The sequence below is a fragment of the Amblyomma americanum genome, chromosome 5 (genome assembly GCF_052857255.1).
Source record: "Amblyomma americanum isolate KBUSLIRL-KWMA chromosome 5, ASM5285725v1, whole genome shotgun sequence".
NCBI classification, from domain to species: domain Eukaryota; kingdom Metazoa; phylum Arthropoda; class Arachnida; order Ixodida; family Ixodidae; genus Amblyomma; species Amblyomma americanum.
In genome coordinates this window covers 13747039-13819127 of record NC_135501.1, presented here as the reverse complement: position 1 = coordinate 13819127, position 72089 = coordinate 13747039, and positions in this window count along the sequence as shown.

Below are 72089 nucleotides of genomic sequence, written 5' to 3'. Positions count from 1 at the left end.
TAACGTAATTGAACTCAAACCCTAGCAACTACCTCAAAAGAAGCACGCAGTAAAACAGTCTCGCCGTTCCAAATTATCTTTTTTATTTACTAATATCTGCAGTGTTATCCCAAAACGCGATGCCTTGTGTATCCTGATCGAATCATGTTCTGCTAATGTAGTTTTATTAACCGAAACTTGGCTTACCTCTGCTATTAACGACACTGAGATATTACCCTCTCTTCCCAATTTTGATATATTCCGAACCGATCGTAACGACCGGAGGGGTGGGGGGGGGGGGGGTCCTCATTGCCACTGATCGCAACTTACGTTGTTTACGTCTAAACATTTCAAGCCCATTAGAAATGATCTGGCTCTGCTGTGATACATGTTACCCACGTGTTTTGATTGGAATCTGCTATCGCCCTCCGAACCATGTTTCCACTTTTAATTTTTTGCTGCATGACGCCCTGAACAGACTAACAACCCTCTATTCCAATACACCTATCTTATTGTTCGGCGATTTCAACTTCCCATCTATCACTTGGTCCGATCTTGCTTCTACGCTTTCAAATACTAACCCTCCAAGCGAGTTCGTCCACACTTGCCTTACCTTCGGCTTAGATCAAATAATTGACCGTCCAACCAGAATAACACACCATTCCGCTAATATTCTCGATCTTATACTGACGTCACAACCTGATAGCTTCTCTTCGATAACTTATCTTGAAGGACTTAGCGATCACTTGGCCATTCATGCCACATTCTCTTGTCATTTTCAAAACAGCAAAAGTATAAAGAAAACGCTTACCCTTTATGATAAAGGTGACTACATCAGTCTTAACGGCGGCCTCGCTACTTTTCTTAACGCCTTTACATCTGGTTTTTCGCTTCGCTCCATCGAATCCAACTGGTTACTTTTCAAGTCCGAAATGCAACGCCTAATAAGCATACATGTTCCGACTATCACCATAAAAGAACGGCCTGGTTCCCCATGGTATAATAAAACACTTAAAAGACTAAACAACAAAAAGAAGCGACTATTTCGTGCAGCTTAAGTGACAGACACGGATCTCGCCTGGAATAAATATTACACTACCGCTGCTAACTATGACACTCAGGTAGCCAAAACTAAAATTAACTTCTTCTCTAGCACATTACCTAACATGCTGCATGATAATCCAAAGCGCTTCTGGAAAACTATTAGCCCCTCTACTTCTAGCATAATTCACCTGGCAGATCATTCTGGAGTTCCCGTTTCCGAATCAGATGTTCCCAATATCTTAAATGAGACATTTTGCTCTGCATTTACTCACGAACCGCTTAATAAACTCCCTGAAGCCCCCTGTTTCCTCCATGCACCAATGGATACCATTATCTTTGAGCCGCGCGGCATTGCCAAGATCATTGACGCTTTAAAAAATTCTTCATCTGCCGGTGTTGACGGCATCAACGCTAAAGTTAAAAACAAACACAAAGGAACATTGTAGTGTCATGTTATCTCTCCTCTTTCAGCAGTCATTTTCTTCGTGCTCATTACCTCGTGACTGGCGGATTGGGAAGGTCATTCCAGTCTTCAAGAAAGGTAACCGATCTTCACCACGTAACTATAGGCCAATCTCATTAACCAGTGTTTGTTGTAAAATTATGGAACATATAATATATTCACACACTGCCCAGTTTTTGCCATCGCACAACTTTTTTCATCCTAATCAGCATGGTTACCGTAAAGGTCGTTCCTGCGAAACGCAACTTTCTTTCTTCATGATATACATGCATGCCTCGACCGTAACATTCTTACTGATGCCATATTCCTAGATTTTGAAAAGGCATTTGACAAAGTCCCTCACGCGCGCCTAATTCTTAAGCTATCACGACTAAACCTGCATTCCTTAGTTCTGGGCTGGATTCGGGCTTTCCTAACTGATCGCTATCAATTCGTTCATGCTAACTCTCACTCATCATCTCTCTTCCCTGTCTTGTCTGGCGTTCCCCAGGGTACTGTTTTAGGCCCTCTTCTATTTCTTATTTACATAAATGATTTACCCCTTAACATAATGTCTAACGTCCGCCTATTTGCAGATGATTGTGTTATCTACCGCCCAATAAATAATCCATCTGACATCACCACCCTTCAAGAAGATCTTGTACGCGTCGAAGAATGGTGCAGTACATGGCTGATGTCGCTTAAAAGTACTAAAACGTCCCTTCTTTCTTTTCATCGCCGGCGAAACCACCAGGGTACCACTTATACTATTAACAATATTCCTGTTGCGTCAGTTGACTCGTACAAGTACCTTGGTATCCATTTAAGTAAAGATTTAACCTGGTCTCTACACATTCACAACGTCTCTAATTCAGCTAACCAAATTCTAGGGTATTTACGTCGTAACCTTTCCTTAGCCCCCTGTTCCATAAAACTTCTTTCTTACTTAACATTTGTACGTTCTAAACTAGAGTTCGCATCTGCCGCTTATGATCCCCACTATGCTAACCTTATCACCACGCTCGAAGCGGTCCAGAACCGCGCTGTCAGATTCATTTGCTCTGACTACTCTTATCACACTAGCGTATCAGGACTAAAATCACAGCTACATCTTCCTACTCTGGCCTGTCGCCGTAAAATCGCCCGTCTTTCTTTATATCATAAATTTTATCACACTTTCCACCACGAACCTCCCCCTGTCGCACGCGCCCATCGGATTTCTCGTCACAGTCATCCTAATGCCGTCTACCCTGAACAAGCCCGCACCGAAACATATCATCAATCTTTTTTCCTTAGAACAGCCAAAGACTGGAATGACCTTCCGTCCGAAGTGGCAACCATCATCATTCCCGTTCGCTTCAAATCCGCCATCGAAGACCATCTGTATTCATCCATTTAAAACCCTTTTGCTTGCCCACCTCTCATGTAATGTCCTTTTTGGACCCTTGAGGAAATAAATAAATAAATAAATGAAGAAGTGAACCAACTAGCCCTCAAAAACGTTAAAATAGAACAGCTTAATCTACCACGCAGTGATGGCGCCCGTTAGCGGTGTCCTGATAAGGCCTGCTTAAGATTAAGCCACTGGCTGGAAAGAAATGCTGAACCTGACAAGGTCTATGCGAATCGGCCGAGCGTGGTCCACAGCTTTCCTTGCAGCCAGTGCGGCGCTTCGCTCCGCCCGACTTCTCAAGTATCGGGGCGCGATCTAAGCGGGGGGTTCCCGGCACGGACGTCACGGCACCGAAAGAAAGACGTCAATATTTCGCACACCACCTCACTCTCCTCTCAGCCAAGCTGTCCCAGTCTGAGTGTAGTGAGCGTCTAAATTGGGCCACTGCCGAAGCTGGGGCCATGGCGCCGAAGGCTTCCTCCCGACACCGTTAGGACCTGCGCGCTAGAACAGAAGTGAAACAGAAAGCAACCCGTTGTTTATTGGGGCGATGGAAATAAATTTCCAGTAGTGCCACATCGGGAAGTGACTTAGGGGGGTAGATGTGTAGGCCAGATGGTGAGACATCAGGAGGCTATACACCGCAGGAGAAACAGGACAGAGGGAGGTGACACAGGGCGGTACCAAACATCAACGACACATCAAAGGCGCAGGTGTTACTTCGCAGGCAATAGCCATAAGCTCTAGCTCTGCACATCGAAGAAGCGATGATTGAAGAGTACAGTGCACACTGATTTTCATGGGTCATGGAATACATAAAGGAGCCTACGTCTGGGGACACGGAACTTAGGAGGATAGATGTAACAGTAGCTTAGTTTGTGCTGGTTGGTTAAAGCTCTTTGAAAACATAGCGCAAAAAACAAAGCCAAAGACGACACAGATGTGGATGAGACGCGCTAACTTGCAGCCTTTTGCTTCAATGAGAGGGCGAGAGACCATAAATTATGCCTGCGCAACAAATCAGGAAGTAACTTAGCCGACCATTGAAATACATGTAAAACAGAGCAAGACAATGGATGCTATCTAAAAATAGATAATACAGAATTCATAAGTGCCGCCGAAGAAAACACGGAGCGTGAAACGATTGAGGCGCATTTGGCAAGAAAGGCCTTGTAGAAGTGCGTCAGCGTGACCTCTATTATCTTATTTCACAGTGAGGTTGAGTTCCTAGATAGCAGCCTGTAGGTGTTAATCATGTCTTCAAAAGTGGTTTTAACCTGCTTGCACCCTTTCGTTTTGTTGTAAACAGGAACAGTTTTCTTCCCGTTGTTATGCTTTTTTGTTTTTGTTTTTATTACTTGGCGTTTTAGTAGCTTTTAATTACATTGTTATTCTCAACCCTCATAATTGCATTCCTGTTCACCCTTAGCCATTTCGCCTCTTCCTCCCCACATCGTTGTTTTTAGCGCGGAGCCCACTACACTCCTGTTTTTATGTTCCTTGTATTTCTCTCCTTTTTAATTTTACTGGACATATTTTCAAACCTTCTTACTTTTTGGTTCCAGCCTAATTTCGGTTAGCTTTTACTTTCTTCGCCTTGCTCTTTTTTCATATACATAACCCCAATTGCCCTTTGTCATTCCCCCTCTTTTCCCCTCATTTTAGTCTTATCGTGAGCATTGTACACTCGTTTTAATTTTTCTTTCCTTCACCTTTTTACTCAGGTCAGTTTTAGATGCCATGTTTGTTCGAGTAGAAGCCTTTTGCACTCCCTTCATATTTTTCCTCTTATCGATTTACAGTTTATATGTTCATTTTTAGCCGCGCTTTTGTTGGGCTTTAATGTTTTAAGAGTTGTCTCCTTTTTGTTTTGTCTGCCCCCCCCCCCTCCCCGCAACGTGTTTTTTTTTTCCACTTGCTATTCTTTTTTTATTTGTTTCGATTTTGCTCCTCTATGCATTTGCTCATCAACTGATAGTGGTGTCGGCTACAATATATTCGACATGCTGGCTTTTAAATAAAGTTGGAAGTTAGTGCTTGTCCCGTCCACATCAGTTTTGTTTTTGTCCTTTTTGCGCTCTGTTTTCAAATAAAGAATGCAGAAGTGTAGGCCAGTTGGTGAGACGTCAGGAGGCTACACACCGCAGCAGACAGGACAGAGGAAGATGACGACAGAGGGTGGTACCAAACATCAACGAAACATCAAAGAGGCAGGTGGTATTTCGCAGGCAATAGGCTAAGGTCTAGCTCTGCACGTCGAAGAAGCGATGAATGAAGAGCGCAGTGCACACTGATTTTTGGAGGGGGGTTGTATTTCTTGACCCCATTATGCAAGCAAAACGATGACAGTCCGCACTTGAAGAGTCGAGGTGGAGATGGAGTTGACCCTCTGTTGGCGAACAAGGGTGGACGTGGTGACAGCACCGAAGAAAGAGGAATCGTTTTCGGACTCGTCCGTGGGGCCGGGAATAGTAGCGCGGGAGAGACAGCCATCATCACTGTGTTTCCGGCCGGACTTGTGCACGATGGTGACATCAAATTCTTGCAACCGAAGGCTCTATCGATCAAGCCGCGCCGAGAGATCTTTCAGGTTCGCCAGCCAACACAGTGAATGATGATCGCTCATGATCCAAAACGGTCGGGCATACAAGTACGGACAAAATTTCGTCACTGGCCACAGCACAGCCAGACATTCCTTTTCCGTGGTGGAATAATTGATTTCGGAACGGGATAAAATGCGACTGGTTAAACAATCACGCATTCTAGACCATCCTACCGCCGTACAAAGACCGCACCGAGACCAAAGTTCCTGGCATCAATGAGAAGTTCTGTGTTGGCTTCCTCGTGGAAGTGGCCAAGTACAGTAATACATTGGAGACGGGACTTGACTTCCGTGAAGACTCTTTCCTGGTTCTGGCCCCAGAAGAAGGGTTCAGCGTCTTTCGTCAGGCGATCAGAGGCTCAGCTAGCTTGGAGAAATTGTGAACAAACCGGCGATAGCACGCGCAGAGGCCCAAGAAACGACGCAGGCTTCGTTTGTCTGTTGGCTTGGGGAAGGCAGCTATGGCGGCCGTCTTTTCGGGGTCTGGACTAACATCTCGAGCGCTGACAATATGACCAAGAAACGTCAGCTCATGAAACGCAAAGTGAAATTTTTCTGGCTTGAGAGAGACCAAAGGAGCGTATGGCCTCGTAAACAGCACGGAAACGTTTCAAGTGCTCATCGAACGTGTCGGAGAAGATCACGACATCGTCGAGATATACGCGGCAAGACTGCCAATTCAGGCCAGACAGCACGGTGTCCACCATTCGTTGGAATGTGGCAGGGGCCGAGCACAAGCCAAGAGAGAGCATCTGAAAATCGTATAAACCGGCAGGAGCAATAAAAAGGCGGTCTTCTCTCGGTCACGTTAGACAACCTCTATTTACCAATACCGACTCTGGAGGCCCAGGAACGAAAAGTAGCTGGCATGGAGCAGGCGATCTAAGGAGTCATTAATGCGTTGCATAGGGTATACACCCTTTTTCGTGACGCTTTCAGGTGTCTGCAATCCACGCATTACCTGAGGGCGCCATATTTATTCGTGACGAGGACAACAGGCGATGCCCAGGGGCTCATGAACAATGGTATGACGTCGTCCTCGAGCATATATGTAAATTGGCGGCGGATGGTGTCACGTTCTTTTGAGGACACCCGATAAGGGCGCTGGCATATAGTGGTCTTTTGTCGTCGGCAACGATGATTCGGTGCTTGGTAAGCGGCGTCTGTCGCACCTTGGAAGTTGATGCAAAACAGTCGCCGAAGGAATAAGTGAGAACTTTCACGCAGCGTTTTTGACTGGCCAAGAGGCGCAGGTTTACGTCGGTCGGTCGGAATCGCTGTAGCCGTCGTCTCGTCGAGGTCTGACGAGGTTGACAAGGAACAGTGCCTGGTACGCTCCCTAAGCTCGTCCAAATAAGCGACGACCTCTCTCTTCGTTAAATGTCACGGTTCACGGGTAAAGTTGGTGACTAAGATGTCGGTGCGACCGTTGGCAAGTTCTACCAGGCCCCGAGCTACACAAACTTGCCGAGAGAGTAGCAGCGACATGTTCCCTTCAGCGATGTCAAGAGTGCCTGTGCTACACTTGACTGTGACGAACTTGCTGGCTCGGGGAGGGATCGTTATGTGGTCGTCACATACGCGCAGTTTTACTCTACCGGGCTCGGTGTTGTCGTCAACGGCTCGCTGGGCGGAAAAAGATATCATGAGCTCCAAAGGTTGATTACCGCACCATACTCTTGAATGAAATCCATGCCCAGAATCAGATCTTTAGAACTGTCACGTAATACCGCAAAGGAGCCAGTGGAAATAAGACCGCGGATCTAGATGCGGCTGGTGCAGGCGCTGTTCGGCGTCACTACATGGCCACCAGCGGTGCGGATCACGGGTCCACACCAAGGCGTCAGAGCCTTACGGAGAGATGTGGCGAGCTGTCTGCTTATCACAGAAAAATCAGCGCCAATATTGACGAGAGCAATCACTTCATAACTACCGGCGGTTACTAAAATTTCAGCAGAACCAATCATTCGCAGCACGGCGGTTAGGTCATCGGATCGGATCGTCGCTGCTCGGGCCGTCGCGTCAAATCGTCGGGTGGAGGGCGTTCACTCTGTGCCGTGGCGGCGGCCCTACTCCCGGAGGAAGCCGTCTTCAGTTTTCATTTTTATTTTGAAACAGCGCAACAAAGACGGGACGTGGAAACTGAGGTGTAAAGACAAAGCAGCGCATGTTTGTCTTTACACCTCAGTTTCCACGTCCCGTCTTTGTTGCGCTGTTTCAAAATGGATACGTACCAACTTGCCCAAATTTCTGCTTTACTCAATGTCTTCAGTTTTCCCGTCGAGGAGACGTGCCTCTGAACTGACCAGAGGATGAGGGCCGACTGGGTGAAGCAAAGCGCCTCGAGGATGGCGATCGCGACTGGCGCTGCTGCGAGGTCGGGGGCAACACGTGAGCGGCCAGGTACTCCTCGATGTCCTGCGGTATTTCACCACAGCGCGGCCGAGGCACGTGTGGTGGGGATCCTCTCAAACCCATTCGCTGCTGCAGGCAATTCCGCATAATATGGTCAGGATCCCCGCAGTGGTAGCAGAGCGGGCGGTTGTTGAACGTTCGCCATACGTACGCTTTGCTGAAAGCAGGGCACAAGGTCCGATTGCTGCTCGAAGGGGCGCAGGTAACGATGGGGTGGGCTTGGTCCCGCACCGGGGCGAAATGCTTGCGGCGCGGGGGAGGTCAGCGCAGGGCACCGCTGTAAGACATGAGGTGCGGCTCCGATAGTCGTGCTGGTGGTGGCTGCACCGCTCGCCGGATTTCGTCATGGAGGACGTCCACTGTAGAAGGTATGCTTGCCGACGGAGCATCTATGTGGAGATGTCTCAGTTAGTCGCGGGCAATGCTCCGCACAAGTTTTCGCAGCGCCTCATCCCCTGGGGCTGCCAAGGACGCGCTGCAGTGAGCGGCCGATAAATTTGCCTGAGGGCCGCATTGGGCACTCCGTTTCTGCAATGAACGTTCCATGCTCGTACCTTCCTTGGCGAAGGTGGCTACGGTTCTCTGGGGATCGCGCATGAGGCCAGCAAACAGCTGCTCCTTTACCCCACGCATAAGGTAACATGCCTTTATAGCTTCGGGCATGGCCGGGTCGGCCCGATTGAAGAGGCGGGTCATGTCCTCTATAAATATGGCCACGCTCTCGTTATACTGCTGTGGCCTGGAGCGAAGGGCAATTTCAGTATTTTCCTTTAGCATGCTCGAGCTGAATGTGGCGAGTAACTCACGGCGAAAAGCTGCCGATTTGGAGAAGGACGACTCGTGGCTCCCGAACCACGTTTTCGCCGAGTCTTGCAGTGCGAAATGCACATTCATCAGCTCCTGGTCGTCGCATCCCTTTAGTTGAATGCGGCCACACGGTCAAAACAGGCCAACCAATCTTCTACATCCTCCAACAGGTCGCCGTGGAAGAATAGTGGCGACCGATGTGCGAGGACGAACGGCGGGGCACTGCCGGCGTACTGACCTGTCTGGCTGTCAGTGGTGGACATCATAGCTGCCACATGCCTTGTTAGCGGCTCAAACTCGAGTTGAAGGCCTCACACGTGATGGGTCGCTTTGTGAACAGGTGTGGCGTCCGCGCATCGTGTTAGGTTGAGGAAAGCGAGAGCGTTGAGAAGCCAACCGGATAGCTTTATTCCAGCCCCGCGAATGCCGGCACGAGTCCGAGACGCATGCGCGCCGCGGCGAGCCTTACGCCGGCGCACAGCCGCGCAGCCAAGCCACGCAGACGGCCTAGCCACTGCATGTGGCTACTGCCTAACACATCTCCCCTGACAGAAAAGCAACCTCTTGGGAGGAATGACGCAACGTCCACACTTGGTGTGCCGGTGGGAGGAGTCAGCGCAGGTTGTTTGTGAATCTCCTTGAGAAACAAGCCCCAGGGGGAGATTCCTCGTAGGAGGCGTGAGCGCAGGTTGTTTGGGAATCTTCTTGAGAAACTGAAATCCCAGGGAGAGATTCTTCGTATACGACGTCTTGGTGGCCTCTCTCATCTTTCGCAGGCTTGAGAAAAGGGATAAGATGGGTTAGATGTGGCCGTATAGTGCCGTTCCCAGTGTCAACTATATATGACCTAGGCTCGCTTGCGGGCGACACCACGTTCTCTTTTCGCTTTAAGTCTGTAACCCAGACTTTATCTCCTCCGGAAGTGTCGGAAGTTGCCGTACGCCATGTCGTCTATCGTAATCTCTTCGCTGCTGTTCGCGGTATAGGGTATCAAAATTCCGAAGTTTAGTGGCGTCTGGCAAATGGGGAACAAGCCTTCCGGGAGTCAGAAGAATCTTTGTCCGCAACAGGCTCCCCATAAATAGTTCAGAGGGGCTGTAGCCATTATTCAACGGAGTTGACCTGTAGGACAGGAGGGTCAGGTACGGGTCTTGGGTCTTCTTCGTTGAAGTTTTGATGATTTTTACCGCAGCCTCAGCGAGTCCGTTGCTCTGAGGGTATTGTGGGCTTGATGTGACGTGTTTGAAGCGGTATTCTTGGGCAAACTTAGCGAAGTCGGAGGACGAGAACGGCGGACCATTATCAGGGACAACCACCTCTGGAATGCCGTGCCTGGCGAAAATTGATTTGCAGTGATTGATCACTGTGCTATATGACAGCTTCTCTAGACGAGTCAGTTCCGGTTATCTGGAGTAATAATCAGTTCCGATTAACTACCAGTGGCTGTTGAAGAAGAACAGGTCCATTGCAACTCCCTTCCATGGTCTTGAAGGAAACTCGAACGACGAGACGGTTCCAATAAAACTACCTTCGCTGTGGGGTTCAGTAGCTTCAACGATGTTCACCCGGCGTGACATGCAGACAGACGCGTAGTTGCCCTTTTTGTGGCAGCCCCTGCATACCTGCGCCCGCGCTGGGCACAGTGAATGCAGACGTCGTTCTTTCCCACACCAACGACGCGATGACGGAACGCTGTCAGGTGGACACGGATGTGGCCTTGATTCAAAGTGCTCTCGGCCGTCGTTCACGTGAGCAGAGTTCGTGGGGTGCCTGACTTGTTGTTTGCTTGATGCAACTTTGTTGATGGTCAGCGTTTCGGGGTGAAGCTCCGCTTGCTGCTGACGAACGCTTTCGACCTGCCTGATACTCTCTATCGTCTTCTGAAGAGCAAGATCAGTGTCTAGTTGCAGTCTCGCTGTCAATTTCCTGTGTTGAGTACCGACGACCAGTCTGTCTCGAACCAGTTCCTCACGGAAGGTGCCGTACTCACAATGGTTGGAAAACGTGTAAAGGGCAGTTACGATTTTTTCCACGGATTCGCCGTCGTTTTGGACCCTCGTGTTGAAGCGTGCCTGTTCAAAAATGACGTTGCGCCGCGGTATGAAGTAGCTGCCGAACTGCTTTAGGACGACTTCCTGTTCTGAGCGTTCTCACCGGAGAGTTTGAAAGTTCCGAAGACGTCCTCACGCCTGGTCGCCCATCAAGTAAAGGTGCCCGTCGGCCTGGTGTGACCCTGATTTGTCGCAGAGACCGCAATCCGCGTAGAAACGCTCGAACCGCTTCCTCAATTTCGGCCAGTCGGCAGGATTCGTGAAGCAGAAGGCCTCGGGCGGTTGAATGGCGAAGGACGCCATGTACTCGCCGTGTTGTCCAGGCCGTAGATGTTGCTGTGACGTGTGCCACCGTAGATGCGAGATGAAGCAGCCCCGGTTGGGCTTACTGTGGGAATTCCGTTACTTCTGACACCATGTTGGGTGGAGGAAAAGGAGAGTGTTGAGACGCAATCCGGACAGCTTTATTCCAGCCCAGCGAATGCCGGCACGAGCAAGAGACGGACACCAGCCACCGCGAGCCTCACGCCGGCGCACAACTCCACCAAATGCCACCGACAAACGTAGCAGAAAGCGGGCAGCACAGCTATTTACTCGGGATAGGCTCGCCGAACAGCCGCTCATACGAGACAAAGAAGACGCTCGGCCACACGCTGGGAGACAAGGTGCGGCCACCAGGTGGCGCCGGCAGAGTGTCTGAGGGGCTCATTTGACAAACATGTTGAGGAAGCCAACAGTCACCGAAACCAAGGTGCATAGGGGAATGTTTCTAATTGGAAACATTCCCCTATGCACCTTGTTTTCGGTTGACTGTTGGCTTCGTTAACACACACACACACACACACACACACACACACACACACACACACACACACACACACACACACACACACACACACACACACACACACACACACACACACACACACACACACACACACACACACACACACACACACACACACACACACACACACACACACACACACACACACACACACACACACACACACACACACACACACACACACACACACACACACACACACACACACACACACACATATATATATATATATATATATATATATATATATATATATATATATATATATATATATATATATATACACACACACGAAAAAGGCTGGTCCTCCAGGCGAAACGTCGCGAATTAAATCCTATTATGTTTCTTCAATTTTTGGTGATTTTATATTATATTGACCAAATCAGCTGCCAGAAATCACTTTTGGTTTATGTATATATATAAATATATATGTCTGTATTGTGTTGCGTTTTATGGCACATAGGCAGCTAAGGCCACCATGCGCCAAGCTCAAGGTATAGAATTGGTTTTGTGTAGAATGTTTAGGAATATGAAAAATCTTCGATGTTGTAGATGGCCTAACAAGGTTGCACTGCCCAGTAAAAACAGTGAAGAAGATATGTGGGAATGGCTAATGGTAAAAGCCCCGCAAAAGGTAAGGTAGCCTCAGCGGCTATCCTTGGCTGGGAAAGGATCCTGAGGCTCCCAACCAATCAAATAAAAAGCCTCAGCCTTCTTCTCAGGAATGAGAAAGTGGCTGAGGTGTGTCATGTAATAAAGCGAACCAGTGGTTCAAAATTTAGTTTTTCAATTACCCCCGCTTCTTTTAAAAAGCTAAAAAGAGAAGCTATGTTAACAATGGTATGGTCATCTAAGAGCAATGCTGGCCGGAAAGGAATGCATTCATTAAAAAATTGAGTAAAATACTTTTTTCTTAGTTTTTCCTGTTTCGCACATGAAAATAAAACGTGATTAATCGTAAGATCATCTCCAATCCGCAAATAAGTTTGCCTTAAGTTGTTAGCAGAAAGTTGTGCGTGAGGTGCGTGTGGCCTATCCGGAGATGGCATAAAGTCCCTTCCTTAAAACGTTCCTGGTGAACACGATTTAAAATCACCCAGAACTGACTTTACCAAGTGTAGTTTATTATTGATTTCGCCATTCTATGGCGACTGCCTTTTTTCTCTTCGTTTATGCTCTACTAAGTTATGCAATCCTTAAAAATGTATATTTACTTTTGTTATTTCCTTGCCACGAGCTTTAGCAGCGCAGACATCTGCCCTCTTGTTGCCTTTTATTCCGACATGACTGGGAACCCAGCAGAATTTTATGTTTTGCCCTCGAGCTGTAGGTGTTGCTATCTTGTGTATGATGTCACCATGAATCGGAGTCACTGCATTTCTAGAGTGCAGAGCTATAAGTGTACTGAGTGAGTCTGTGTAAACAATACTGTTGGTGAGGCTTTTGTTTTCTATTTTTTCTACGGCGAAGCGGACTGCGTAACATTCTGCAGTGAAGATGGATGAGCACTGTGGAAGTCGTACTGTTTTCTCCGACTTCCCTTGGACCACTGCGCTTCCTACGTAAACGTCCGTTTTTGAACCATCCGTATATAACTGCGTAAAAATACTGTATTTTTCTTCCAGTGCAAGGAATTCTTGTAATATATGCTTTTGTGGAGTTTGTATTTTATGGAGTTGTGTAAGAGTGAAATAACAGATTGCAGGAATATTATATCATGGAGGCAGTGGATCTCGTCTCCGAGCAATGTCAAGTAATGCATCCAGCACGCCGCGGCTTTGGCAAATCTCTTCAAAACGCAGGAGTGGTCTGATAGCTAGTGGTTTGTTGTTAAACAGTGTTCTAGATGGGCACCTTGTTACAATTGGGTAACAGGTGTTTGGGCTGCGAACGAATTTTTAAAATGTATGAGCATGTGAACATGGTTCTTCTGCCCGTAAGTGACGGTTCGTTGCTTTTTACATAAAGACTATTGATGGGCGACGTACTGTAAGCCCCAGAGGAAAGACGCAAATCTAAAATTATGTATTGGATCTAGTCATTCCAAGTACGATGGTCTCGCTGACCCGCAAACTATACAACTGTAATCTAAGGTAGAGCGTACGACGGAGCGATAAATTTGTAAAAGACATGTCCTGTCAGCACCCCAACGTTTACGTGACCGTACCTTGAGTATATGTAGGGATCCGGAGGCTTTCTTTTTCAGTGCGTTTCTATGAGGCCGGAGCTTTTGTCAAAAGCTTGTGCCAGAAATTAGTGCTCATTTTTGACGGGTATCGGTGTTCCGTTGAGGTGTATGGATGGGTTGGCTTGTATGCCGCGTTTCAACGAGAATAGAATGGCTTCTGTTTTATGTGTCGAATACAGGAAACCGTTCTGATCTGCCGCTGCAACTAGTTTATTCATTGTCAAGCGTATTTGTCTCTTGTGTGTTGCTATGTTTGAGGATGTGCAGTCTATTTGAAGATCATCGACGTGCCCTGAATACAGGTTGGACTTTGGGAATATTTTACTTTCGGAATTCATTTTTATAATAAACAATGTTGTGCTTAAAATACACCCTAGAGGAATACCGTTCTCTTGAACAAAGCTCCTGGACAGGGTTGATCCCAGGCGGACTTGAAATGAACGGTCGGAAAGGAAATCATTGACGCAGTTAACATTCTACCGCGGATACTTAGGTCGCCCAGGTCGCGGAGCATCCCAAACCTCCAGGTTTTATCATTAGCTTTCTCCATATCGGAAAAAACAGCAAGACATTGCTGTTTGTGTATAAAAGCTTTTCTTATTGTGTTTTCGAGGCGAAATAAATGGTCTGTCGGTGAGCACCTCTTTATATAACCGCATTGATGGACATGAAGAAGTTCGCGGGATTAGAGGACAAATGTTAATCTTATATTAAGGACATTTTCAAAAGATTTCGCGAGACAGGTTGTGAGGGCTATCAGCCTATAGCTACAAGGGGAAGCTGGTGGTTTTCCAGGAGGAGGAGGAGGAGGATGAGGAGGAAAGACATGGAGGTTAACCAGAAAAATAGCCGGTTTGCTACCCTGCACAGGGGGAAATGGGTGAGGGGAAAAGGATGAAGGAGAGAAGACAGTTGCAGGAAATTAAAGTCACTATGCGAAGTCACAGCGTTCAGTAAAGTCACAGCCTGTCTTGCATGCCAGAAATCCTCAAAAAGCGGAGCAGTGCCTTGGAGGCCTTCACCGCCGACGACCGCCGCGGCCGATTGCCGAGAATCTTCGTTTGCGTCAGTGGGCGCAGGTCTGTATGCTCTAGTGCACGGCAGAGAGACTGTCTTTCGGCGCTGTAGGCCGGGCATTCACAAAGAACGGGCTATAGTCTCGCCACACCAGCAAGTGGCGCAGGTTTTCCAGTTTTTCCACGTTTCAGGAAAGGCACTATCACTGTTGTTTTCCATGCCTTAGGCATTTTTCCTTCTATGAATATTTTGCTAAAGACATTCCAGAGTGCCTCTATGGCAGGCTGAGAAAGAAGGGCAAGCATTTCGTAGTGTGTCTGATCGGGTCCTGGTGCGGTTTTTTCCCGGCAGACAGTGCTCTATTTCTTGGAGAGTAATTAATTGGTTGTATCGTTGCGTTCCCCCTCCACTTTCACAAATTACTGCGTATGGTGAGACGACCTGGAAACTGCAGCGAAGTGTTCCCCCAAAATATCTCCCTGTTCCCTTATGCCTGTTCCTGTGCCAGGTGTTGTTAGAAGAGGAACTGTGAACGGTGAGAAGTTGCCATTTAATGTTCGAACCTGCTCGCACATTTTTTTATATGCTTTGACTTTTTAAAGATGAAACATAACTCTGCCAAGAGAATTTCTCGGCACTGCGGCGGAAATACCGAGCTCTGGCTCTGGCGTTTTTAAAATTTACGAGGTTTTCTTGTGTTGGGTACCTGCGAAATTTACCCCAAGCTCTATTTTATTTTTTGTTTTTTTGCTTCCTTGGATTCTTCTGTCCACCACACTTTGTGTTTTTGCGGCATAACTCCTGAAGACTGAGGGATAGCTAAGTGGGCGGCAGTAATTATACAGTTCGTGAACATTTCATTTATCTCATCGATGCTGAGGATTTTTCAAACTATATTTTCTAAATTGGCTTGTGATGAAAAAATTTCCGCCAGCTGAGTGCAGTTGCCCACTACACGTTTTAGTTGTAAAGATTTCTGGTGGAAATGTCAAACTTATTAAAACAGGAAGGTGATCGCTACCATATGGGTTGTCAATGACGTCCCGAATAAGTCATTAAAAACAGATGGTGAACTAAAAGAAAAATCTAAACTGCTCATATAGCCCGAGGCTGGAGGGCAGTATGTGGCCTTTTCATTTCATTTCATTTATTGATCCCTTAAAGGCCCGAAGGCATTACATAAGGGGGGCATATTGGTTTCCAACGGCGATGATGGGAACATGCATAACAATAAAAAGAACAAACATACAAACAAATATAAAAGGGGTTGTAGTCATATCAGGGTTTTCCAGCAAGTGATACATCATTTAACAAAGATATGTCAAGCAATACTCGCTACAAAAGAGCGCAGAAGTGATCAAGATTTATGTGAGGTGAATTTTTATTTTCTCGCGGAATGTTTTGTGATCAGTGCATGCAGCGATGTCGTTAGGCAGTGAATTCCATAGTGCTATTGCGTTGGGGAAAAATGAGTTGTTGTAAGCTGACGTGTGGCCACTGATGCGTGCTTTCCGTGTTTAAAAGACATATAATATTTGTGAGAATAAAATCTACAATCGTTACCCTCTAGAATCGCAGCGCTCGCCTCCCCAAAAAAGGGAGTGAGCGTTTATATCCCCTACTACCTGATATGGCTCTGGAAGTTCATCTATCAGTTCTTGTGGATCATGGAGTGTGAATGTAAAATGTGGAGGACTGTATACAGAACAGATTGTTAGTGTTTTGCAGGTGACGATGCTGACTGCAACCGCCTCAGGTTTTGTTTTGAGCTGATTTCTTGAGCAGGGACGCCACTTTGAACGACAATTGCGACGCCTCCCGAGACTAGATTTGCCTGCTCGCGATCGCGTATAAAACTTCTATAATGTTTCTGGATATGCACATGTTGTGGACCAAGATTGGTCTCCTGAAGACAAAACTATGGGCAACATTGGCCCTAAAATATGTGTTATGTCACTGTAATTCCGCATAAGTCCTCTACAATTTCAGTGAATTAAAAAAGCAATGTTTATGCTTTTGAGAGGAAATGAAAAAGGATTTACTTATGTGGTGGGCCCGTTATGAGGGGCCTGTCTTTTGTTCGCTCAAGAGAGTTTTTCCGCCGCTGTATAGCGGGCGGACTGGGGTTATATCCATCACCTCTGGCGAGGTGATGGAGGACCGCGCAGCAGCGGCTGTGTTAGTGTCAGGCCTCCCCCGACGGGGGGAGGTCCTGCAGGATGCGGACCCATGGACCGGCCCTCCCTGCTTTGGCAACGGCTTGGTAGCTTTCGCTGTCCCTGTCTGGGACGTGGATGGCCCTGCCATAGGCTCGATGGAAGTGGCCTCGGCAGGTGTCGGAGTGCTCTGTGGTGCTACGCCCCTGCGCACGAAATCAGCGACGTTTTGTTTTGCTGCGAAATAGCAGAATATGTTCGTGAAGTTGAGCGTGTGACGGAATCCCGTCTGGCCGGGAGCGTACATTTGAAAAAATAAGAGACGCCGGCCAGTGAAAAAAGGTTCGTTCTTGACGTTTCGGCTTCCACACGGAAGCCTTGTTCACAATGAATTCATCACCAAACAAGGGCCGTTTAAATATGATTGAATAATCGGCGCAAGGAGCGTGCGTATATCGGGTGTAGATTACCGTCGTTCCGGTGTAACGTGTGTGACGTAGTTTGTATGATTAGTGATTCCAGATGAAGTCGTGATGCTGGTACTTTTTGGGTTGCGATGATCCTTGCCTTGTCACTGCCAATTTTGTGTCCATTCACGACGGCGTGCTCCGCTAAGGCGTTGTTGCGAGTTTTTTCATTTTTTACGTACCGAGCGTGCTACTGTAATCGCTTCCGGTAGTTCCCAGTTTCCCCGATATACACACCGTTGCAGTCTGCGCAGGGGATTTCGTAGACAACTTCGGGGAATCTTTCCTTTGGCAGTGTGTCCTTCACCTTTACAAGCTGATGGCGCATCTTTCTGGAGGGGACATGTGCCACCTGCACGTCATATTCCCGCAGGACACGTGCCAGGCATTCACTTGTACCCGGGACATACGGCACAGAAGCCCGTTTCTTGAGCAGAGGGTGGGCGTCCGGTTGTCCTTGTTTTGCCAACAGACGTTCTACCGCGTCGATGAAGCGCCTAGGGTATCCACTGCATCTGAGGTCATCCCGTACCTTTTTCGCGTCCAGGGTCGCATCCTCGGGGCTTGTGCACAACCTTTGCGCACGCTGCAGTAACGTGCTAACAACGGCCTTCTTATGGCTGGCAGGGTGCACTGAGTTGTTATATAGGTAGCGACCAGTGTGCGTCTCCTTTCGGTATACGCTGAAAGATAGACCCTGGCCTTCCCGTGAAACAAGGATGTCATGGAATGAAAGTCTGCCGTCCAATTCTTCTTCTATAGATGCGACCCTGGACGCGAAAAAGGTACGGGATGATCTCAGAAGCTGTGGATACCCTAGGCGCTTCATCGACGCGCTAGAACGTCAGTTGGTAAAACAAGGACAAACGGACACCCGCCCTCCGCTCATGAAACGGGCTTCTGTGCCGCATGTCCCGTGTACAAGTGAATGCCTGACACGTGTCCTACGGGAATATGACGTGCCGGTGGCACATGTCCCCTCCAGAAAGATGCGCCATCAGCTTGTAAAGGTGAAGGACACACTGCCAAAGGAAAGATTCCCCGGAGTTGTCTACGAAATCCCGTGCGCAGACTGCAACGGTGTGTACATCGGGGAAACTGGGAGCTACCGAAAGCGATTACAGCAGCACGCTCGGGACGTATAAAATGAAAACACTCGCAACAACGCCTTAACGGAGCACGCCGTCCTGAATGGCCACAAAATTGACTGTGACAAGGCAAGGATCATCGCAACCGAAAAAGTAGCAGCATCACGACTTCATCTGGAATCCATAATCATACAAACTACGTCACACACGTTAAACCGGAACGACGGTAATCTACACCCGATATACGCACGCTCCTTGCACCGATTATTCAATCATATTTAAACGACCCTTGTTTGGTGATGAGTTCATTGTGAACAAGGCTTCCGTGTGGAAACCGAAACGTCAAGAACGAACCTTTTTTCACTGGTCGGCGCCTCTTAATTTTTCAGAATGCGTACGTAAGCGCAAAACGCCTTCTCGCTTCTTTAAATGAAATCTTTTCCTTCGTCTTTATGGTGATTATCTCTTTTTCTTTCTTCCAGGACGGTCACGCCCTGGAATATGCAGCGTGGTCTCCTTCACAGTTTGCGCAGCGTGGGGCTGCATCACATTCATCATAATGGTGACCCTTCGAAGCATATTTTGCGCAAGTTTTGCGACCGCGGCAACTGTGAGCAGTGGCCGAAACTTTGGCAATTGAAACATCGGCGAGGGTTAGGTATGTATAGTCATACATTAACTTCCAAATACCACACGTCGATTTTATTGGGCAATGTGCTGGTGTTGAAAGTGAGGATCAAGTGTTTTGTTTCTATTTCCTTATTATCCTTCCGGATCTTGATTCGGGTGACATCTATGGCATCTTGGTTCCTGAGCCCTTCGAGCATTTCGTTTTCAGCGATGTGTACAAAATCAGTTTTGGATATTACGCCTCGTACAGCGTTCAGTGATCGATGTGCTGTTATGGAGACAGGGATGCCCCCTATAGAAGCAATGTTTGCGAGTGTCGAGCACAGAGTGCACTCGCGCAGTTGAAGGAGATGGTCGCCGCTGGCCATTTTTGAGACCTTGAAGCCGGGGCCAAAGGTATCGGTTAAGCATTTAGACACAAGGAATGGAGATATAATTCTTTCTTCTTTTTCATCACTTTGACAGTGGATTACATGACACTTTGTGAATGTCGGTTTCTTTTTCGCAAAAAAAAAAAAATCTGCTGCCTCGTTCCGCCCTCTCTTGAAAGAGCGATCCGGCTTTGAAAGGAGGGGTTCATAAAAAAATTTAGTTTTTCCGTCATGGTGCCAGACACCCACCACGAAGAACAACAAGGTGACGGGCCAGGAACTTGAAAGCAAGTCCTGCCCACGCCAGCTGTACACGTCAGCTATAAACAAATAGAAGTGAGTACGAGATAGGAGAGTTGTGAGAAAGAGATAGGAAAGTGAAAGATGGAGGAGAGGATATGAAAAGGCGACTGCCAATTTTCCCCGGTTGGGTCAGGCTGGAGATGCCGTCTACAGGAAGCTGGGGCAAAAAAAAAAACAGCTGGGAAGGCCGGAATTTGTACCTTACGTATACCTCACATCTCATAACCTCTTGAAGTTGGCCATTAAATACGGCGTCGACGTGCTATTTTCAGCGCCTCGAAAACTCGCCGGAACGTGTTCTCGCATTGGGAGGAAAAAAGTGCAAGAGTGCGCCATCAGACACCGAACGCCACATGTTGGCTGCAAGAAAGGTGTGGTATACGAGTTCGCGCTTACATGCGGCAAGGTGTATGTTGGACAAACCGCACGGTGTCTTAATGAGCGCCTGTTCTAACAGAAGAATTCTTTAAACAAGAAAGGTGCCCATCTGCCAGAACCACTGCCAAGCCTGCTCGAAAGAGAAGCGTATAGCCTGCAAGCCTCGACTATCGGAATGCAAAGTGCTCTTGAAAGGCCGAGATAAGACAGAATGTTAGCGCGTACGTGGAAGCCTTCTATATCAAGAAGCGAGGTGATTATTGCATCAGAGACACGTCAGTTGCTCTCCGCCACAGTGAAATGCTGCATCTTGGTGCACACCTGTGAGAGGTGATTGTCAACTGCGATTAAGAGTATGGATAAGGGCAGAGGCTATATAAACGCTCTTTTATGAATAAATCCTGTTGAAAGTGTAGCGCTTGTCCTGTTCCCTTACTTGTCCGTGTTGCCATTTTGCGCTCTCATGTCTTTCACCAAACTGGTGTGTTGCATCCGCCGAGGGGCCTTTCGTTACTGGCGGCATAACGCATTGCTCGGCGCTATTGTTTCTGTCATTAACGGTCTGATTACATTGGCTACTGTACATATTTGGGTAGAACTCTTTGGCTACATTAACTATCTTATCTATATCACTAATGACATTGCCCTCCTTGTCTTTTAACGCATACATCTGGTTTTTACCTATGCCTAGTTTCCTCTTGACCGCTTTTAGGCTACCTCCGTTCTTTAGAGCATGCTCGATTCTCTTTCTATTAACCTTCCTTATGTAGGCTAATCAACCCCTCTTGCGTTTATTTATTAACTTCGATAGCTCGGCTAGTTGTATTCTGTCTGTGGGGTTAGATGACCTCATTCTTTGACGTTTCTTACTCAGATTTTTCGTCCCCTGAGATAGCTTGCCGGTATCCTGTCGAACCGCCCCACCTCCTACTTCTACTGCGCATTCCGTATTTTCAGCTGTCAGAAAATTGTTCATTGTATGTTCATTAAGGTCGTCTTCCTGATTTAAAGCTTAATATCTGTTCAGCAACGATATCCTGAATTTCTCTCCGTCTTACTGCTAAATCGTTAATCGACTTCCTCTTCACTAGCTTCTTTCGGTGCCTCTTCAAGTCCAAGGTAATTCCAGACCTTACCATTCTGTGGTCACTACAGCTCACCTTTCCGACGACGTCCACATCCTGAACGATTCCAGGTTGAGCGCATAGTACGAAGTCGATTTCATTTTATTGCGGTCCTTCTAGGTCCACTTCCTGTTCTCTAATTGGAGGAAGAAGGTATTCATGATCCGTAAATTATTTCTGTCTGCGAAATCTAATAATAGCTCTTCCCTGATATTCCTAGAGCCGAGCCCATATTCAACTACCGCTTGGTCGCCAGCCTGCTTCTTCCCACCTTTTTATTGAAGTCGCTCAAAAGTACAGTAAAGTGGCGGTTTGGGCTTGTTGGTAGTGTATGACGTATAAAATAGCGCAACATCAGACGCAAGATAAATCATCAAACTAAGTTCGTTAAATGTACGGAATCCATTGTGTACAGCATACCATTGACATGTGTTAGGAAGTATGTAGGTCAAAGTAGAAGGTGCCTAAATGAGCGCCTTCGTGAACACCGCTACAATGTTAAAGAAAAGAAAGGTGGTTTTTTAGATGAGCACTGCAGAAAATGTGAATCCAAGTGTAAACCTCTTTTTCAAGCATGCATGGTCATTGCCAAAAACACTTCTAAACTCACGCGAGAAATACTTGAAGCTGAAATGATAGATAGCTTAGGTGATAACTGCATAGCGAAGCCCTCTGTTGGGCTATCTAGTAAGGAATTAGATTACCTCAGAAGCCACTAAACAATTGACTGTCTGCCGCGCTTGCGCAGTGTATCGCCATGTCTTGTATATCTACAGGCTCTCTTCCGCAATAAACTGTTGCAAGTTGGCACTCGTGTGTGTTCTTTCATGTCCTTGTCTGATGTTGCGCTATTTTATACGTCAACCAGTACAGTGAACTGTGACTTTACTTTGTTCATTACCGATTCGACGTCTTCATAGAAGCTTTCAACAATCTGATCATCATAACTTGATGTAGGGGTGTAGGCTTGCACTACCTTCAGTATCTACCTCTTATTAAGCCTAAGTACTATGGCTGCCACCCTTCCGTTAATACTATAGAACTCCTCTAAGTTGCCAGCTACATCCTGATCAATGAGGAATCTCATACCTAGTTCCCGTCTATCTGCTAATCCGCTATAGCACACTATGTACCCGGCCGTCAGTACTGTATAAGCCTCACCTGTCCTCCAAACTTTACTAAGCCCTATGAAATCCAATTTATTGCCCGCTAGATCCTCGAACACCACTGCTAGGCTAGCCTCACTAGATACGGTTCTAGCGTTAAACGTTGCCAGTTTCAGATTCCAATGGAAGCCTGTTCGGAGCCAGGGATTGTTACCACCCTCCGCTGCGTCACAGATCTGACCGGCACCTTGGTCAGTTGCTCCACAGCCGCTGGGGACTTAAGTCCGAGGGTTAGGTTCAGATTCAGATCATTTTATTCCTTTCAGTTGAAAGCGGGAGACCAGGCAAAAGGCATGGAGCCTCACAAGGCCTCATCTGCCATCTGTAGTTCAGGGCAGGCGAAACTTCAATACATTTGCAGAGATTTCTCCTGATGAAACACTGTACTCATAGACATAAAATATAAAGTACATATGAACACAGAATGCTGGCTGTCGACTAATGCATGTTTCGAAGTGAATCAAGGATTCGCAGTGAGACAAAACACATCAGAGGATCCGTGACAACACACTAGCGAGAAAAAGAAACTGCGGTTCAGAAGGATAACATTTCGACAGAAACATGGAAAAAAACCTGTTTGCAAGACTGGTGATTTGCGTGGGCATATGAGTGCGCCGATATATATAAGATGTCTTTAATGATCATTAGGAATGCTGTGTACTGTAATTTTAAGGGCTCAAATTGCAGCGTAATATCAAAGTAGGACTCATGATGGTTAAATAACTTTATTGCTTGATAATCAACATCCTGTCTGATGTAATTTGTTCTCACTTTTCTTGTTTTATGTGTATGGGTTCGAAAGCTATGGTGTGGCGATGTATCTGTAAATATAGTGTAAAGTTTTTTTTATGAATTAATTGCATCAGTTTAGAGTAATACAAGTTGTTGACCGGTAATATATCATGTATTATGAATAGTGGCTGGGTTGATAGGTCAAGTATTCTAACTTTATAATTCTGAAATAGATGTAGAACGCGTTTCTGCAGTACGAGCAGCCTGTTGTAATTTCCTTTCGTCGTAGTGCCCCTCACTAATATTGCGTAAATTAGCCGTGAGTAAAATAACGTATAATATAAAGTCTTTTTCAGCCAGAGAGGGATAAGTGGAGCTATACGGCTCATAAAATCCACAGCACGGGAAAGATCATTTATCTATTTTATTTATTTAACAAAGACTTCAGGCCCTAAGTGGGGCCTAGCAGGAGGGACTAAAAAAATACAGCATTGTGAATATCAATTCATCGCGTGAAACATACGTAAGTAAAATACAATGAGACATGTTCCACTCTTACAATAAAACATGCATAAATACGAAACATGACTATGAGGTAGACGACAACAGTATCGTCAATGGAATCAATGCACATGATGACATTAGAAGGTAGCTTGTGCCATTCCCTGATATTGCGTGGATAAAAAGGATATTTAAAGGCATTAATTTTAGTTTGATACGGCGTTCAAGAATCTGCATAATTATTTCTTGTGGGACGAGTTGCATGGGGTGCAAGGTTAAGGTCAGAACTCAAGGTGAGTTTGTTGTTTTTCAGCAGAAATAGATATTTTTGTCCCTGGGTTTTTCTACGTATTTGCAGTAGTGGGATGGCATTTTCTTTAATTAAAATGGAAGGAGAGTCAGATGTGAGATATTCAGAAAAGATGAAGCGCACGGCTTTCCGCTGTACAGCCTCCAATGCCTCAATATTCTTTTTGGTGTAAGGGTCCCAGACTCTGCAAGCATACTCTAGTTTTGGTCTTATGAGGCTTTATTATGCTAACTGCTTTATCCGGGAAGGAACGTTCTTAAGTTTGTGGCGAACAAGTCCAAGTTTTCGGTAGGAGAACGATCATGTATTGGCAATATGACTGTTCCAACTTGGATTACTAGTTATGGTAACACCAAAATATTTATATTCCTTAACTTCCGCAAGAAGATGCGATGGGAGGGTGTAAGGAAATGAGTTTACAATAGTTTTGTTGGTAATTTTCATAAAAACGTTTTTAGCGGAATTAAGCTGCATATCCCAACTACTGCACCATGTGTCAATTTTCTGGAGGCTAAACTTAAGGAGGATTTGGTCTTTAGGGCTTTTAATTTCGTTGAACAAAATGCGATCATCAGCAAAGAGCCTAATTTGGACCGGTTCAGATATAAAAGTAATGATATCATATATATATATATATATATATATATATATATATATATATATATATATATATATATATATATATATATATATATATGTATTAGAAATAACAACGGGCCTAGCAGACTACCACGTGGAACACCTGGAGTAACTGGTGAAGAATTTGAATGATAACCGTCAATTCTAACAAACTCTACCTGGTTGGTGAGATATGACGAAACGCACGTGATTAAAAATTTAGGAAGACCAATTAGTTTAAGTTTATATATTAGTTTAACATGTGACAGAACATCAAAAGCTTTTCGGAAATCTAAAAAATGGCATGGACCTGCCCTTAGTGATTAACGACTGTTGCAAAGCTGTGAATAACCGATGCTAATTGGGCCACAGTAAATAAGCCTTTCCTAAAACCATGTTGAACAGAAGTACACCATTCTCATCTAGAAATTTGGTTATGTAGTTAGCTAAAATATGTTCTCATTTCAACAGAAAAAGAGGCAGACGCCAACCAAAGGTTTTTGTTAAAACAGACGTTTCGGCTTCCATACGGAAGCCTTGTTTTGACAAAAACCATTGGTCGGCGTCTGCCTTTTTTTTCTGTTGAAATGAGTTACTTACTATCCGACCAGACGAGATTTCGTCGGACCTTACATTTCGTTTTAAAATATGTTCTCCCAATTTACAACCAGTGTATGTGAGTGAAATGGGACGATAATTAGAACAAATGCCATGCCACCCTGTTTAGGCACAGGCACAACACAAGCTGTCCTCCAGTCGGAAGGCAGCCTTCCAGTTGCAAACGACGTGCGATTTATTATTGAAAGAAAGTTAGAAATAACTTCTGCATAATGACGCAAAAATACGTTGCGGATTTCATCCGGACCAGAAGTAGACTTAGTTTTAAGGTTTAACAACAGTGAAGGTAATCCTGGCAGTGATACACTGTCTGGATCAGGAAAACAAATTGCATCACTACGAAACCTACATAGATTTTGATTTGAGAATACAATATAGAAGTGCCTATTAAAGGGCTCAGCAATGGCAGTTAGTTTTGTCAACAAGGATTGCACCCTCATGGATAAATCGGTTAATGGGCTTTTTATTTTCTGCTAAATAGTTCCAAAGCTTTTGGAGGGAGTCATGAATAAAGTTTGGTAGTGTGTGCTCAAATATAGTACCGTTTTGCTTTCTGAATTTCTTCAGCAAGGTTCGATTTGAGAGTTTGAATTATGGATCGAGTGGATCCTCTTCGTTTCAACCATTTAATTTTCCTCGTAAGAGGCACTATATTTTGACTGACCCAAGGCTTTATCCGGCTTGTTTTCTTCACTTTCGTAGGGACATAAGTGTCTATGCAGTGGAAGCAATTTTTTTTAACCTTTTCCATAATTCATCAACGTAAGAACCATGAAAAACCTCAAGGCAATACTCAAAGTAAAATAGCACACATTCGTCGTTTGCATGTGAAAAATCCTTGAAAGGAACTATTTTAGCGATAGGTTTTTGTTCACACCATGCTCAGGAAATAAAACGTAGGCCAAACTGTGATGAGATAAGCCGCATTCAACCGACACTGAAAAATTTTGAATGGAACGATGTAAGAATAAAAGATCAAGCACAGAGGCACAACCACCTTGCACGCGAGTTGGTTCTCTAACAACTTTTTGCAGGTCATGACAAAGCATTATATCGCATAACTTATCAGCATGGGCACCAAAACCTGAAAAACGAGGTGGGTAATCCCAGTCGATTCCTGGCAGATTAAAGTCTCCCGCCGGTATGATTCTGTCACCCTTGAAGTTGGACATATGATCAGCAAGGTCATTTAGGAGTTCATGATCAGGAATGAAGGTCATTAGGAATTGATGATGAGCAGCGTCTGTGCGTGTCTCTCGGTGTCTAGTTCTTTTGTGTGCATTTAGGAATAGTGATGGTGAATCTGGAGGTCGATAAGCTGCAAAAACTAGGTAGCACTGGGCACAACAGGTTGCTTTTAAAGAAATACTTTCATGACCAGGAATTTCCTTTAGGCTGATAGCGCAACAGCCATGTTATACAAGAACCGCTACCCCTCCCCCCCCCACCCCTGAGAAGGCCTGTCACAACGGAATACTTGATTTCCAGTGAAACAACGCAACGGCACAAGGCCAGAGGACAAGAAAGGACGATACACAGCGCTGACTAACAACAGAATGTTTATTCAGTAAGCCATGCTTATAAAGGCGCCAGGGACACTGAAAAAACAGAAAAACATAAAAAACACACACAGAACCGTGACAGATATCCCTCCAACCAGGCACGTATATAATAACACAAGGCTAACACGTGTGCAAAAATTCGTGTTCTTTCTGCTAGATAGCGACAGAAGGGGTGCATACGCACCTCTGACCCAGCTTCAAGATCTCAGACGCTTCGATAACTTCTCTAGTCAGCTGATCTTTGTGTCTATCAACAATTCTGCTTTTGTCATACAGAGGCTGGCACGAACAATCACGACAGTGAACACCAATGTGGCGGGCAGCGTTCTTTACATCATTTTTGTGCTCCCTCAGCCTATCGTTCAAACAACGACCAGTTTGTCCAACATATGAACCACCACAACTCAGAGGGATCGAATAAACCAGATTCTCTACGCACTTCACAAATTTTACCTCATGCTTTTTTGTGCAGATGGGTTCACCTTCATTTGACTTTTTGGGGCCATTTACACGCGCGCACAAACTTCTCAATTTCACAGGAGCTGAAAAGACATCTACTCCGGCTCTCTTACCTATTCTTTTCAAATTATGCGATACGACATTAATGTAGGGTATCACAGACACATTTTTTCTTCTGGTACTATGGTCGATAGCGGCAGAAAGTTTTAACTTTTTCGGCACCCCCTCCGCTACAGCTGCTAAGACGTTGAGGGGGTATCCTGCAGTAACGAGCCTCTGAACCTGATAATAAAAACTATAGGCAGTCCTGTGGGTGCAAGATTTTTTCATGGCGTTACTGAAGCAAGACGCTATAATGCCCCTTTTTACGAGCTTCGAATGAGAGGAACTATACGGAAGCAACGGCTTTTTGCTCCTAGGTTCAAAAGACCAGCACATATGTGCAACAGTGAAGTACAGGGTCAAGTCAAGAAATTTTATGCAGTCATCAACAGGTACTTCGTGTGTCACTTCAAGAGGCGCGAGGACTTCAGAAAAAACTGAAAGAATGGCATTAACTTCTTGATCAAAATTCACCGCATCGGATTTTATCAGAATCAGGTAGTCATCTACAAAACGGAAAACTTTTTCAGCATTTGAGCTAATGAGACGATTTTCAAGGGTCCTGTCTAGCATGGCTAAGTAAAAATCGCTGAGCAATGCAGCAATGCACGCTCCTATGCATATCCCTTTCTTTTGAATAAAAATACGCCCATCAAATTCAGCGTAAGTGGAATCAAGGTATGTTTGTAAGAGGGCCAAGAAGTTTTGTACGGAGATGCCGGAGGCATTGTGAAAAGCAACAGCTCCGTACCTGTCAATTACTTCATTCATGCACTTTAGCAGTTCTTCATGTGGGGTAGAATAATACAAGTCTTTGACGTCAATTGAGAAGGCACGCAACCGTTTGTCCTTGTTACTCTTCAAAAAGTCAATTACATCGTCCGATTTTTTCAGCTGATAAGGGTCGTCAATAGTTAAGACAGCTAAGTTCTTTTGGAAAAACTTCCCCAAACACTTTTGCCACGCGCCAATTCTCCGAAATAATTACACGTAAAGACATACCTAATTTATGAGTTTTTGCTGTAAAAAACATGCTCAGGCTCATTTTTTTGCACTTATCTATCGAGGAGCACAGGGCTTCTAAATTGAGCTTCTTGCACAATTTTTTCGCCTTCGTTTTGGCTTTTACAAGGCAGGCAGTACCGCGCTCATTAAAAACCGAGTGAACCGCATCCCCCGCTTTTTGATTAAAACCATCCTTGGAGAATACCTCAAAACCCTCTTCTTTATCCGCGGTTAACAAAACCAAACAATGATTCCGAAGGTAACTGACAGTCTTGGTAATCGGGAGGTTTTTTTGGTCGAGGCCTTGGCCGCAACACCACGTCCACCCCGTCCGGAAGGCATCTACTAGCCTCCGGTTCCTTTGCTTGTCGGGAAACCCGTCTTACCATTGCCAGTTGCTCGGAGGGCTTCATCTTTGGCTCAACCGCGACCTTTGGGCCAGGACGTAGGACGCGCTGAACGTCCTCCTGAAGAGGAACACCTTCTGGGTTCTGACCGGGAGAAAAAACGTCCCTGCCATCGATGTCGTCTCGTAGCCAGGTTTCCGTAATTACAGCAATATGTGGATCATATTCATGTAATATAGCTTCAAGTTTCTCTGTCTTTTTTAGGACACTAAGTGCATTTATGGTTATTAGTCTAAGTTTTTGGTCACTGGAAGCCGCAAGTCAGGGAGTTTGTGAGCCGCTCTGATTGTCTTGCCCGCCAGCCTGCTGCTTGGAAGCCTAACCTGGCAGCTTCATTCATGCATTTTTGGCATCATCCCATGCATACAGTATTCCATCCATCAGCAGCTTATCGTTTAATAGAATTGCTTTTTTGCCTTCCTTTTCCTCTTGTTTGGCACTTTCCCACAAAAGCTTGCGTTTTCTGAGTGTGTTGTGGGAGTAGTCACTTTGCAGGGATATGTCTTCACCTTTAAGTTTGAAAGCATTCTTCAGAACTTTCTGCTTTTCATTAAAGTCCTGGAAAAAGATAATGACAGGCCTTGTTTTCCCTGGCTTACCAGTCCTGCCGATTCTTCCTACAGAAGAACACGAGACTCCAAGTTTTTCGGAAAAGTACCTTGAAGTACTTTTTGCTTAAGATGAACGTCGCTTTCATCGGATTCTTCTTTTACTCCGAACACTAGCAGATTTGACCGTCTACTTCTATCTTCTAAATTGCCAATCTTGTTCTGAAGAGAACGCTTCATTACTCTTAAAACTGGATTCCAAGAAGTCACCGGGTCCTGATAACATACCTAACGAATTTTTGAAGCGTTACTGTGAATGGGTTTCATATTTTTTAGAGATAATATTTATAGCATCATTACGTGACAGCTCTGTACCGGGTGACTGGCTGTTAGGAAGAGTTGTGCCAGTTTTTAAATCTGATGACAAATTTGATGTTTCAAATAACCGTCCTATATCTATCTCAAGTTCTGTGTGCAAAATGTTAGAGCATGTAATAACTAAATACCTTGTAGAATACATTGGAAGTAATCACCTTTTTTATTGTAAACAGCATGGCTTCCGTAGCCATCTCTCGATAATAACAGAACTCTTTGAAATTACTCATGCTTTTGCTACAGCCATAAACTCAAAAGAGCAAATTGATGTCATTGCGATAGATCTATCCAGAGCATTCGACAGAGTGTCATGACAAGCTTTTACACAAGTTGTATGAGATGGGTATTGATGTAAAGATAATTAATTGGATTCAGGCTTACTTAAACAACAGAAAACAATTTGTACAAATAGATGACGAACGCTCATCGATTTTACCAATATCATCTGGTGTTCCGCAAGGGTCCGTTCTGGGTCCGATATTGTTTTTATTATATATTAATATTGCGAAAGATGTACACCCTCTCGTCGAAGCGCGCTTGTTTGCTGATGACATTGTGTTATCTCGTCGCATAAAATGCCTGCAAGACCAGGTTCTCTTGAATGACTCTTTGAAGCTTGTCTATGATTGGTGTGTAAAGTGGGACATGAAAATTAATTGCCAAAAGTCAACTTCTATGATTGTGTCGAACAAGAAGAAGCCATTAGCGGTCCCGTACATAATCGATGACAGAGCACTAAAGCCTACTAATAAATTAAAATATTTAGGTGTCACGATTAGTCATGACTTAAACTGGAGTGATCATGTACAAAAGGTTTGTGGAGCAGCTGAACGGAAACTTGGATTCCTAAGGCGGAAGCTAAAAGATGCACCATCGGATGTCAAACTACAAGCCTATAAATCAATAGTAAGACCAACTCTGGAATTCGCAAGTGTAATTTGGGATCCGAATCAGCAATATCTTGTAGACAAAATTGAACGTGTTCAAAGATTGGCAGTAAGGTTTACATTTTCGTGTCACCAAAGAACGCAGTCCGTATCTGAACTTCTTTTACGAGCGCAGTTACCAACATTGGCTATATGCAGAAAAATTGCTAGGCTAAAGTTTTTTTATCAGTTTATCACAAAATGTTCAATCTGGATTCCAGCTTCTACTTGCGGCCACCCGGAAGATTGTCATCGCGTACTAACCATCCTTTTGCAGTTATGGCGTACACGCCGAGAGTTGATGTGTATAACTTTTCGTCTCTACCTAAAACATGTATAGAATGAAATAAGCTTGACCGACGCGTATTTGAGAAAACATATTCACTTGAAACCTTTGTAAAACAGCTGGAAATATGTTGTATTGACTGATTTTCCCATTCGCACCTTGTAACAGCCCGCAAGGGCTAACAATATTTGTAAATAAAATAAAATAAATAAGAACGCACAATTTGTTCAAGGGTGTCTATTCGATTTATATGTTGTTCAATTTCCAAAAAATTAGAGCACAGGTCAGTGACTGTTTTTTGAAGATTAGCCTGCGGATCCATAAGGGTTATTTCGTAAGGCGGCAACTTGGGCTAGTTGTATATTGTTTGAACTCATATTTTCTAGCGCTTGGTGAACACAAGGGACAAGAACACAAACGAAAGAACACAAACAATACGTCCTGTGTATTTGTGTTCTTGTCCCTAGTGTTCACCAAGCGCTAGAAAATATGGGCTGTTATTTCATATGTTACTTTGTCCTGACCTTGCACCAACTGCTCCAACAATTCGCGAGTGTTTGGTTGATCAGTTCCAGGATTCAACTCGACATCACCACAGAGCAACAATCCCCACACAAGGTATACATCAGGGGCAATTTTTAAGCACTTTTGTGGGCACGGAAAAAACAAAGGGAACAAGTAATCACTCTTAATGCTAGAGTAATAGCCACAAACCTGCACAAGGCAGAAAGGCCTGTTAGGCGACATGCCCACAGTCGATGCGCCGCGCCCACTGAAGAGGAACTCTTGCGGGACGCTTTTTAAAGCAGGATGTGTTGATGTCACGTGGTAGTCCGGCGGTAGCGCTCCAGTCGTAAAGTTGGTGAGCAGGTAAAAGTGCGTCATCAGCGGCAACAGATTCCAGAGACACGCGTCGACAACGTTTGCGTCGAAGTTACCTGGCGATCCAGTAAGTAAAAGCACGAGAACCTACACAAGGCAGAAGGGCCTGTTAAGCGACATGCCCACAGTCGATGCGCCGCGCCCAGTTAGAAGGTGATTAATATGTGGAATCCAGGATAGTTCTTCACAGAACCAGACACCTAGAAATTTCTGTGAATGTACCTGTTCAATGTGTTCCATTCTGAATATAAGTGTGAGACTTTCTTTAGTAACACTGTTAACTGCTTTGAAAAGTATAAACATTGTTTTACGTGTATTTAGTCGCAGACTTCATCTTTGGTACTAGGCGCGAATACACACAGAACACAAGGAAGGAAACGGGACAAAGCGCGAAACGGGAAAAAACGCTTTGTCCCGTTTCCTTCCTTGTGTTCTGTGTGTATTCGCGCCTAGTACGAAAGATGAATTGTGACCATCTCGCCCAAGAAGACGTTCTTTTAGTTGCAGACTGTTGTCCTCGAGTCAAATAGATATCTGAGACAGGTAAAGATTAGCTATTTTCTCTAGGTCATTTTCATGTTTACACGTTAAAAATAAACTAGTGTCATCAGCAAAGACAGTTATATCAGGCGTGTACTTAACGTCTGTGATATTTATATACAACAAAAAGTGGGACCTAGTGTGGAACCTTGAGGTACTCCAAGTTTTATTTATGAGTTTTCAGAGTGCTCTCCATTGAGGTTTACGAACTGGTATCTTAATGACAAATAGCTTTTAATGAGGTCTGATGCAACGCCTTGAATTCCATATCCATGAAGTTTGTGAAGCAAAATTTCGTGGTTGACAGAATCGAAGGCCTTCCGTAAAACAAAAATTTTCAAAGTAAACATTTTTGCTTCAAAATTCTTCATAATAATGATTTCACATTAAGGAGGACCTCTTCAGGTGTCTTTTGTTTTGAAACACGAATTGAAATGGTGAGATTATATTATATATTTGCAGGAACATAGTCAAACGATTATTTATAGACTTTTCGTGTACCTTTTAGAAAACCGGTAGCACTGAAATTGGTCAATATTGCTACGGTTGTGCTTGTGCTTGGAACGCTCGTGCTTGGTGCGCTCGCGCTTGGAACGCGAAGAGGACGAAGTGCGTTTCTGCTGCTGGGCTTCGCGTGCCCGGCTGTTCGGCTGCGTGGCTGTAAGCTGTTTCCCTGTAAATATATTTTTCCCTTTTGGTGTGCACATCTTCACGTTACATTATTGGTGTGAGGTGCGGGGTACAGCCACAACAAGCACGGAACTTCGCAGCGGTCGTCAGCTCGCCGGCTCTTCAACCATGACCAGCGAAGGGACCGCTCCGTCGGCGTCCGCCAACCCGGCGTTTATCATTGCCCATCCGAGAGATCCTGGGACCTTCAACGGAACGGACGGCGTCGACGTGGAGGACTGGCTCGCAATGTACGAGCGCGTGAGCACACACAACAGGTGGGACCCGACCCTAAAGTTGGCCAACGTCATCTTCTACCTGACGGGCACTGCCAGGGTATGGTTCGAGACCCACGAGGATGAACTCACCAGCTGGGATCTCTGCAAGCGCAAGCTTTGTGACCTGTTTGGTAAGCCATTCGGGCGTCAGCTCGCTGCGAAGAAGGAGCTCGCATGCCGTGCACAAACGTCCACAGAGTCCTATGTATCATACATTCAGGACATATTAGCTCTCTGCATGAAAGTCGACGCCACTATGTCAGAGTGCGACAAAGTAGGTCACGTGCTCAAAGGCATCGCAGATGACGCCTTTAACCTTCTTGTATACAAGGACTGCGGAACGGTTGACGCAATCATCAAGGAATGCCGCCGGTTCGAACAAGCGAAGAGCCGCCGAATTTCTCCGCAGTTCACGCGGTTGCCGAATACGACTGCGACGTCGTCCTGTGTAGACTCGACTCCACCGAGCCGTCTGCCGACATCTGAGAGCCTGACACGACTTGTGCGCCAAGAAGTAGAGGCAATGTCCCCCGTTGCGTTTCATCCACCCGCAACAGACAGTACTCCAGCAGTATCCCTTATACAGGCTGTCGTTCGCAAAGAATTTGCCAATCTTGGGATTCAACCTGTTTGCTCAGTTAGTGCCCCATATGCTCGCCGCATGTCCCCGGAGCTCGGTTCTGAACGTGCATACTACCCTCGACGCAGCCGCAATCCAGATGAATGGAGAACACCTGATGACAGGCCCATCTGCTTTAACTGCTCCCGAGTTGGCCACATATCTCGACACTGCCGAAGCCGTCCGTCCTCGACCTACAGCCGCTACCCGCCGGGTTCTGCATATTCCTGCCGCTCTCCCTCGCCCTCGGAAACGACCTCTTCTGGCCACAACGCTCAGACCCCGCTTACCAACCGTTCGTCGTCACCTCATCGCCGTCGATCTCCATCGCCCCGACCTCGCCGCCCTTCGTCGCCGGCCCCATATGCCCGCTCCCGGTCGGAAAACTGATGGCTGCAGCGTCTGGGGGTGATGCTGCTCTGACGACCCGACCAGAAAACCCTCCTTTAACTCTTCATGCTCATCGGAACATCCTTAACGTCGACGTGGACGGGGTCCCTGTTACCGCTCTGATCGACACTGGAGCGCACGTCTCAGTCATGAATGCTCGTCTTCGCCGTCGCCTAAGGAAAGTGCTCACTCCTGCCCCCTCAACTGTGGTCCGTGTTGCAGATGGCGGTATGTCTATTGTCGTCGGAATGTGTACTGCTCGTGTTTCAATAGCCGGCCGCCATACTTCTGTGCTCTTCACTGTCCTCGAACACTGCCCTCATGACATCATTCTCGGCCTTGACTTTCTCACCGACCATTCCGCCCTTATAGATTGCGCCACAAGCATCGTTCAACTCGCTCTACCTGTTCCTTCAGAGCCACCGGATCCAATTGTTCACCGACTGTGCACCGCCGACTTTGTCCGCCTGGACCCCGATGCCGCCACTTATGTCCGTTTCTCCTCGGTCCCGCCAGTTCCCGATGGTGACTACATCATTACTCCGGTTCCTGATGTGCCCTTTACACGCAGTGTTGCCCTTGCGCATACAGTTGTCACCATGTCGGCAAATCAAGCGTCCCTTCCGGTTCTCAACTTTGCCTCTTACGTTCAGCCGCTCCCACAAGGTATGTCGCTCGCCACGCTGTGCCCTGCTGCCGAATGCGTCGTATCGGCGGTGAGAAGCGTCCCACCCTCGTCGAACTGCCGCGACTCTGACGTCCCACCACCTGATGAATATGCAAAAATGATTGCTGCTGACCTCTTACCAGGGCAAGCTCACGACCTTCGGTATCTTCTGTCGTCTTTTCGCGACATCTTTGACTTCGATGACCGCCCTTTGGCTCGAACATCTGTGGTCACGCATCGCATCAACACCGGTGACGCAGCTCCTATTCACAGACGACCCTACAGAGTGTCCAGTACAGAACGCACCATCATACAGCAAGAGGTGGACAAGATGCTCAGTAAAGACATCATAGAGCCCTCGTCGAGCCCTTGGGCCTCACCAGTTGTGCTGGTTAAAAAGAAGGACGGCAGCTGGCGCTTTTGCGTTGATTACCGGCACCTAAACAACATAACAAAAAAAGACGTCTATCCACTCCCAAGAATAGACGATGCTTTGGACTGCCTTCACGGAGCCAAATTTTTCTCTTCAATTGACCTTCGGTCCGGGTATTGGCAAATCTCTGTTGATGACAATGACCGCGAAAAGACGGCATTCGTCACACCGGACGGCTTATATCAGTTTAAAGTTATGCCATTCGGTCTCTGTAATGCGCCAGCTACCTTCGAAAGAATGATGGACTCCTTGCTTCGCGGCTTTAAATGGTCCACATGTCTATGTTACCTCGACGATGTTGTGGTTTTTTCGCCCACGTTTACCACGCACCTCGAAAGACTGGCGAGCATTCTTTCTGTCTTCCGTCGAGCCGGGCTACAGCTCAATTCGTCGAAATGTCAATTCGGTCGCCGCCAACTCACCATTCTCGGACATCTAGTCGACGCTTCTGGTGTCCGCCCGGATCCTGTTAAAGTTAAAGCCGTCAAGGACTTCCCTATTCCCCAGTCGTCTACGGATGTGCGCAGCTTCGTCGGCCTCTGCTCGTACTTCCGCCGTTTCATCAAAAATTTTGCCGGCACCGCTCGCCCCCTGACCGACCTTCTAAAGAAAGACACCCCTTTTACCTGGGGCCCTGCCGAAGAGGAGGCCTTTTCTTCGCTAGTCGACTTACTCACCTCCCCACCTATTCTGGCCCATTTTGATCCGTCGGCTCCGACTGAAGTTCGCACAGACGCCTGCGGTTATGGGATTGGCGCCGTGCTAGCCCAACGTCACCAAGGGCAAGAACGCGTTATTGCATATGCCAGCCGCCTCCTTTCTACAGCTGAGCGAAATTACTCAATTACAGAGCGCGAGTGTCTAGCTCTTGTTTGGGCCGTAGCTAAGTTCCGACCGTACCTGTTTGGCCGTCCATTCTCCGTAGTGACCGATCACCACGCCCTTTGTTGGCTGTCTTCACTGAAAGACCCCACAGGCCGGCTCGGACGTTGGACGTTGCGCCTCCAAGAGTATTCTTACACTGTTCATTACAAGTCAGGGCGTCTCCATCAAGACGCCGACTGCCTGTCTCGGCACCCTGTAGAGCCGCCTGATCCTGGAGACAACGACCTCGGCCCGTGCCTCTTCGCTATCTCCGATCTGGTTAACATCGCGGACGAGCAGCGACAAGACTCTTCCTTGCGTATTCTCATTGATCGCCTCAACTGTGCCAGCCGAGATCCTTCATTGCAACTGTTCGTCATTCAGGATGGCGTCCTATACCGCCGCAACCTTCGTCCTGACGGACCTCCGCTCCTGCTAGTCGTTCCCCAGCGTCTCCATTCATCTGTCCTAGCGGAACTACACGACCTACCGACCGCAGGCCACCTCGGCGTCTCCCGCACATACGATCGGGTCCGACGCCGCTTCTTTTGGCCTGGTCTGTACCGCTCTGTTCGGCGTTACGTTGCCTCCTGCGACCTCTGTCAACGCAGGAAGAGACCATCAACGTTGCCTGCTGGCCTTCTACAGCCTATTGACGTACCTCTCGAACCATTCTACCGTGTTGGACTCGACCTTCTCGGACCTTTCCCGACGTCCTGCTCCGGCAACCGTTGGATTGCTGTCGCGACCGACTATGCGACCCGGTACGCTATCACGCGTGCGTTACCAACAAGTTGCGCAACCGATGTCGCCGACTTCCTATTGCAGAACGTAATCCTTCACCACGGCGCTCCACACCAATTGCTGACGGACCGCGGCCGCTACTTTTTGTCCCGAGTAGTTGACGATATCCTCCGGTCCTGTGGCACGCAGCATAAGCTCACTACAGCTTACCATCCCCAGACGAACGGGCTTACCGAGCGCCTCAACAGGACTCTGACCGATATGCTATCCATGTATGTCTCGCCCGACCACCGCGATTGGGACGTTGCCTTGCCTTATGTAACATTTGCTTATAATTCGTCGCGGCATGATACCACCGGCTATTCTCCTTTCTACCTGCTGTTTGGTCGGCATCCTGCGCTGCCATTGGATACATTACTACCGAGTTCTACTGCCTCAACCACAGAGTATGCACGTGACGCCATCTCCCGAGCAACTATGGCCCGTGAAATCGCCCGAGACCGGCTCACCGCATCTCAGACCTACCAGAAGTCAGTTTACGACCGCCGGCATCGCCCAGTACACTATCCGCCGGGCTCACTCGTCCTCCTTTGGTCTTCTTCTCGCCATGTCGGTCTCTCTGAGAAACTTCTACGTCAGTACAGTGGCCCTTATCGAGTTCTCCGTCAGGTGACCGACGTGACCTACGAGATTACACCTCTTCATGCTCCGACGTCGTCCACTAGCCCTTTGACTGACGTCGTTCATGTAGTCCGTCTCAAACCGTACCACACGCCTGCTACATCATCCACTTAGCACCGGGACGGTGCTTTTGCCGCCGGGAGTTATGCTACGGTTGTGCTTGTGCTTGGAACGCTCGTGCTTGGTGCGCTCGCGCTTGGAACGCGAAGAGGACGAAGTGCGTTTCTGCTGCTGGACTTCGCGTGCCCGGTTGTTCGGCTGCGTGGCTGTAAGCTGTTTCCCTGTAAATATATTTTTCCCCTTTTGGTGTGCACATCTTCACGTTACAATATTTAGCGAAATCATTTCGTGTTCCTCCTTTGTGTATAGGTACCACTTTAACTATTTTAAGCTGGTAAGGAAAAGTTCCTGTTGATAGAATTATGTTTATTAAATGTGACAACATAGGACTTATTTCAGATGACACATACTTGACAGTTGAGACTTGGATGTCATCCTAATTGCTTGCCGCATTTGGCTTCAGTTGCTTTGTGATTTTGCCAATTTCTGGAGGTGTGGGAGCCTGCCTATGTTCAGTTGTTGGCAAGGGATTGAAGGCACAATGCTGTATTAATGAAGTACTTATTCAGTTCATCCGGTAACTCTTTCCCGCGGAGGACATCATTATTCACCGACATCTGTTCTACTAGTTAGAATTTAGGCCTTTTCCTGTGAGCGCGTTGACTTGTTTCCATATTTTTCCAGGGTTGCTATATATTTCTGAAAACTTGGTTTGATAATATACTAACTTGGCCTGTTTGATGCCAGCATGTAATTGATTTTGGATTTTCTTGAAATCAGCAAAAAGGTTTCCATCTCAAGTGGCAAGAAATCTGTGAAACATTTGTTACGTTTTTTTATTTCTTAAGAGGAAACGCAGAATCATAGATATTTCTGAATATTTTCAAGAACGTTTCATACGCTGTGTTTGCTTCGTATTCTAGGTATAAGGAATACCAATCCGCTTGTTGGATTAAAGCTTTGAAATTATTCAATTATACCTCATTGATACTTCTATGTTGAAAACAATTGTCCTCATGAGCCCCATGGGATAGGCGATGCGTGGCGAAAAAAAAGAGGTAGGTGATCACTGATGTTGAGGAGAGCGTGCCAGAAGTGAACTCTGAAGTGTTATCGTTGGTGACACAACGTCAACGGATCTAGAGCAACTGGGGGTGATTCAAGTTGGTCCTGGTATAGTGTTTTCGCATCCGTACGATGCAACAAGATTGTTGAAGTCATGTGAATAAATGTCTTGAGACACTGTATTAATGTTAATATCATCCATGATAAAGAATGGTTTTTTCATAGGATTTACAGTATTCCAGAACAACCTCGAACTCAGCCAAGAAATGTCGCTTGTAGCCAATTGGGGATCTGTGCTCAACCACAAGTATGAAAGCATTTGCATCAATCCCCAAGCATTCAATATAACACTCTGAACCAGTAATCTGATCAATTATCTCACCTGCGAACTGGCACCGCAGGCCAGTTGGCGAACTACCACCTTCGCCACTTTGGCAAAGGTGGCGAACTACCACCTTTGCCACTTTTAACCGACCGCATGCACGAGTAATTTGGGGCGAAGAATTCGTTTTACCTAGCCATGTCTCAGACAACAAAAACGCAAAAAAATTTACTTGTGGTTCATCAAGATAACTAACCAAGTCATCTTGTTTGTTTAGAATGCTTCGTAAATTCAAGTAAAAAAGAGAGAAACATGGTTGGAAAATACTGAGCTTTTCAGTGAATCCATCGCTTTTAATAGAGTCATCCATTGACATGTCTGGCAAACTAACCAATGAAATTGATAAAGCAAAAAACTGGGGGTACAATCACAGAATAAAAGCAATATCATCTTTTGCAGCAATTTTAATGAAATCGGGCGATTCATCCTTGCGCGCAAAGATTTTGTCTCCGCTTTCCCAGACAAACTTCCGTTTAGCTTGTTTTTTCTTTGCAACAGCTGCGCAAAGAAGTTGTCTGTTCAGCCTCCACAAGTTCTCGTTAATGTACATAAGAACACTTGGTTCGCTGATATCAATATCAAGATCAACTGTAGGACTTTTCTTCTTATTCTTGGCAAGCAGTGCATTCCTCTTTGTGCGACTTACAAACCGGATGGCAATATTCTTATCATTTTGCTTCACTGTCAACACTCTGTGGCAGATACCGATATCAGCGTCAAGAATGTCCTCACCCACCAGTTCACCGATTTTTTTGACAATGGCAGCCGAGTCATCCTCTTTTGGAACACCCTTAATTTCTCCGATTGTACTGCTCGAGCTCATGAAGGCGTTTTTCAAGCCTTTGGTTTCCACATTCAGCTGCTTATTTTGTTCAGTGAGTGCTTTTATTTCCTTTCTGAGGGCCTTGACGACGCTTCCTATTTCCTTGACCTCACCACAGGTGTCGCTACAAAAGCGAATGCTAATTTATCGAAGGAGAATAGACCGGTCACCGCGATAGCTTCACTTGAGCAAAGAAAGTGGGAAAGGGCAGAGAAGGAGGTTTCTAGTGGCACATCAACAGGACCAGATGGTATTCCGATTATGTTAATGAAGAAGGTAGGACCAAATTCCAAGCAAACATTAATACAGGTTGTGAATAAAATGATAGTGGATGGGAAAGCCCCCATGAATGCCGATTAAGTAGAATGAACATGGTATATAAGGGAAAGGGGGACAAAGCTGACGTAAGTAACTACCGTCCCATAACAGTGACATCTGTGGTTTACAGGGTGTTGATGCAGATTATAAAGGACAGATTGCTGGCTTGAGTGGAGAACGAGGGGGTGCTAGGGGAGCTACAAAATGGGTTCCGGAAACAAAGGAGGTTGGAGGACAATCTGTTTTCATTGATGCAGTGTATAGAGATTGCTGAAAAGGAACACAGGCCTATATGGCTAGCATTTCTGGATATTAAGGGAGCCTGCGACAACGTTATTCAAGAATATCTCTGGGACATACTGGGGAAATTTGATGTGGAAGATAGAGTAATTAATCTTTTAAAAGATATATATATATATATATATATATATATATATATATATATATATATATATATATATATATATATAAAGGCACCAGAGTGCTTATAAAGTGGGAAAAAGGTATCAGAGCCTGTAGAGACACAGTGGGGGCTTAGGCAAGGATATCCGCTGTCTAGTTATTCTGTTGTACCTCCAAGGGTTGGAGAACAAGCTAGAGAGGAGCGGGCTAGGCTTAAACCTTGCTTTTTTCAAGCAAGGAGAATGGATTGAACAGTAATTACCGGGTCTAATATATGCCCATGATATAGTGCTAATGGATGACAACAAGGAGGATTTACAGAAGTTGACAGACATAAGTGGTACAGAGGGAGATAGATTATGTTTCAAGTTTATTAAAAAAAAATCTGCACTCATGATATTTAATAATGAAGTCGGTGAGTGTAGAATACAGGAATTCACGCTAGAAGTAGTGGATGAATAAAAGTACCTTGGGGTGTGGATAAATAACGATGCTATCTGACAGAGCATGAAAAATATGTTATGATTAAAGCTAGTAGGAATGCAGCTGTCATGAAAAATAGGGCACTGTGTAATTACAGTAGATATGAAGTGGTAAGAGGGAACTGGAAAGGGGTGATGGTTCCTAGCCTGACTTTCGGTAATGCGGTCCTGTGCATGAGACCAGATGTTCAAGCAAGGTTAGAAATTAAACAACGTGGCGTAGGGAGGCTAGCTTTGGGAGCACACGGCAATACACCAAATCAGGGGGTACTGGGTGATATGGGATTGGCGTCGTTTGAGAGCTGAGAAGCTAGCAGTAAGATAGCATTTCAGGAGCGATTGAGGAAAATGGGAGAAAAGCAGTGGGCTAGGAAACTTATCAGATACCTGAATATAAGTAATGTTGATACGAAACAGAGGAAGCGAACTATAAAATTGACAAGCTAATATCTGGACAGCAGTAGAGGGGCAAATCAGCAATTATCGGTTAAGAAAAATGTTAAAGAAACAGAAAGGGCTCAGTGAGAAAATAGGAATGCTGACGAAATCAGCTTGGGAACATACATGATTTTTAAGCAGGAAATCGCCAAAGAAAATATATATGATAATTGTAGAGGAAGCTCTTTGTTGTTTGAGGTCAGGACGAGAGTTTTACGGACTAAGACATATAGAGTCAGGTACCATGAGATAGACACGTTGTGCGTTGCATGCGGAGCGGAGGAGTAAACGGCTGAACACTTGATACTTTTCTGTAAAAGGCTTCCCCCTACAGTGGAAAGCAGCAGGTCTGATTTATCAAAGGCATTGGGGTTTAAGGACAGTGAACGAAAAGTTGATTTTAAGCGGGTAGAAGTAACCAAGCGAAGGTTATCTGATTGGTGGCTAAAATCAAGAGAAGAGAAAAATTTCACAAGTCACGGCTAGGTGGCTTGAGTCACCGCCCGATTTAAAGGAATGCATTGCAGAAGTACTTGCTGTTGCGCTAGTTGGGTCATCATAAAGTGGAATGGCGCAAAGGAACGAACCCAGGAAGACACAGAGACAAAAAGAGCGTCAGAAAGAGGCGCTCTTTCTGTCTATGTGTCTTCCGGTGTTCGTTCTCTTGCGCCATTCAACTTTGCTATTTAATGGGTTCAGCCTTATTCTCATATCCATCCGTCCGTCCGTCCGCCCATACATACATACATACATACATAAATACATACATACATACATACATACATACATACATACATACATACATACATACATACATACATACATACATACATACATACATACACACACACACACACACACACACACACACGCACACGCACACACACACACACACATACATACACGCACACACACACACATACATACATACATACATACATACATACATACATACATACATACATACATACATACATACACGCATACATACACACACATACACACATACATACATACACACATACATACACACACATACATACATACACACGCACACACATAGACATACATACATACATACACACACAAATACATACATACATACATACATACATACATACATACATACATACATACATACATACATACATACATACGTCCGTTCGTCCATCCATCCATCCATCCATCCATCCATCCATCCATCCATCCATCCATCCATCCATCCTGTCTTTTAGTTCCTTGATGTCAGCACGCATTTCCCTGCGAAAGTCTGCTAGCTGTTTCAGGATCTCGGCTTTCTCTCCCATGATTTAGAAGTGTAGAGACGCAGTAAAGGTAAACAGTTCACCTTAGAAACCTTTTGCTGTGTTCGGACCGTGCTACACAATCTACTCATTAAAGGTTCCAATGAATTGCTTCGTGCTCACCTGCGAAAATAGATGCAGTTTAATGCAACCGCTACGTGCGACCCCTGCTACCGAACTGGACCGCGATTCCGCAGCGGTGGGCTTAAATGGCCGGCTGTCGCTCAGGTGGGTCCAACTGTGCAGTCTCGGGCGCAGTCCTCGGTCTTATCTTGGTGATTCGCACTGATGCCTTTCAGATATGATGGTCCTTTGCTGTAGACGGTTTTCCAGCTGTTGTGTGGCAGAGGCCTGCGAAAAAAGATGCAGTTCAATGCATCTTCTACTTGCGAGCACTGCTGCCAAACATGGTTTGTTCATAGAAGCTTGTGGCCAAGTACTACACTGGGGTGGCCAAATCCTGTTCTGGTTAGGGAGTGCGTTCTCGGTTCTGGTCACCAAGATCAGGCCGCACCACAGGTCTACCATGCAATGCCATTGACATACGGAGTCGTTTTTTTCAAACCCGGTGGAGAATTGAGGCGCACCGGGATTCGAACCCCGGTCCACTTGCACGCGAGGCGGCCGCTCTACCTCTGCGCCATCGCTGCATCTCTGAAGTAAGAATTAGAGTTCCTTATTGTATGCAGACTGATTGTACTCTTCCCTATTTGATTTACCCATACGTGGTTACTGAAAAAAAAATATAAAATCGGAAAATGAAAGGTATAGGCGAAATGTGGTCCAGATATAGAGCAAATGAAAGAACTGCCGGACACGGTACTCTTGCGTTCAAGAATTCTAGTTGGCGATTCGAATTCACGGCGCTTCTGTGCGAAACCGCTGTAGCTCTTAAATATGCAGCATGCTTGTCATTGTTAAAAACTAAGGCCGGTTCCACTCCTCGGACCAGAAGCCTTTATCGTTCATATACGAAACTTGCCACATTTGTTTTACATTTCTAACCGGATGACGAAGCATACACGTATTTTGTGCTATAGTGTTACTATCATGCTTTTCTCTTCGATTCCCGTCAAAGCAAAGATTACAAACTTTATCGACCCAAGGAGCATCGGCAGATCCCTCTGAGGCACTGCAGCCAATAACTAATGAGCAGTCCGCGGTGTTTACACCCTTTGCACTCCGACTCCTGCGGCACGAAGGCTGCGTGGTGCGCGAGCCGAGCGCTACTTGCCGCTTTGTGTGTCGCCTCTGGCGCGTGCTGCGATCGATTTAGCTCGCGGCGCCACGACCCCCCGCTCAACTGCCAGCCCAGGGTCCTTGACTGCTGCGCGCGGTTTTCTCAAGGCTGCCGCGGAAGCGCCGCTCCGGTGCCGCCTTCTCAATCGTATTATTTTGGTCCGTTGGACAGGCCTGCGGAACAGCAGCCTCGCCACTCTTTGGAGCCTTCTAACCATCGGGACGCTCGCAATGTAGGCTGTCATGCATGTTTCGTTTGGATGACTCTCTGTCAGGGGACTGACCTAGCCTGAGCGACGTGCGTGTCTGCCCGTACCGTTTCTGCTGTACATTTGTATTATTGTTACTTTTGTGTTCCCTTCTGAGAGAGCTCCTCTGAAGAGCGATGGGCCACAAACGCATGTGTAAGTTCACAAGCCAGGTTAAGAGTTCGTTAAAGCGTGGTTCGTGCAGCGGCTGCTTTCTTTAGGATCTCCAGTCTGCTATACTTAAATGTTCCAAGTGAAAGTTTACTGAAGACGACCGCCAAGTGCTGTTCCGAAAGACAAATGCCGGCAGTGCACAACATGTTTGACACTGAAGCGCTATTGAGGTTCCGATCTTATTTATTGATAAATACATTTGCATGAGGTGATGCCACTTTTTCCTTTCCGTCTGCCGGGGATTTCGTCAGCAGGGAAACGCAGAGGAGTGTGAAGCCGATGTGAATAAGGCGGACTAGACCTGAATCGGCAGCTCACAACCGGAGCCACGTCCGAGCAAGTTGAGTTGAAAGCCTGTCATACTACTTGACAAAATGACAAGTCAAGCTAGCTGTCGATATACTCGGCATTCAAGCAGACCGAAACACGTAAACAGAGTCGAGGCGGAATAGTTTATCTTACTGCGCTGTCTAGGACATTCCACTATCCTACTTTCAACAAGCGTATACGCGTTCTCCCGCCGCTGTGAGGAGCTGCGTGCGCTCGATATGCGGCTATTAGAGGATGGCACTTGCCGAACCTTTGGCTTTGGGCACGGCGGACCACGTGCTGGCGTGTCGCTCAACACACGCCTCTTGTCCTTTGTCTGCTTATTGCTGTCGCCAGAACGAGACCGCATCAGGATGCATGACATCCGGTGTCTTCTTTGTTGTTATTGTGGACATCACCTCTGCAGTGCCGTACTCACCACGTGATATCATCAGACTCCGATATATAAAAGATCTCCTGGAAAGTCTTTGTGTTCAGATGGCACGGCGAACCAAGCCTGAGCAGGGGTCATATCATTACAGTTAGGTCAGTTCACCCTGCCGTTATTTTTGAAAAAACAACGACATACACGAAATAACTACATGTCTCAAGCACAGCGCAAAATGGCTATAATGGAAGATATACGACACGGATGCTACTTTTATGCCTGCGGGAACATCCGTGGAGAATGCAGGACAGATGAAGGAAGGTTTTTGTAAATCCACTAAATAACAGTTAAGAATAAGGTACACACCCTCAAAATATTTCTAGATTCCTTCTAGATCGCGAGGTCGGCGAGCAGCGCTGACTAGACCGCTGTTCCTGTTCGCTGGTCGCTGTTCTGTTGACGTGGCTCAGCTACCCAGGATGCGGGGCAGTGGCTAAGTACCTGGCGGTGTTGCGTTAGATTGCTAAATTTCTCCTTCTTTTTGTCTGTGCCTGTTTGCTCCTGTTCTGGGGTGACTGGGTGCGGGACGAGAGCTTAATGTCTACTTCTTCTCCTGGCCAGGGGTTTTCCCCTTGGTCGGCGTCTCTTCCTAAAGACCAGCTCCCAATTGATCTCTTATCCGCAGTGGTGTTTCAAGCATTCCGGTCGCTTTAGTGCCTTCCGATGGCGGCGCTATCCGACTGAACAACCCGGAGGCAGTGCAGGCGGCTCTTAGGTCCACATCGCAGCACTTCATGCACATTACCGATGTCCGGCAGTTCGGCAGGGGTGGTATTTTCTGCAGGTCGCCGGATAAATACTGTATTGAAGATCTTCTAAAGTGTACGACCTTCGCCAGCCACCCGGTGAGCGCATTCATTCCGACTCATCTAGCATGTTCCAAGGGCTTGGTCCGAGGGGTCGACTCTCGATTGAGCCCTGCGGAAACGCTTGAGAACCTCTCGCCTGCGGGAGTGATTGCTGTCCATCGATGCAGCAGGATGGTTGACGGAGTAAAAATTCCTACGGAGTCCATCATTGCCACACTTGCAGGAATATTTTGCCCGTCAGAGATTAAGGTGTGGCCATTGGTTTTTCGAGTAGATGCCTTTAACTCTCGGCCCCTTCAGTGTCCTGCTGGCGATTTGGCCACAGCGGCAAAGCCTGCAAATCGGCCTTACGCTGCTGTGCCTGTGGGGAACGTCATTGCAGAGAGGAATGTCCTGAACAGCAAGAGAAATGTTGTTTGTGTAGCGGTGCTCACCCTGCTGATTCGCCTGACTGTCCTGCACGAGCACAAGAAGTTCAGGTGCTCGAGCTTATAGACAAGCGCAGATGCACGCGGAGAGAGGCTTTTTCCGCAGGCAAGGAGAGAGCCTCAGCCTACTCTAGTGTGGCCGCCAAATGCCCACCCATAATGGATTCTAGTTGGTCCCAGGCTATTACAGCGGCAGTTGAGAAAGCTGTGGCAAATGCAATGGATCGCATTATGGAAACAGTGTCCACGTGCATTTCGCAGGTCATAGCTGCTCATATGACCAATCTTCTGCAGGCGTCCACCGCTGCGCTCTTGTCTTCTTTGGCTTCGGAAGCTACCCCTCCTTCTGTAATAATCGATTCCGCTCCACAGGGCCAAAAACAATGTGAGCAACAAAAGACCTCTCAGGTCTCTCCTTCGAATAGCATTACGGACGCATCCTCTATGGACTGTACGGATATGGAGTCTGATCTCCGCGCCCAGAAACGAAGTGAGTCTCCTGAATATTGCAGATCCATCTTGCCCCCAGTCAAAGACAAAGAAAAGTAACGCAAGTCGAAACGCTAAGACCAGGATTCTAGAAAAGGCAGTCGCGGCTGCGGCACTTCCGCCAAGATAGAGCTCTTAAGTGTACTCCAGTGGAATTGTCGATCTATATTCTCAGCTTCAACAGATTTAAATTGCCTATGCAATCGGCTTCTACCAGATTTAGTTGCTTTACAGGAAACATGGCTAACTTCAAATTTCAATTATCATCTCAAGGATTACCATCCGTTCCGGCTTGATCGGTCATCACGAGGGGGAGGGTTGTTAGTGCTCATATCTTCGAAGTTTTGCCACAGGACATGCATTTCTTTTCAATATGCGGACAATGAATGTGAAATCCTTGCGGTTGACCTCAGTGTCCCAGGTCAACAGCCCTTTACGGTAGCTAATGCATATTTCCCGTCTGGTGTGCGTGACACTCGGCCCCTTGACTCACTCGTGTCTAGTAGACTATCTCAGGTTCTATTACTTGGCGACTTCAATTCGCACCATGTGACTTGGGGATTTAAAACAGACAGCTTTGGTTCTAGACTATTTGAATGGCCTTCTGGCAACAACTTGATCTGCAACAATTCCGGATTGCCTACGTTTGATCGCAGTCAATGCCGCTCTGCCTTGGATTTAACTTTTTCCTCCCCAGGAGTCTCTGTTATGTCTTGGGCGCCTGTTGACTGTGCAACAAACAGTGATCATGTACCGATTAGTTTCAAGTTTGCGTGTAAATTAACTCTTCCTGAGCGACATCAGCGCACGTTAATAAATTAAAATTGCTTTAAAGACACGCTAAAATCAGTCCTCTAAATCACTTCAGACACTCGCGCTCAGTAAAGTGCCGAAAGCAAGGCTGCACAACTATGTTCAGTTCTGGACCATGCAAGGCAAAAGTCTGAATTTTTGGTTAAGAGAACAAAGGGTGAAATCGCGAACAATTGGTGGATTTCTGAGTGCACGCGTGCATATAGACGACGGAAAGCAGCTTGGAAGAAACTTCTCATCAATCAATGCCCAAAAAATTGTTTGGATTATAAGTATGTTGCAGCAACATTTAAGCGCACTGTCGCCCGTGCAAAGGAGGAGTATAATACAAATCATTATGATTTCCTTTCCCAATCAGGAAATAAACGAGCTTTGTTTAATTTCATGAGGCGCAACAAGGTGATTCCTCCGGCTGCCAACATTGAATCCCTCGTTCAGTCCCCTGCTGACATCGAAAAGGCCTTAGAGGATATTGCGTGTGTCCTAGAGCTTCGCTTTACATCTGCTTTACCTTCTCCTACTATATTCACATGCACCTCAAGTGATTTCACTGAGGTCTCTATGACTGAGCTGTCGCCAATTGTTCTGCGCTTATCCCCAGCGGCTCCTGGCCCCGATAAGGTCACTTCATCTATGATCAAAATTTTGTTCAATGAATCTCCTGCAGACCTGTTGGCTCTAATTAACCATTCTATTAAAGGTCCTTGGATAACCCGTCTTGCTGAAATAGTTCCATTGCTTAAAAAGCAAGGGGAGGGCTTAACGTTAAACAATATACGCCCTATTTCGTTAACATCGAACCTAGTAAAATTGGTGGAAAGGGTCCTTCTCAGCCGTGTCATGTCATTCATTTCAGAAAATGCTGTATTGAATCCATGTCAAATTGGTTTCAGGCCGGGTTGTTCAATTTGGTGTGCTCATACTGACCTTGAGAGTCGTATTAAATTAGCTCGCAATAGAAATAAGTTTGGTGCGCTTGTCACCTTGGATGTCAGTAGAGCATACGACAGCGTGGAGCACTCGACTCTATTACTAAGATTACAGGAACTCAACTTCCCAAGCTATTTTGTAGCTTGGATTTCTGTTTCTTTGGAAAATAGAAAATTTTACTGCTGCCAAAATGGTGTTTCTTCAAGGAGATTTCCACAGACAAGAGGTGTTCTGCCAGGATCAGTTCTCTCACCTGTTCTTTTTAACATTTTTTTAAGCTCAATTCCATATGCATTCAAAATGTGAAAACTTATGTGTACGCCGACGATATTGCACTTTTTTCATCAGCAGGTGACATTCACACTCTTTATCGAACCCTGCAAAATTACCTCAATGTTATTGACAACTGGCTAGGAAGAATTCATCTGTCCCTTAATGTGAAGAAATGCACATTGTTTGTATTTCCAGTTTATGTTCCTGTAAATATCTGCCTGGTCTATAGAAATAACATAATACCTCAACTTCAAACGGTGAAGTATCTCGGTGTAATATACGACTCTACTCTCTCCTGGCGGCCACACATGGAGCAAGTTTCTGCAAACGGAGTTCGGGCCATTGGCATCCTGCGCAGGCTTTGTAGTGCTAGGTCAGGCATGAGAAGGCATACGCTTCTGATTATTTATAAAATGTACGTCCGCCCAATTTTGGAGTTCGGGTGTGTTTTATTCTCAGGAGCTCGTGCCTATAAACTTCGCCCTTTTGTGCTTTTGGAGCGTGAGGCGTTGCGCCTTTGTCTGGGGCTTCCAAAATATGTCGCCAATACTGTTCTGCACCTTGAGGAGCGAATGCCTTCGTTATCAGCTAGGTTTCGCCTTTTAAAAGTTCAAACATTTTTAAAATTGTGCCACTCACTTCTTCACACTTCCAGTATAATATTTCTTAGTCAACCTTCCGCCTTTTTTAGTGCTGCCTGGCCTCGATTTCATACCCCGCAGATATGTTACGTGCAGTCCCTGCTTGATCGCATAAATATTCATTTCACAGATGTCCGCCAAATATATAACAACTCCTCATCTGTCCAGATTGAATTCGATGACATTTTCCCATCGAATGCAAAAGCTGCAGCCCTTCCCGCTTCTTCAGGGTCTATTGCAGGACCACCTAAGGTCCTTTCTCTCTCATGTTCTTATTGCTACCGATGCCTCGCAGGATCGCGAAAAGGCAGGTGTGGGAATTTTTTCACCTTCACTGGATTGGTCTTTTTCTCTCCGTCTTCCTGACTTCACTCCATTTTTTCTGGCTGAATTATTAGCAGTAATCTTAGCCTTACGAAAATTAGAATCTACCGTTTCCCAGGTCGTGGTTATGACAGACTTTCTGCCCATTTGCTCTTCCTTATCCTCACACACTGACTCTCGGCCATTACGCCTCTTTAAATTCCTGATTCCGCTCCATCTAAATTCGGTAAGGTTGCTTTGGGTACCAGGTCACATGGGCTTTCACTTAAATGAGGTTGCAGATTCCTTAGCAAGAGCCTCTCTCAGCGGCCCAATTGTTGCTGTCCTGCCATCGTGTGCATATAGAGCTGCGGTGAGGTTTCGCAGCTACACAATATTTCAGGAATTTGCTGCCTCGGCTCTTACATCATCTCCCGAATATCAGCATCTTCTGAATCCTTGGAGTAGCAAAGACTGGCGCTCACGCAGGCTAGAGGTCTCTTTCACGCGTTTGCGTTGCCCGGTTCCCCTTCTAAATTTCTACCTTCACAGACCTGGCCTGGCAGCTTCCCCACTGTGCCCTTTTTGTGCCAAACCTGTGACAATAGATCACTTCCTGCTGTTCTGCCGCCGCTTCTCTCATTTGAGGAAGCGTCTTTTGCAAATTCTATTTCATCAACTGGGCTTGCATGTGTCTTCCGCGGTTGTTCTTTCCATTTGCGCTTCTTTGCTTGGACGAAGCGACAGGAGTGTGCGCTTTGCTGTGCAAAATTTTCTTCAAGAAACGCAGCGACTCCCATTCTAATTTCTTTTTCCCGCTCTCGTATATAAAGCCCGACAAAGCCTCGAATTCCCTCAGTCACCTGCCAGGGGTAGCGGCGGCATGGGCTAGGCGCTGAAACAACTGATTTGAATTCACAGTTTTTCAGTGAAGTCCTTGCTTAGATAACCGAAATATGTGCGAGCTGTAGACCTTTGGCTGCCCTGCGTTCACTCCGTGAGCCTCAACCATTGCTAATCGTCAAAAGATGATATGCGCCTTCCTGCTCGTACATGATTACCAATATGACTACGCTCGCTGCAGGGCAAATGACTTCTCCATGTCTTTCTAATTCACCCTCTCCTTTGCCAGCTGCCGCCACCGTATCCCCGCAACTTCTTATCTCATTCAAATTGGCTTGTTTGGACGAGTTGGTTATGCATTTTTCGAAACCAGCACTTGCAGACAGGGACAGAAAGGTGAGACGCGCGCACACAATGCGCTGAGCTGGCAACTGAATTTTATTCATGAGGAAATGCTAAATAATAACAGTGAAGATCAAATATATACAGTGGGCAGTACGTCCCTTTCTCTGCTATCGAAGGAAAGCGCATTTCTACCCGCCGCGGTGGCTCAGTGGTTAGGGCGCTCGACTACTGATCCGGAGTTCCCGGGTTCGAACCCGACCGCGGCGGCTGCGTTTTTATGGAGGAAAAACGCTAAGGCGCACGTGTGCTGTCCGATGTCAATGCACGTTAAAGATCCCCAGGTGGTCGAAATTATACCGGAGACCTCTACTACGGCACGTCTTCTTCCTTTCTTCTTTCACTCCCTCCTTTATCCCTTCCCTTACGGCGCGGTTCAGGTGTCCAACGATATATGAGACAGATACTGCGCCATTTCCTTTCCCCAAAAAACCAATTATTATTATTATTAATGAAGCGGCATTGAAGGGCACGAAGGAAAATGCGACGGGACTGATTGTCGAATGTCTTATCTGCAGTATATACATATTTATTTATGTGATACGGCCAGTCTTTGAACAAAGACCCTTAGCAGGAGTGGGTGCCACATAAAATTCACGTTGACAAGCAATGAGAACGAAGAACATAGTTTGATCAAAAAATAATCTTTAAGCATCTTCAAAAAAGACTCGATTGTTAGACATTCCATGACAATATTTCATTTTCGAACGGTTCGTGGGAAGAAGGAATTTTTGAAATCATCAGTCCGGCAAGTAAAGCGTTTTGTAGCGATAGCTACATTACGGTAGCCTTTCGAGCCTTCATCGTGGCGGCGCCGCCACCGCGTGGCTGCGCCGTCACCCTGGGGCTGCGCCGCCACGTTGTCACGTAGTTGGTCACGTTGTGCGGAGCATCTGCCGGGGGCGCGGCGCCATGGCTTATCATGTGGTTGGTCACGTGACCAAGTTCCACTCAGCCAACTGTAGCTATCGCGTCACTGTAGGTTTATTTAGTTTTGTAGAAGGATGTGCTCTCTATTTTCAATTCACCATGGTGGATTAAGTGCATGTATTTTAGTCTTTCACGGCGTCTTCTCTCCTGCAGTGTTTCTAGGTTTGCTCTCTCTAAAAGAAGGATCCGCGATGTTTTCCAGCAATGTGAACTATAAATGAATATAACTGGTTTTCTTTGAACATTTTCAAATTTGGTATGTTGGCTTGGGAGTACGTATCGCAAACGGCCGCTGCGCATTCTAGGATTGGCATAATGAACGTCTTATAGGCTATAAGTCAAATTTCATCTTTGGATTCTCTCAGGCACCTCATTAAAAACCTAGCTGACAGCTTTTTTTTCTTTTGAATATAAGTTATATGGTAATTTCACTTAAGATCTGCTGCGATTGCGTCGCCTATATATTTAAAATTTTCTACGAAGGACATATTTAGCATTGCTTAATGACTGAAATTCAGTCGTCACCTCAGCGCATTGTGTACTTTGAGTGTGTGTCACATTTCTGTGCGCTTCTTCAAGCGCTGGTTTTGAACTTGCATAACCAACCCTCCCAACAAGCCGCTTTGTTAAACTACATTTCTTAAAAATCGGGCTCTTCTTCATGTGCTTCTTTCGAACCATGTAGTAGTAGTAGCAGTAGTAGTAGTAGTAGTAGTAGTAGTAGTAGTAGTAGTAGTAGTAGTAGTAGTAGTAGCAGTAGCATTTTTATTTGGCCAAATAATACAATATGCCCTCGAGGTGAGGCAAAAGGAGGAAGGCGAGGCAAACCTCCTGACGAGGCCTACATCTCGAATAATAAATACATCGAACAGTGGCCGCATGGCAAAAAACAAAAAAGACGCTTTCAAAACAAACAAGAAAAGTTATACGATAGAAATATCAAACACTGAAAAAACGATGCAAAGATAATAAACTGCAATTGGCAGAAAACACGATATGCACACTCAGCAGTAAAGGAAGCAACGCAAGAGGCAAAATTTACAAAGTTAGCTGAATTTATACAGGAAAAAGAATCTTCAGTTTTTTCTTAAAACCAGGTACACTTTGACTTTCTACGGCGATGCTTAGACTGATAAGCATTACACAATGTTACAATTTGGTTATCTATAGTTCGTTTTCCATAGTTTGTTCTAGGTCTTTCAGTGGATAAGGCGACCGCACGTAAACCATACGTAACATTTCTTTAATTATAAGCATTTTGGAAAAACCTGAAATTATGCTTTACTTTACAAAAAATGAGAACAGCCAAACTCAAATTTTAGGAATGAAAAAATTTGCGAACATGAAATGTTTCTAAAAGATTATTTTCGACAACTGGGCTTGAACATAATGAGCGTAGAGCTCTGTTCTGTAGAGAAACCAATTTATACGAATCAGTTTTGTTGCAAGTTCCCCACACCAGGTTGCAGAATACAAGATGGGAATGAACAAGGGTAAAGTATAATTGTTTTCTAACCAGTAGTGGAAGTAGATGCCTAATACGATAGATAACACATATAGACCCGGCCATTTTTAGTCTAATGCAGTTTACCAGAGCTGTCAACCACATATCACTGCGAAAATACACACCTAGAAAGCGGCAACTATAAACTTGCTCGATGTTCAAGTCATTAAAAGCTAGTTTGACGCGATGATCTACAGGCTTGTTTTTAGGATGAAAAAGCATAAACTTTGTTTTGCTGACGTTTCACTGTATTTCTCCTTGCTACCACAATCTGCAATGCACGTTCCCTGTCTTTCTACACCCGGAAGTGGTGGATGCCTCCTGTAATAAGCACACTCTTCAGGAGTTTCGAATCGTCACCAGGGCACGGCTTGCCAAAATGCAAGATGTTATGATCAGAATGGAGGCGCCAAGCACGACTCTACTGATTCCCTCTGTGCCGCAGGAGTACCAGCGGATCGCCGCCCGCACAACGGAGTTCATGTGGCAACACATCCTACCTGAGCAGCGCGCCGGCCTTCCTGCAAGGCATTCGGGGAAGGTGAAAGAAGTTCAAACTGTAGGTCCCGTCCAGTGGCCTTCAGAACTGCAGTGTTTGCTCACTATGGTCCCCGAGCTCGCCGTGGAGCCACCAATGTCCTGCATGAACTGATTTCCCTCGTCAGCAAGTTGCGAGGTCGATCCAGGATCTGAAAGTTAACGACGATCAACATTGGAAGATGTGGACGTGTTCTTACGATGTAAGCCGGTGAAGCATAGTCTTCCAAAACGACGGATCATTTGGCACCTTCGTGACAATTATTTGCGTGTGTTCCCACCTGACAAATATGGCGGATTTGTTATTTGCTCTGAAGTTTTGCTCGGAGCAAAAGCTTTGAATGCCGTTAGTGTAGTGTTTGAATACCTTCCTAGCAACAGCTTTCACAAGTTCAAAGCCACGTCGCCAGATGTGGTCGCACGGAGCACTTGTGCTAAAGTCTGTTCTGTCGTCTATTTTAGTTGCGGTCGTTTTGCCTTTGCGACAAGCCCGAATGGACCTTAACTGGCCGAGCTTCTAACTGGACAGCGTGAGCTCTTGCCAGTTTTCGAGGTGCGCAAGGCGATAAGCCTTAAAGCGGACTCCAGGTGCTGGTGCCACTACACTGTTGCTTCCTGCAAGTTATCGTATCGTGGTCGACACGCCCATCCTACTTCCATCTGTAGCGGTGGTTGCAGGGAATAGTTGTGTTAAAAACAGTTTTATTGTCTATTTCAGTTCTCGGCGTTTTGCCCTGGCCACAAGCGCGATTAGACCTGTCCCACAATCTCAAGAAAATTGGGACAAAAGCTAATGTTCGTGTCGTTTTTTCTGCCCCTGAAAAACTAAGTGCGCTTTCCAAAAAAACTTTGCCCGCTGATAAACGTCCCCAAAAGCTGCAGTGCACCATTAACCACAGAAAGAAATTCGTGAAATGTACTGAAGGCATTGTTTATGACATCCCTCTCTCTTGCGGTAAGCGGTATGTTGGTCAGTCAGGTCGGTGCTTGAATGAGAGACTTCGCGAAGACAAAAATAACTTGAGAACTTTTACTGGCAGTAATCTGGCTTTACACTGCAAGGAGTGTGGTTGTGTGCCATTTCTGGACAAGTGCTCGATCGTTGCCAGACACCGGGATCAGTTAACGCGAGAGATTATTGAAGCAGCTCGTATCGCTGCCTTGGACGATAAATGTGTAAGCAAGCCGTCTATCTCCCTGTCCAAAAGAGAGCTGGCCTTCTTAAAGAAACGCTGAATCGTGCACATCCGTAGATCCTCATTCACCTGTTTTTCATTATCTTTCTGGGCGCATGCGCCTGTTTCCCCTCACGGATTACGTTCGTCTTGGCCGCCCTGGTTTCTTTCAGTCGGAAGTTAGCGCCTGTGTTGTGTCTGTCTTTCTCTGTCCCTTTGTCCCGTTTAGCGCTACTCTCACTTTCCATGGATCACCGTTACCGACTCGCCCAAGTTTCTACCCTTGTGAATTACGTTTCTAGTTCTTCGGGCGTCTTTCTACGTGTTTCCCAAGGCCCATGTGCGACCGTGTCCGTTATTGCTGCCACTGTGTGCAAAGCACGTGCTGCAGCTTTTTGCCTCCGCTCCGGGATTCTACCCGACGACGTCAGACTTCTCTTCAATGGTCTCAACCCCTCCACTGGGCACTCCCGCAGAATATGCAAGATTGTAAAATCTGAATGTCATCGTTATGTACGTCTTCTGAGGGAGCACTTAGCCGTGCAACTCCAACAGGCACTGGAACCTAACGCCGCTAAACGTCAGCTGCGAGCGTATCTGCTTCTAGCGGACCAAACAACTGAAGCCCTGTGGCAACTTCAACTCCGATCCCTTCGTTCCCTCTGCCCACCTAAGGGGTCGAGAAAATGCAACAGCGTATACGTCTCCGAAGGAGTCACCCTTCCTGAGGACGTCAACCGGTTGTTGTCCCTTGGACCCAAGTTTGCAAGGGAGACTTCGAAGACTCCGCATGAGCTACTTTCCATGGTGCGACGTGTGTCTCGCCTAGCCGACAAAGAGGACTCTGGCCGGTGCACCTCCGATGGCGTAGACGTCCTACAGTACTGTAAGCCTCGTCCTTCAAAAGTTCGTGTGGATCGTGTCGTGTCCTACCTAGCCGAACAGTCGCTTTGCGTCATCCCCTCTGACAAAGAGGGCGGGTTTGCTGTCTTTCCCCACGGTGTATTCAATGAAAAAGCCAATCATGCCATAACAGAAGTGTTTAAATGTGGAAGAAGTGTTTCACTTCCCAAACTTAAGGTTCAAGCAAAAAAACTTTGTCTCAAGCTTAATCTCGAAAGACTAGCCAGCAGCATTGAAAGTAGTAAGCGCCTCTTCCTAGAAGTGTTTTTCAGCGCAAAAACGCATAAGGCTGGCGTTCCCTTAAGGGTAATCGTTTCCGAACAGGACACTTGGCAAAAGTCAATCGCTGTGTTTCTAAAAGAAAAACTAAACATGTTGACGATAGATGACCCATTTCTAGTACGTAGTTCAGAGGAAGTGTTAAGTGCTGTGAAATCGCTTTCTGACAAGAGCCTTCTTGGTTTCTCTATTGATGTGAAAGATCTTTATTACTCCTTGCCCCATCATAACCTACTTACAATTGTCGAAGATTCGATCCATCATTTCGGCGCTGTGTCATTTCAGAATGAATCCGGTTTATCCGTCAGTGGTTTTTTAGAATTGCTGCACTTTTATCTCCGCTCCACTTTCATAAACTGGCAAGGCGCTGCTCACATTCAGAAACAGGGAATATGCATTGGGTCTTGTCTAGCCCCTGTACTTAGTGACCTGTATCTGGCACATCTTGACAGGAGCCTCCAAGAGAGGCTTACCAGCCCTCATGTCGTCAAGATCTTTCGTTTTGTTGACGATTTCTTTTTCCTTGTTGAGTGTACGCCATCGTGCTTAGAGCAAGTTGCATCCGGTATTTTAGCTAAGGTACAAGAGTGTTTTTCACCGCTGCTATTGACTAACGAAATGCCAACCGACAACGAGATTTGCTTTCTTGATATCCGTTTTAAATTCCTGGACAACCACCTGTGTTGGAGCTATGCACCTCGGGCAAACAAACCTCTACTCCCCTATATATCTGCCCATTCTAAACTCGTTAAAAGGGGCATTATTAATTTATGCTTGAAGAATGCTCTGGAAAAGTCATGCCCCCACCTCATCAGCGAGAGCTTTCACGCTCAACTCGCAAGGTTCCATCAAGCAGGCTACCCAGCTGATATTTGTGTTTCTGTCGCCGAAGGCATACTAAAGAAGAAGCGCCAGGAAGGTCAACTGCCGTCCGTGCCTTCAGAAAGAAAAAAAGACAAAATTGCCGTTATTCCTTACATTCATTGCCTGTCCCACAATCTCAAGAAAATTGGGACAAAAGCTAATGTTCGTGTCGTTTTTTCTGCCCCTGAAAAACTAAGTGCGCTTTCCAAAAAAACTTTGCCCGCTGATAAACGTCCCCAAAAGCTGCAGTGCACCATTAACCACAGAAAGAAATTCGTGAAATGTACTGAAGGCATTGTTTATGACATCCCTCTCTCTTGCGGTAAGCGGTATGTTGGTCAGTCAGGTCGGTGCTTGAATGAGAGACTTCGCGAACACAAAAATAACTTGAGAACTTTTACTGGCAGTAATCTGGCTTTACACTGCAAGGAGTGTGGTTGTGTGCCATTTCTGGACAAGTGCTCGATCGTTGCCAGACACCGGGATCAGTTAACGCGAGAGATTATTGAAGCAGCTCGTATCGCTGCCTTGGACGATAAATGTGTAAGCAAGCCGTCTATCTCCCTGTCCAAAAGAGAGCTGGCCTTCTTAAAGAAACGCTGAATCGTGCACATCCGTAGATCCTCATTCACCTGTTTTTCATTATCTTTCTGGGCGCATGCGCCTGTTTCCCCTCACGGATTACGTTCGTCTTGGCCGCCCTGGTTTCTTTCAGTCGGAAGTTAGCGCCTGTGTTGTGTCTGTCTTTCTCTGTCCCTTTGTCCCGTTTTGCGCTACTCTCACTTTCCATGGATCACCGTTACCGACTCGCCCAAGTTTCTACCCTTGAGACCTTCACCGCCGGTTCTTCTAGCAGGGCAGCGTGCGCTGTCGCCAATAATCGAGGTGCGCAATACGATAAGCGACACATTTCTTCAAGTGGACCCAAGCAGCTGGAACCGCTGCACTGTTGTTTCCTGCAAGTTATCCTATCGCGGTCCCCACGCAAAGCAGACCTACTGACATCGGCAGCAGCGGTAGTACGGAATACATTTGCTGAAGGCCGGTCTGCCGTCTATTTCTGTTCCCAACGTTTTCAATGTGCCACAAGCCCGAATGGACATTCACCGCCCGTGCTTCCAATTGGACAGAGTGCGCTCTCGCCTATCTTCGAGGAGCGCAAGATGATAAGCAAAACAATTCTTCAAGCAGACCCCCGCTGCCGGCGCCAACACATTGTTGTTTCCTGCAAGTTACCGTATCGCGGTCGACACGCCCACCCTACTGCCATTGGCTTTGGCGTTTGCAGGGAAGAGCTTGATAAAAACTGTTTTATCCTCTATTTGAGTTTCCGATGTTTTTCCTGCGTCACAGGAACGAATGCATATTCACTGGTTGTGCTTTTAACTAGAGAATGTGCGCTATCGCTTATCTCCGAGGTGCGCAAAATCGCTCAAGCAGACCCCAGCTGCCGGCGCCAACACGTTTTTGCTTCCTGCAAGTTACCGTATTGCGGTCGACACGCCCACACTGCTACCATCGGCTGTGGAATTTGCAGGGAATAGCTGTGACAGACTGTTTTACCCTCTATTTCAGGTTTCGATATTTTTCCTGCATCACAAGCCCGAATGGACATTCACTGGCGGTGCTTTTAACTGGACAGTGTGGGCTCTCGCGTATCTCCGAGGTGCGCAAGTCGCTCAAGCAGACCGCAGCTGCCGGCACCAACACGTTTTTGCTTCCTGCAAGTTACCGTATCGCGGTCGACACGCCGAACCTAATGCTATCGGCTGTGGCGTTTGCAGGGAATAGCCGTGATAAAGACTGTTTTATCCTCTATTTCAGTTTTAGATGCTTTTCCCGCGTCACAAGCCTGAATGGACATTCACTGGCGGTGCTTTTAACTGGACAGTGTGCGCTCTCGCGAATCTGCGAGGTGCACAAGTCGCTCAAGCAGACCCCAGCTGTCGGCGCCAACACGTTGTTGCTTCCTGCAAGTTACCGTATCGCGGTGGACATGCCCACTCTACTCTCGTTGGCAGCGGCGGTTGCACAGAATAGTTGTGCTCACGACTGCTTTATCGTCTATTTCAGTTCTCGACGTTTTGTCTTTGCCACAAGTACGAATCGACATTCACCGGCCGTGCATCTAACTGGACAGCGTGCGCTCTTGCCTATTTTCCAGGTGTGCAAGACGATAAGCGACACACTTCTTCAAGCGGACCCCACGTGCTGGTGCCAATAAACTGTTTCAAAAGCTCAGTGCCTTCTATCATATACCTAACTGATAACGACAGATGAAATGTAAGCAATATACGGAATTCATTCATACTTTGAATTCTTAACACACTCAAATTTTCAAAAACTTGCTGTCCGTGGCTTAGGTAATCAAGACTGGCAATGTGACGTATAGCTTTTTTTTTGAAGGAGGTAAATTTTTTCCAGGCTGGTTTTAGTGGTCGTCAACCAGTCATATGAGCAGTAGCTTATTGCCCTGAGAAATAATGCATTATATTTTTGAAAGCTTTATTTTAGCTGCAAGAAGCGCATGGAGACGAGAAATTGCACCTGCCACCATCGAGACATTTTTTGTTATCTTCTCGACATGCGAATTTTATGTAACGTGTGAAGAAATGGTTACTCCTCGTATGACGTGTTCGTGAACAATCTTAATTTCTTCACTACCACAAGTGATGTTTTTTCTAGACAAACATTCTTGTTTCTTGCACGAAATAACATAGCTTCAATTTTTGCAGGATTAACATTTAGTGCGTTAACATCAGACCATTCATGGAGCCGGTAAAGAAGTTGATTACACTCGGTGACTAGTTCATTCACATCAGTACCAGAGAACAATAATGTGTAGTCGTCAGCATATATAATGAATTTTAAACCTTTGTCAGTGTTCACAATGCTTTTTACATAGACAATAAATAGAAGAGGGCCCACAACACATCCGTGAGGTGCTCATCCGATTACAGGTAGTAGAGATGATTGGTGGCTTCTAATACACACACACTCTGGCCTGTCAGCTAAGTAAGATTTTATTGAAGATAAACGGTTGCCACGAATCCTATAGGCTGAGAGCTTATGAGATATACAGAGATAAAGGGATCGAAAGCCTTACTAAAGTCTATGAAGAGGCCAAGGGTTATTAGTTTCTTTTCTATATTTTGCAGCACGTGTTCCTTCAACCAATAAAGCTAGCTCAGTTGAACGTCCTTTTCAGATGTTCCTTCTCAAAGAATCGGTTAAAACGATAGTGCAATATATTTTAGAAATCTTTAGCAAACGTAGGTATTGTTGATATTGGACGGTAAGTATTTGGTAAGTTTTATCGCATCCTTTATATACAACTGACACCCTAGACTGTTTCTTTGAAGTGAAAAATTCTCCCGATTAAATAGATAGGTTGAAAATATATGCGAGTGGAGCAGTTATGTACCCTCAAATATACCTAATGGGTTTAACTTGGATATTATCAATATCAAGCGCTTTACTATTGTTCAGGGACATAAATGTGCCTATGATATATTTATTCAGAAACTGCTTGAATGTTACGACGCTGCGTTTCCAACCCATGCTATAAAGAAACACAGAAAGGCTAGAAAAGAGTGGATGACAGGCGCGCCTTTGAAACAAGTAAAACAAAAGAGTAAAATGTTCTCTCATGTTTTGGAAATACGATGCCGGGATGATTTAATTAATTTCGAGAAGTTTCGTAACAAATTAAATTCAGATTTAACGAAGGCTAAATCTCTTTTCTGTATTATTAAGTTCTCGTCTATTTTGCACAACCCATGCAGGGAATAGCCCTGAATAGCGGTTGCAGGGAATAGCGTTTGCAGGGAATAGCCGTAATAAAGACTGTTTTATCCTCTATTTCAGTTTCCGATGTTTTTCCTGCGTCACGAGCCCGAATGGACATTCACTGGCGGTGCTTTTAACTGGACAGTGTGCGCTCTCGCGCATCTCCGAGGGGCGCAAGTCGCTCAAGCATACCCCAGCTGCCGGCGCCAACACGTTGTTGCTTCCTGCAAGTTACCGCATCGCGGTCGACACGCCCAACCTAATTTCATAGGCTGTGGCGTTCGGAAGGAATAGCCGTGATAAAGACTGTCTTATCCTCTATTTCAGTTTTCGATGTTTTTCCTGCGTCACAAGCCCCAATGACATTCACTGGCGGTGCTTTTAACTGGACAGTGTGCGCTCATCGAATCTCCGAGATTCGCAAGTCACTCAAGCAGACCCCAGCTGCCGGCACCAACACGTTGTCGCTTCGTGCAAGTTACCGCAACGCGGTGGACACGCCCAACCTAATTTCATAGGCTGTGGCGTTTGCAGGGAATAGCCGTAATAAAGACTGTTTTATCCTCTATTTCAGTTTTCGATGTTTTTCCTGCGTCACAAGCCCGAATGGACATTCACTGGCGGCGCTTTTAAGTGGACAGTGTGCGCTCTCGCGAATCTCCGAGGTGCGCAAGCGGCTCAAGCAGACCCCCCGCTACGGCGCCAACACATTGCATCCTGCAAGTTACCGTATCGCGGTCAACACGCCCAGCCTACTATCATCGGCTGTGGCGTTTGCAGGGAATAGCTGTGATAAAGACTGTTTTATCCTCTATTTCAGTTTTCGATGTTTTTCCTGCGTCACAAGCCCAAAGGACATTCACTGGCGGTGCTTTTATCTGGACAGTGTGCGCTCTCGCGAATCTCCGAGATGGGCAAGTCGCTCAAGCAGACCCCAGCTGCCGGCACCAACACGTTGTTGCTTCCTGCAAGTTACCGCATCGCGGTCGACACGCCCAACCTAATGCCATCGTCTTTGGCGTTTGCAGGGAATAGCCGTGATAAAGACTGTTTTATCCTCTATTTCAGTTTTCGATGTTTTTCCTGCGTCACAAGCCCGAATGGACATTCACTGGCGGCGCTTTTAAGTGGACAGTGTGCGTCCTTGCGAATCTCCGAGGTGCGCAAGTCGCTCAAGCAGACCCCAGCTCTCGCCGCCAACACGTAGTTGCTTCCTGCAAGTTACCGTATCGCGGTCGACATGCCCACTCAACTCTCGTTGGCAGCGGCGGTTGCACAGAACAGTTGTGCTCACGACTGATTTATCGTCTATTTCATTTCTCGATGTTCTGTCTTTGCCACAAGTACGAATCGACATTTACCGGCCGTGCTTCCAACTGGACAGCTTGGGCTCTCCCCTATTATCGAGGTGCGCAAGACGATAAGCGACACACTTCTTCAAGCGGACCCCAGGTGCTGGTGCTACTAAACTGTTTCAAAAGCGCAGTGCCTTCTATTATAGACCAAAAGCATAACGACAGTTGAAATGAAAGCAATGTACGGAATTCATGCATACTTTGAATTCATAGCACACTGAATGTTCCAAAAACTTGCCGTCCGTGGCTCAGGTAATCAGGACTGGCAATGTGACGTATAGCTTTTTTTTAAAGGAGGTAAATTTTTTCCAGGCTGGTTTTAGTGGTCGTCAACCAGTCATATGAGCAATAGCTTATTGCCGAGACAAATAATGCATTATATTTTTGAAAGCTTTATTTTAGCTGGAAGAAACGCATGGAAAAGAGAAATTGCACCTGCCACCAACGAGAAATTTTCTGTTATCTTCTCGACATGCGAATTTTATGTAACGTGAAGAAATTGTTACTCCTCGTATGACGTGTTCGTGAACAATTTTAATTTCTTCACTACCACAAGTGATGTTTTTTTCTAGACATAAATTCCTGTTTCTTGCACAAAATAACATAGCTTTCGTTTTTGCAGGATTAAATTTTAGTACGTTAACATCAGACCATTCATGGAGCCGGTAAAGAAGTTGATGACACTCGGTGACTAGTTCATTCACATCAGGACCAGAGGACAAAAATGTGTAGTCGTCAGCATATATAATGAATTTTAAACCTTTGTCAGTGTTCACAATACTGTTTACGTAGACATTGTACAAATGTACTTCCAATATCTGTCAGGTAACTTCTGGTGTACCGCAAGGCAGCGTATTAGGACCACTTTTATTTTTGATCTATATTAATGATATAGTCGACGTAATTCCTGATGATGTCCATGTTAATTTATTTGCGGATGACTGTGTCATTTTTAGAAAAATTGTTTCCAGGAACGACAGCAATTACTTACAGGAATCAGTTAATGCTATCCGTGATTGGTGTGAACTTTGGTGCATGGAAATTAATGTAAATCAAAACAGTTTTGCTGCGAGTCACACGGAAAAAAGAACCTAGTGTATTTTCTTATGTACTTAACAACACAATAATATCTGAGGTTGAAAAATACAAGTATTTGGGTCTCACATTCAACAGTAAACTCTCTTGGTCAAACCATATTTCCATTACATGTTCAGCAGCATTGCGCAAATTGTGGTTCTTGAAAAGGAAACTTAGAAATGCACCTGCAAATACCAAAATGTTAGCATACAACACATTTGTCCGTTCCAAACTGGAGTATGCAGCAGTTGTATGGGATCCTCATACTAAAAAGAATATAATGAATTTAGAGCGTGTTCAAAGGAAGGCTATCAGATTCATCTTTAGTAAATATAAAAGAGAGGATTCTCCGTCTTTAATAATGCTTGCAAATAAAATCAGTACGCTGGAAAACAGGCGGAAGATAAGTCGTCTCCAATTTTTACATAACATTATAAATGGAAAAAGCGCACTTCAGCAGCCTCATTGCGTAAAACCTCTAAGTTCACGCCAGACAAGACACAGACATAACCTTTCACTTACGCCAATATTTTCTAAAACAAAATCCCATATGAATAGTTTCTTTCCGCGTACTATACATGAATGGAATTCTATACCTGTCGATGTATTGCAGTCACAAAACTTTGCAGAAGAGCTGGAAAAACATCTTTCTTCCATAAACTAACTGAAACAAAACCAGTGTTCACAATCTGTTATGTTTTCCTAACTCCTTCACTTTGTGATGCCTTTTTTCTTTTTTTCCCCCAGAAACAGTTCTGTTGTTCTGAGTAAAAATTGCCCGCCTGTTTGTTATTTCACATGTGCCACTCTTCATGTTTTGTTCGTTATTGTGCTGGTGCCAGAGCGTATTCATTGAGTAACACTGCTACACCCAGCATTATTTTTCGTTAGTGTTTATTGTTGTTTTGCATTGTCACACTTTTTACTGTATTGCCCCTCCTGCTAGGGCCAGTTTATTGGCCTGCAGTATCAATAAATAAATAAATAAATAAAAAAGGGCCTATTACACATCTCTGAGGTGCTCATTCGATTATAGGTAGTAGAGATGTTTGGTGGCTTTTAATACACACACACTGTTGCCTGACAGCTAAGTAAGATTTTTTTGAAGATAAATGGTTGCCACGAATCCTATAGGCTGAGAGCTTATGAGATATACAGAGATAAAGGGATCGAAAGCCTTACTAATGTCTATAAAGAGGCCAAGGGTTAGTAGTTTCTTTTCTATATTTTGCAGCACGTGTTCCTTCAACCAATAAAGCTAGCTCAGTTGAACGTCCTTTTCAGATGTTCCTTCTCAAAGAATCGGTTAAAACGATACTGCAATATATTTTAGAAACCTTTAGCAAACGTAGGTATTGTTGATATTGGACGGTAAGTATTTAGTAAGTTTTTTACGCGTCCTTTATATGCTACTGACGCCCTAGACTGTTTCTTTGAAGTGAAAAATTCTCCCGAATCAATAGATAGGTTGGAAATATATGCGAGTGGAGCAGTTATGTAGCCTCAAATATACTTAATGGGTGTAACTTGGATATTATCAATATCAAGCGCTTTACTATTGTTCAGGGACATAAATGTGCCTATGATATATTTGTTCAGAAACTGCTTGAATGCTACGACGCCGCGTTCCCAACCCAAGCTATAAAAAAACACAGATTTTCTAGAAAAGAGTGGATGACAGGCGCGCTTTTGAAACAAATAAAACAAAAGAGTAAAATGTTCTCTCATGTTTTGGAAACACGATGCCCGGATAATTTAATTAATTCCGAGAAGTTTCGTAACAAACTAAATTCAGATTTAACGAAGGCTAAATCTCTTTTCTGTATTATTAAGTTCTCGTCTATTTTGCACAACCCATGCAGGGAATAGCCCTGAATAGCGGTTGCAGGGAATAGCGTTTGCAGGGAATAGCCGTAATAAAGACTGTTTTATCCTCTATTTCAGTTTCCGATGTTTTTCCTGCGACACGAGCCCGAATGGACATTCACTGGCGGTGCTTTTAACTGGACAGTGTGCGCTCTCGCGCATCTCCGAGGGGCGCAAGTCGCTCAAGCAGACCCCAGCTGCCGGCGCCAACACGTTGTTGCTTCCTGCAAGTTACCGTATCGCGGTCGACACGCCCAACCTAATTTCATAGGCTGTGGCGTTCGGAGGGAATAGCCGTGATAAAGACTGTTTTACCCTCTTTTTCAGTTTTCGAAGTTTTTCCTGCGTCACAAGCCCGAAGGACATTCACTGGCGGTGCTTTTAACTGGACAGTGCGCGCTCTCGCGAATCTCCGAGATGCGCAAGTCGCTCAAGCAGACCTCAGCTGCCGGCACCAACACGTGGTTGCTTCCTGCAAGTTACCGCATCGCGGTCAACACGCCCAGCCTACTATCATCGGCTGTGGCGTTTGCAGAGAATAGCTGTGGTAAAGACTGTTTTATCCTCTATTTCAGTTTTCGATGTTTTTCCTGCGTCACGAGCCCGAATGGACATTCAATGGCGGTGCTTTTAACTGGACAGTGTGCGCTCATCGAATCTCAAAGATTCGCAAGTCGCTCAAGCAGACCCCAGCTGCCGGCAACAACACGTTGTTGCTTCCTGCAAGTTACCGCATCGCGGTGGACACGCCCAACCTAATTTCATAGGCTGTGGCGTTTGCAGGGAATAGCCGTAATAAAGACTGTTTTAGCCTCTATTTCAGTTTTCAATGTTTTTCCTCCGTCACAAGCCCGAGTGGACATTCACTGGCGGTGCTTTTAACTGGACAGTGTGCGCTCTCGCGAATCTCCGAGGTGCGCAAGCGGCTCAAGCAGACCCCCCGCTGCGGCGCCAACACGTTGCATCCTGCAAGTTACCGTATCGCGGTCAACACGCCCAGCCTACTCTCATCGGCTGTGGCGTTTGCAGGGAATAGCTGTGATAAAGACTGTTTTATCCTCTATTTCAGTTTTCGATGTTTTTCCTGCGTCACAAGCCCAAAGGACATTCACTGGCGGTGCTTTTATCTGGACAGTGTGCGCTCTCGCGAATCTCCGAGATGGGCAAGTCGCTCAAGCAGACCCCAGCTGCCGGCACCAACACGTTGTTGCTTCCTGCAAGTTACCGCATCGCGGTCGACACGCCCAACCTAATGCCATCGTCTTTGGCGTTTGCAGGGAATAGCCGTGATAAAGACTGTTTTATCCTCTATTTCAGTTTTCGATGTTTTTCCTGCGTCACAAGCCCGAATGGACATTCACTGGCGGCGCTTTTAAGTGGACAGTGTGCGTCCTTGCGAATCTCCGAGGTGCGCAAGTCGCTTAAGCAGACCCCAGCTCTCGCCGCCAACAAGTTGTTGCTTCCTGCAAGTTACCGTATCGCGGTCGACATGCCCACTCTACTCTCGTTGGCAGCGGCGGTTGCACAGAATAGTTGTGCTCACGACTGATTTATCGTCTATTTCATTTCTCGATGTTCTGTCTTTGCTACAAGTACGAATCGACATTTACCGGCCGTGCTTCCGTCTGGACAGCGTGGGCTCTCCCCTATTATCGAGGTGCGAAAGACGATAAGCGACACACTTCTTCAAGCGGACCCCAGGTGCTGGTGCTACTAAACTGTTTCAAACGTGCAGTGCCTTCTATTATAGACCTAAAGCATAACGACAGTTGAAATGAAAGCAATGTACGGAATTCATGCATACTTTGTATTCATAGCACACTGAATGTTCCAAAAACTTGCCGTCCGTGGCTCAGGTAATCAGGACTGGCAATGTGACGTATAGCTTTTTTTTAAAGGAGGTAAATTTTTTCCAGGCTGGTTTTAGTGGTCGTCAACCAGTCATATGAGCAATAGCTTATTGCCGAGACAAATAATGCATTATATTTTTGAAAGCTTTATTTTAGCTGGAAAAAACGCATGGAAAAGAGAAATTGCACCTGCCACCAACGAGAAATTTTTTGTTATCTTCTCGACATGCGAATTTCATGTAACGTGTGAAGAAATTGTTACTCCTCGTATGACGTGTTCGTGAACAATATTAATTTCTTCACTACCACAAGTGATGTTTTTTTCTAGACAAAAATTCCTGTTGCACAAAATAGCATAGCTTTCGTTTTTGCAGGATTAATTTTTAGTACGTTAACATCAGACCATTCATGGAGCCGGTAAAGAAGTTGATGACACTCGGTGACTAGTTCATTCACACCAGGACCAGAGGACAATAATGTGTAGTCGTCAGCATATATAATAAATTTTAAACCTTTGTCAGTGTTCACAATGCTGTTTACATAGACATTAAATAGAAGAGGGCCTATTACACATCTCTGAGGTGCTCATTCGATTATAGGTAGTAGAGATGATTGGTGGCTTCTAATACACACACACTGTTGCCTGTCAGCTAAGTAAGATTTTATTGAAGATAAATGGTTGCCACGAATCCTATAGGCTGAGAGCTTATGAGATATACAGAGATAAAGGGATCGAAAGCCTTACTAATATCTATAAAGAGGCCAAGGGTTATTAGTTCCTTTTCTATATTTTGCAGCACGTGTTCCTTAAACCAATAAAGCTAGCTCAGTTGAACGTCCTTTTCAGATGTTCCTTCTCAAAGAATCGGTTAAAACGATACTGCAATATATTTCAGAAACCTTTAGCAAACGTAGGTATTGTTGATATTGGACGGTAAATATTTGGTAAGTTTTTTAACGCATCCTTTATATACTACTGACGCCCTAGACTGTTTCTTTGAAGTGAAAAATTCTCCCGATTCAATAGATAGGTTGAAAATATATGCGAGTGGAGCAGTTATGTACCCTCAAATATACCTAATGGGTTTAACTTGGATATTATCAATATCAAGCGCTTTACTATTGTTCAGGGACATAAATGTGCCTATGATATATTTATTCAGAAACTGCTTGAATGTTACGACGCCGCGTTCCCAACCCAGGCTATAAAAAAACACAGATTTTCTAGAAAAGTGTGGATGACAGGCGGGCTTTTGAAACAAATAAAACAAAAGAGTAAAATGTTCTCTCATGTTTTGGAAACACGATGCCCTGTTAATTTAATTAATTTCGAGAAGTTTCGTAAAAAATTAAATTCAGATTTAACGAAGGGTAAATCTCTTTTCTGTATTATTAAGTTCTCGTCTATTTTGCACAACCCATGCAGAGAATAGCCCTGAATAGCGGTTGCAGGGAATAGCGTTTGCAGGGAATAGCCGTAATAAAGACTGTTTTATCCTCTATTTCAGTTTCCAAAGTTTTTCCTGCGACACGAGCCCGAATGGACATTCACTGGCGGTGCTTTTAACTGGACAGTGTGCGCTCTCGCGCATCTCCGAGGGGCGCAAGTCGCTCAAGCAGACCCCAGCTGCCGGCGCCAACACGTTGTTGCTTCCTGCAAGTTACCGTATCGCGGTCGACACGCCCAACCTAATTTCATAGGCTGTGGCGTTCGGAGGGAATAGCCGTGATAAAGACTGTTTTACCCTCTTTTTCAGTTTTCGAAGTTTTTCCTGCGTCACAAGCCCGAAGGACATTCACTGGCGGTGCTTTTAACTGGACAGTGCGCGCTCTCGCGAATCTCCGAGATGCGCAAGTCGCTCAAGCAGACCTCAGCTGCCGGCACCAACACGTGGTTGCTTCCTGCAAGTTACCGCATCGCGGTCAACACGCCCAGCCTACTATCATCGGCTGTGGCGTTTGCAGAGAATAGCTGTGGTAAAGACTGTTTTATCCTCTATTTCAGTTTTCGATGTTTTTCCTGCGTCACGAGCCCGAATGGACATTCAATGGCGGTGCTTTTAACTGGACAGTGTGCGCTCATCGAATCTCCAAGATTCGCAAGTCGCTCAAGCAGACCCCAGCTGCCGGCAACAACACGTTGTTGCTTCCTGCAAGTTACCGCATCGCGGTGGACACGCCCAACCTAATTTCATAGGCTGTGGCGTTTGCAGGGAATAGCCGTAATAAAGACTGTTTTAGCCTCTATTTCAGTTTTCAATGTTTTTCCTCCGTCACAAGCCCGAGTGGACATTCACTGGCGGTGCTTTTAACTGGACAGTGTGCGCTCTCGCGAATCTCCGAGGTGCGCAAGCGGCTCAAGCAGACCCCCCGCTGCGGCGCCAACACGTTGCATCCTGCAAGTTACCGTATCGCGGTCAACACGCCCAGCCTACTCTCATCGGCTGTGGCGTTTGCAGGGAATAGCTGTGATAAAGACTGTTTTATCCTCTATTTCAGTTTTCGATGTTTTTCCTGCGTCACAAGCCCAAAGGACATTCACTGGCGGTGCTTTTATCTGGACAGTGTGCGCTCTCGCGAATCTCCGAGATGGGCAAGTCGCTCAAGCAGACCCCAGCTGCCGGCACCAACACGTTGTTGCTTCCTGCAAGTTACCGCATCGCGGTCGACACGCCCAACCTAATGCCATCGTCTTTGGCGTTTGCAGGGAATAGCCGTGATAAAGACTGTTTTATCCTCTATTTCAGTTTTCGATGTTTTTCCTGCGTCACAAGCCCGAATGGACATTCACTGGCGGCGCTTTTAAGTGGACAGTGTGCGTCCTTGCGAATCTCCGAGGTGCGCAAGTCGCTTAAGCAGACCCCAGCTCTCGCCGCCAACAAGTTGTTGCTTCCTGCAAGTTACCGTATCGCGGTCGACATGCCCACTCTACTCTCGTTGGCAGCGGCGGTTGCACAGAATAGTTGTGCTCACGACTGATTTATCGTCTATTTCATTTCTCGATGTTCTGTCTTTGCTACAAGTACGAATCGACATTTACCGGCCGTGCTTCCGTCTGGACAGCGTGGGCTCTCCCCTGTTATCGAGGTGCGAAAGACAATAAGCGACACACTTCTTCAAGCGGACCCCAGGTGCTGGTGCTACTAAACTGTTTCAAACGTGCAGTGCCTTCTATTATAGACCTAAAGCATAACGACAGTTGAAATTAAAGCAATGTACGGAATTCATGCATACTTTGTATTCATAGCACACTGAATGTTCCAAAAACTTGCCGTCCGTGGCTCAGGTAATCAGGACTGGCAATGTGACGTATAGCTTTTTTTTAAAGGAGGTAAATTTTTTCCAGGCTGGTTTTAGTGGTCGTCAACCAGTCATATGAGCAATAGCTTATTGCCGAGACAAATAATGCATTATATTTTTGAAAGCTTTATTTTAGCTGGAAAAAACGCATGGAAAAGAGAAATTGCACCTGCCACCAACGAGAAATTTTTTGTTATCTTCTCGACATGCGAATTTCATGTAACGTGTGAAGAAATTGTTACTCCTCGTATGACGTGTTCGTGAACAATATTAATTTCTTCACTACCACAAGTGATGTTTTTTTCTAGACAAAAATTCCTGTTGCACAAAATAGCATAGCTTTCGTTTTTGCAGGATTAATTTTTAGTACGTTAACATCAGACCATTCATGGAGCCGGTAAAGAAGTTGATGACACTCGGTGACTAGTTCATTCACACCAGGACCAGAGGACAATAATGTGTAGTCGTCAGCATATATAATAAATTTTAAACCTTTGTCAGTGTTCACAATGCTGTTTACATAGACATTAAATAGAAGAGGGCCTATTACACATCTCTGAGGTGCTCATTCGATTATAGGTAGTAGAGATGATTGGTGGCTTCTAATACACACACACTGTTGCCTGTCAGCTAAGTAAGATTTTATTGAAGATAAATGGTTGCCACGAATCCTATAGGCTGAGAGCTTATGAGATATACAGAGATAAAGGGATCGAAAGCCTTACTAATATCTATAAAGAGGCCAAGGGTTATTAGTTCCTTTTCTATATTTTGCAGCACGTGTTCCTTAAACCAATAAAGCTAGCTCAGTTGAACGTCCTTTTCAGATGTTCCTTCTCAAAGAATCGGTTAAAACGATACTGCAATATATTTCAGAAACCTTTAGCAAACGTAGGTATTGTTGATATTGGACGGTAAATATTTGGTAAGTTTTTTAACGCATCCTTTATATACTACTGACGCCCTAGACTGTTTCTTTGAAGTGAAAAATTCTCCCGATTCAATAGATAGGTTGAAAATATATGCGAGTGGAGCAGTTATGTACCCTCAAATATACCTAATGGGTTTAACTTGGATATTATCAATATCAAGCGCTTTACTATTGTTCAGGGACATAAATGTGCCTATGATATATTTATTCAGAAACTGCTTGAATGTTACGACGCCGCGTTCCCAACCCAGGCTATAAAAAAACACAGATTTTCTAGAAAAGTGTGGATGACAGGCGCGCTTTTGAAACAAATAAAACAAAAGAGTAAAATGTTCTCTCATGTTTTGGAAACACGATGCCCTGTTAATTTAATTAATTTCGAGAAGTTTCGTAAAAAATTAAATTCAGATTTAACGAAGGGT